The sequence below is a fragment of the Nomascus leucogenys genome, chromosome 2 (genome assembly GCF_006542625.1).
Source record: "Nomascus leucogenys isolate Asia chromosome 2, Asia_NLE_v1, whole genome shotgun sequence".
In the NCBI taxonomy this organism is placed as follows: Eukaryota; Metazoa; Chordata; class Mammalia; order Primates; family Hylobatidae; genus Nomascus; species Nomascus leucogenys.
This window is the reverse complement of record NC_044382.1, coordinates 64,495,312-64,557,726: the sequence shown is the minus strand read 5'-3', so window position 1 is coordinate 64,557,726 and position 62,415 is coordinate 64,495,312. Positions and strand designations below refer to the sequence as shown.

The window sequence follows — 62,415 nt, the reverse complement described above, 5'->3', positions numbered from 1 at the left end:
CAGTGGAACTTTTTCCAGAAGGCAAAAGGGAGCCAAGGGTTTTAGATGGGTGGAATGATATAATCATAATTGGGTGTAGGTGGTGTATTAGTGAACGATTGTGGTGTAGCAAACTACCCCCAAACTTCTAAAGACAACCATGTATTTAACTCGTAAATCTGTGGCCTATCTAGGAAGTTCTGCAGGTACTGACCAAGCTCCGCATCTTGATTGGGTTTCCTCATGTGTCTGTAGCTGGCAGGCCAGTTGGAAACTGGCTGGTCTTAGATCGCCTCCCCTGGGATGTTTTCCTTCCATGCAGTGTCTCATTCCCCAGGGAAATCATGTGGATTCAAGGGAATGAGTGGAGACGAGTAAGGCCTCTTAAGGCCTTGGCTGAGAACTGGCACACCGTCATGTCTGCCATATATTATTTTGAAACCACATGCAAAAGCTGGTATATAGAGAGGTGAAAACAATTGTGGCCATTCAGATGGCTCACTCTGCCTCTGTAGTGGGGAGAGTAGTGATACAGAGACCAATTAGGAATCTTACACCAGCCCAGGTGGGAAGCAAAGGGTGGGTTTAAAACAAAGATTTTATTTTTTTAAGTTCAAATTTAACTTTTAATTGACATATAGTATTAGGTTCTTTCAAATGTAATTGCAGTTTTTGTACTGTTGAAATGTGCCGTTTGATATTGGAATACATCCTTAAATAAATGTGGTTACGCTATACACGATTTTAATGCACATATCTTGCTTTATTTTTTTGCTAATGACTTATTACTTGCTGTTTATTTCATATTTATTTTAGGCTATGGAAATAATGTTAGACAAAAAGCAAATTTGAATGATTTTTTTTAGTTGAAAATGGGTCGTAAAGCAGTGGAGACAACTCACAACATCAACAACACATTTGGCTCAGGAACTGCTAATGAACATACAGTGCAGTGGTGGTTCAAGAAGTTTTGCAAAGGAGACATGAGCCTTGAAGACCAGGAGTGTATTGACCAGCCATCAGAATTTAACACTGACCAACTGAGAACAATCATCGAAGTTGATCCTCTTACAGCTACAGGAGAAGTTGCTGAAGAACTCGACTTGACCATTCTACAATCATTCGGCATTTGATGCAAATTGGAAAGGTGAAAAACCTCAATAAGTGGGTTCTTAATGAGCTGAGCAAAAATAAAAAAAAGTATTTTTGAAATGTCATCTTCTCTTATTCTATGCAACAACAATGAACCATTTCTCAATTGGATTGTGACATGTGATGAAAAGTGGATTTTGTATGGCAACTGGCGACAACTAGGTCAGTGGTTGGACTTAGAAGAAGCTCCAAAGCACTTCACAAAGCCAAACTTGCACCAAAAAACAAAAGGTCATGGTCACTGTTTGGTGATCTGCTGCCAGTCTGATCCACTACCATTTTCTGAATCCCAGTGAAACCATTATATCTGAGAAGTATGCTCAGCAAATCGATGAGATGCACTGAAAACTGCAATGCCTGCGACCAGCATTGGTCAACAGAAAGGGTCCAATTCTCCACAACAACCAACTGCACATCGCACAACCAACACTTCAAAAGTTGAATGAATTGGGCTATGAAGTTTTGCCTCAACCACCATATTTACCTGACCTCTAGACAACTGTCTACCACTTCTTCAAGGATCTTGACAACTTTTTGCAGAGAAAATGCTTCCACAACCAGTAGGATGCAGAAAATGCTTTCCAAGGGTTCATTGAATCCCGAAGCACGGATTTTTATGCTACAGGAATAAACAAACTTATTTCTCATTGGCAAAAATGTATTAATTGTAATGGTTTTTTATTTTGATTAATACATGTGTTTGAGCCTAGTTATAATGATTTAAAATTCACAATCCAAAACCACAATTACTTTTGCACCAATCTAATAATTGTACATATTTATGGGGGCACATAGTGATGTTTCACTACACATAATGTACAGTGATCAGATCAGGGTAATTAGAATAGCTATCATCTCAAACATTTAATATTTCTTTGTGTTGGGAACATTCAGTATGCTCCTTCTAGCTATTTGGAACTGCATAGTACATTATTGTTAACTATAATCATCCTAAAGTGCTACAGAACATTAGAATGTATTCCTCTTATTTAACTGTAATTTTGTCTCCCTTAACAAATTTCTCACTATCTTTGCCTTTCCCTACCCTTCCCAGCCTCTAGCATCCTCTGTTCTAGTTTTTTCTTTTATGAGATCAACTTTTTAAAGCTTCTCAATATGAGTGAGAACAAGCGAATGTTCCTAAAACAAAGATTTTAATAAAACAATACAAAAGGTTGGGCAGGCCAAAGGTATCCCAACATTAAAGGCCCCAAAGAAGTCTGATCTATTTACCCTAAAAGCCAGAAAGGAAAGATTACAATGAGAAACCCAACCAAAAATTGCTTGGGGCTATGATTAGGCAGGTTAATCAACTGACAAAAGGGCCAAGGTCCCTTTGCTAAACACCTTGCTGGAAACCCAAGCTTTGTGCACAAGAGTGGGTGAAATGGTCAGGAGTTGGAGAAGAGAAACTCCAGGGCTCCTTGGTACCAAAGCCCCCATGTGCTGTGGTGAAGCCCCGATGTGGGCTATATACAGAATTGTATACAGAATATACAATTGTAAAGGCTGATGGGATTATGAAAGTTGGAATATTTGAACAGGCTTTATGTAAGAAAGCAGTGTCTCCTTTGCCTGAGTGTTTTGTGGGAATGGATATTGTCTGGCTAGAGAACACTTCCCTTACCTAGTATTATAAAACTGAAATCTGTTGATATAGTCCTAATGGAGACTACAGTCAGGAATATAAGAGTTGGGGAATTAAGGTGAACATTTGGATGAAAACTAATATGTTTGGGCAGGCTTTATGTGAAGTGCTTGCATCTCCTTTACATGATTGTATTGTGGGAATAGACACTGTATCTGACTGGGGAACGTTTCCCCTACCTAGTACTGTAAAACAGAAGGCATATATATCCAACCTCCAAGCAATATTAATTGAACACGCTAAATGAGAACCAGTAAGATTGTCTGAGCCCAGACAGTGTAGACTAGAAGCTGGAGCACTGGTAGGAACAAATTCTCAGTGTGATAGCCCTGGAGGGGGCAGGGTGGGGGTGGGGGGACATAAACCAGGACTTATGGCGAAAGCCTGTGAGTGCCTCCCAGGATGAACACTGGGACTTTGAACTAGAGAATTTCCACCTGAGGATCACTTATTACCTTGTGATTGGACATTAATTGAAGCTACTTCAGTGACTGAAGGACATAAAATGATCTTAAATTCTGAAATACCCATGATATCTTGGGTGATGTCAGAGAAACACTCTACTGGGGTTAGGGGGAAGGCAGTGTTCAGAGGTATTCCATGAAAATGAGTTCAGTTGAAATAGAATTCAATGGAAATTGTTTATACAGGATCATGCTATCTGGGAGTGCAAGGAGGAGACACTCACAAAGAGAGAGCCTCTTTCACCCTAGGACTGATTCCAGAGCTGTGTGAGGAGCTTCTGAATTATATTAGTTGTACAGTGCCTTATAACCCATTCTTAACTGAGCACTAAGAGCTGCTTGTTCTGTGGACAGCAATTCCAAGGTGAACGAACATCCTGTTTGGAAGGCTACTACTTTGTTTGAAGAAGGCAAAAACAAATCAGCTCAATGGGTTGAATTGCATGCTGTTTACCTAGCATGATGGAAGAACTGAACAGTGGGAAAAGCCCCCATGTTGGGGCCAGTGGCCTGGCCACGCACTCAGGCAAGAAGGCAATGGAAACCTGGCCTAGTAAAAGGATGCTCATATGGGGCACGGTCCTATGGGAATTTGAGGGGTGCATTAAACTAGGACATGTCAATGCCCTTCAGAAGAATCCCTTTCCAGATTTGAAAGGTAGTTGGAATTGGCAAATAGATGTCCCTGTGTGCTTGCTTAAGGTGGCCACCTGGCTCCATGAAATGAACGGACACTGGGGTAGAGCAGTAATGCAGCTGGAATGAATCTAGGCATATTCCTTTTGCATCCTCTGAGGCACAAAATGCCAATAAGAACTGCTCTGTTTGCCAGCAGGAGACAGAGATTCCAGAGGGCTATGCAGCAGACCCTGGTGGGAAGGCCCTGAACATAGCTGGCAAGTGAGACTGATGGTGGTAGCCCTGGCCTGGGGGAGCTAAAAAGGGGTCTTGACCAGAATAGATGCTGTCTCTAGACTGGGCTTTTCTTACCTGGTGGAAGATGCAAATACTCAGAATGCCATTAAAGAACTGGAATAGAAGATGTTGCACCAATTTGGATGGCAGAGTCACATTTCCTCAGGCCAAGAAATACACAATATAGCCTATAATGTCCAACAATGGGCAGAGAGATCTCCTCCTCAGAATAATAGTTTGATAGAAAATTGGAACAGACAACTAAAACATTGGTTGTCTGAAATGGAGGGAGATAAAGGCATGAAGGGCTGGCTTGCACACCTTCACAAGTATGTGCTCACATTCAGCAGGAGGAGATGAAGGAGTGCCCCCACTAGATAGATTCCTCTGTTTTCCTGGTGGATCTGGGAAGGAGGAGATGGGGAGAATGCTGGTGTGACTATGCAATTCTTAGTATGCAAAGAATATGCTGATATTATGACTGTATTTTTTTTTATCTTCTTCACACTATATCAACTTTTTTTTCTTTTTCCTACCTGATGCAGCCCCTAGGACCAGGGCTGATTCCAGCAACAACAAAAAAAAGTGTAAATTCCTAAGGGCCTGATGGGGTGGGTTGTGCTCTGATCCCATCTGTAAAAATTGGGGTTCTTAGTAAATGCATTTATATTTTACCAGGTGGTAGAAACACCCCACTAGTTCTGCACCTGTGTAACTTTACCCTATCTGAATGGGAGTGGAACAAGGAGGGAGGCACTTGCTAGACTAGCATTGCTGCCTGCAATCTTGACCAGCACAGTGGACAAAACTAATGTACCTTCCAAAAGTTGGAAAGTTTAGGCAAAAATGAGAAGAAGGAAGAGTAGTCCTTTGCTGAGGGCAAAGGAATGAATAAATGGGTTGTGTAATGAGGGAAATCCAATACATATTAACATCTCAAAAGAGGCTCAGAGCAAGTGATGATATTGTCTCTTAGCTCAATTATACAGATGCCTAAAAGGCTAAAGCTGTGTGGTTGCAGAGTCCAGTCTTGCTTTTGGAACCCAACAAGATCTCTCCAAAAAGGCTACCAACCCAAATGGTCTCTCCCTGGGAGACATTTTCATACAATACAGTGATGAAGTGAGACTAATTATTAATGATGGAATGGGATTCTAGTAATGTGCCAGTATTTTTTTGAGTTCTTTATTGTTTGCTATAAAGGGTCTCTGGCCAGAGTGGCCCAAGGGGATGGGCTGTGACATCATAAGAAATACATATTAGGGCCCTGGCCTCAGCCAGGGACCCCTGCAGTCCGGAGCATCCAACAAAAGAAACACAGGCACAGCACCAGTGATAGGAGGGGCCTCCTCCAAGGCCCAGGAGTGTACCTGGTAAGGGGGTTACCTCTCTCTTCCACTGCAGTGCAGAGTATGGCTGCAAATGAAAGGAAATACAGAGGAGCCACACTGCTAAGAACCTATCTACTGCTCATTACCCTGAAGCCACTCTGTATCTTTTAAGATCTAGTGGATCATAGCCTAAACTACAACATCAAAAATATTTTGCTGTTATGCCCTCCTGTGAAACCAAGGGCAAGAATTTAGCCACAAATAAAGACCCTGAACAGAACTTTGACCTTCTGAAAACACCCAGAAGCCAACTGACAATGCTCAACTTACACCACAGTAAAATGAACACGGCCGGGCATGGTGGCTCACGCCTGTAATCCCAGCACTTTGGGAGGCCGAGGCAGGCGGATCACGAGGTCAGGAGATCGAGACCATCCTGGCTAACACGGTGAAACCCCATCTCTACTAAAGATACAAAAAATTAGCCGGGCGCGGTGGCAGGCGCCTGTAGTCCCAGCTATGCGGGAGGCTGAGGCAGGAGAATGGCTTGAACCCCGGGGGGCGGAGCCTGCAGTGAGCCGAGATTGCGCCACTGCACTCCAGCCTGGGTGAAAGAGCGAGACTTCGTCTCGAAAAAAAAAAAAAAAAAAAAAAAAAAAAAAAAAAAAATGAACACAAACCCTCCCAGATGAGAAAGAATCGGTGCAAGAACTCTGGCAACTCAAAAAGCCAGAGCGTCCCCTTACCTCCAAATGAGTCCACTAGATTTCCAGGAATGGCTCTTAACCAGACTGAAATGACAGGCATAGAACTCAGAATGCAGATGGCAAGAAAGCTCAACAAGATTCAAGAGAAAGTTGAAACCTAACGCAAGGAATCCAGTAAAACACTCCAAGACCTGAAAGACAAAATAGCCATTTTAAGAAAGAACCAAACTGAACTTCTGGAGCTAAAAAATTCACTACAATAATTCTATAATATAGGTAAAAATATTATCAACAGAATAGACCAAGATGAGGAAAGAATCTCAGAGCTCAAAGGCCAGTTCTTCACATCGACACAGTCAGACAAAAGTTAAAAAAAATTTTTTTTAATGATCAAAACTTCCAAGAAATATGTAGAGACCAAATCTGCAATTCATTGGCATTCCTGAGAGATAAAAAGAGAGTAAGCAACCTTGCAAAATATATGTGGGGATATAGTCCATGAAAATTTCTCTAATCTCACTAGAGAGGTTAATATGCAAATTCAGGAAATACAGAGAACCTTCCAGATGCTATACAACATGACCATCTTTAAGGAACATAGTCATCAGATTCACCAACATCAACACAAAAGAAAAAATCTTAAAGGCAGCTAGAGAGAAGGGTCAAGTCACATACAGAGAGAACCCCATCAGGCTAGCAGCAGACCTATCAGCAGAAATCTTACACCCCAGAAGATATTGGGGGCCTATTTTTAGTGTCCTTAAAGAGAAGAAATTTCAACCAAGAATTCATATTCCTTCAAACTAAGCTTCATAAATGAAGGAGACATAAAATCCTTCTCAGAAAAGCAAATACTGAGGGACATTGTTTCAACTAAACCAGCCTTACAAGAGGTCATCAAGGGAGTGCTAAACATGGAATCAAAAGAACGATACTTGTTACCACAAAAACACACTAAGAATATAGCCCACAGGTACTATAAAGCAACTACACAACCAAGTCTACATAACAACCAGCTAGCAACACAGCAACAGGCTCAAAATCTCATATGCCTATTCTAACCCTGAATGTAAATGGGCTAAATGCCTCCACTTAAAAGATACAGAGTGGCAAGCCAGATAAAAAGACAAGACCCAACCATCTGCTGTCTTCAAGAGACTCATCTCACATGTAATGACACCCACAGGTTCAAAGTAAAGGGATGGAGAAATATCTATCATGCAAATAGAAAACTAAAAAGAATAAGTCACTATTTTTATATCAGATAAAATCGATGTTAAACCAATTTCTATTAAGAAGGACAAATAAGGGTACTACATTATGCTAAAAGGTACAATTCAACAAGAAGAATTAACTATCCTAAATATATACACACCCAACATTGGAGCACCCCAATTCATGAAACAATTCTTCTTGGACTACGAAAAGACTTAGATAACCACACAATAAGAGTGGGAGACTTCAACATTCCAATGACAGCATTAGACAGATCATTGAGGCAGAAAACAAACAAAGAAACTTTAGACTTAAACTTGACTCTTGGCCAGTTAGACCTAATAGACATCTACAAAACACTCCACCAAACAACAGCAGAACAAATATTCTTCTCACCTGCACACAGAACGTATTCTTTTTTTTTTTTTTTGAAACGGAGTTTCCCTGTTGTCGCCCAGGCTGGAGTGCAATGGTGCGATCTTGGCTCACTGCAACCTCCGCCTCCCAGGTTCAAGTGATTCTCCTGCCTCAGCCTCCTGAGTATCTCTGGGATTATGGCACCCATCACCACAGCTGGCTAATTTTTTTTTTTTTTTTGTATTTTTACCAGAGACCAGGTTTCACCATGCTGGCCAGGCTGATCTCAAACTCCTGACCTCAAAAGATCTGCCCGCCTTGGCCTCCCAAAATGCTGGGATTACAGGTATGAGCCACCACACCTTACCACACAGAACATATTCTAAGATTAACTGCATGCTCAGTCATAAATCAAGTGTTAAATTTTTTTTTGTAAAGTTGAAATCATACCAAGCACACTCTCGGACCACAGTGCAATAAAAATAAAAATATTATCAAGAACATCTCTCAAAACTGCATAAATACACGGAAATTAAACAACTTACTCCTGAATAACTCCTGGGTGAATATCAAATTTAAGGCATAAATCAAAAAATTCTTTGAAATTATTGAAAATAGGGATGCAACTTACCGAAATCTCTGGGATGCAGCTAAAGCAGTGTGAAGAGGAAAGTTTAGAGCACCAAATGCCTTCATCGAGAAGTTAGAAAGATCTCAAATTAACAATGTAAGTTTGCACCTAAAGGAACTAGAAAAGGAGAACAAACCAACCCCAAAGCTAGCAAAAGAAAAGATAACTAAAATTAGAGAAGAATTTGGCATTGAGTTGCAAAAATCCATACAAATGATCAATAAAACTACAAGTTGGTTATTGGTAAAAATAAACAAGATCAATAGGCCCCTATCTAGATTAACAAAATCAAAGAAGATCCAAATAAGCACAATCAGAAATGACAAAAATGATGTTACACCTGATCCCACAGAAATACAAAAATCCTCAGATAATATTATGAATAACTCTATGTGCACAAATTAGAAAATCTAGAGAAAATAAATAAATTCCTGGAAATACTCAATCTCCTAAGATTGAATCAGGAAGAGATTGAAATCCTGAAGAGACTAATATGAAACTCTGAAATTGAATCAGTTACAACAACAACAAAAAAACCCTACCAACCAAAAAAAGTCCTGGATCAGATGAATTCACAGCCAAATTCTACCACATGTACAAAGAAGAACTGAGACCAATTCTACTGAAACTATTCCAAGAAAATCCAAGAGGAGGGGCTCCTCTCTAACTCATTCTATGAGGCCAGCATCAGCCTAATGCCAAAATCTGGCACAGAAACAATGAAAAAAAAACTTCTGTCCAATATCCCTGATGAACATAGACACAAAAATCCTCAACAAAATACCAGCAAACCAAATTCAGCAGCACATCAAAAAGTTAATAAACGATGATCAAGTAGGCTTTATCCCTGAGATGCAATAATTGGTTCAACAAGTACAAATCAATAAATGTGATTCACCACAGAAACAGAATTTAAAGCAAAAACAATATGCTCATCTCAATAGACAAAGAAAGAACTTCTTATAAAATCTGACATCCTTTCATGTTAAAAACCCTCAACAGACTAAGCATTAAAGGAGCACATCTCAAAATAATAAGAGCCATCTACGACAAACCCACAGCCAACATCATACTGAATGGGCAAATCTGGAAGCATTCCCCTTGAGATATGGAACAAGACAAAAATGCCGACTCTCACCACTCCTATTAAACATAGCCCTGGAAGTCCTAACTAGAGCAATCAGGCAAGAAAAAGAAATAAAAGGCATCTAAACATGAAAAGAAGAAGTCAAACTATCTCTCTTCACTGATAATATAATTCTATACTTAGAGAACCCTAAAGAATCCACCAAAAGGCTACTAGAACTGATAAATTATTTTAGTAAGGTTTCAGGATACAAAGTCAATGTACAAAAATTACTAGTATTTCTATACATCAATAACATCCAGGCTGAGAGTCAAATCAAGAGCACAATCCCATTTACAACAACCACAAATAAATGAAATACCTAGGAATATAGCTAACCAAGGAAGTGAAAGATCTCTACAAGGAGAACTACAAAACACTGCTCAAAGAAATCAGAGATGACACAAATAAATGGAAAAACATTCAATGCTCATGGATAGGAAAAATCAATATCATTAAAATGGCCATGCTTGCTAAAGCAATTTACAGATTCAATGCTATTTCCATCAAACTACCTACACCAATTCTTCACAGAGTTAGAAAAAGCAATTCTAAAATTCATATCCAACCAAAAGAGCCAGAATCATCATAGCAATCCTAAGCAAAAAGAACAAATCTGGAGGCATCACATTACTCAACTTCAGACTATACTATAAGGCTACAGTAACCAAAATAGCATGGTACTGGTACAAAAATGGACACATAGACCAACGGAACAGAAGAGAAAACTCACAAATAAAGCCACAAACCTAAAACCATCTGATCTTCGACAAGGTCAACAAAAACAAGCAATGGGGAAAGGACTCCCTATTCAGTAAATGGTGCTGGGATAACTGGCCAGCTGTATGCAGAAGAATGAAACAATTGAGACACAGCCATGCCCATTTGCATAGGTATCGTCCATGGCTGCCTTTACTATCACAGCAGTTGACAAAGAGAACATGGCCTGCAAAGCCTAAAATATTTACTATCTGGCACTTTATAGAAAAAGTTGCTGATACTCTAATTTAGATCACTGAGTGACCATATGGAAGACAACCACATTGTTGACCTGAACAACACTCTACTTCTTTACATTAATGAAAAATAAGCCATTGAAATTCTGGGCCTAACTGCTACCAGAGTTTATCCTAGTCTCACTAATAATTCTTCCTCAGCAGTCACTGGGTGATTGACTGATGAATGTACATGGCCCGATCATCAGTTGTTTGAGCCATTGAGGGTGATTAGTTATGCCCATGGGAGTACAGCTCTCTCCTCTACAACCACCACCGGCCAAAATTTCCTCTAGATACTCCGACCAGTCGGTCCTAGGACCTGATTGACCCCAGGGAGTCTGACCCCCTAAGTATAACACAGCATCATGGGCAGCATCATGGGCCTGGGAAGGTGTGAACATAATACAATTTCTGCCCATTGAACTGAATGTTACCAGGAAGACGAACTGAATGTTAACAGGAAGACGTTCTGAAGCAGAAGGAAATGATCTTGGTGACGATGACCCTTGCCAAAGGTAGGTAACCCTTGCCTTGTCACCTACCTGGTAGTCATGATGGCGATCAAGGCTGGCCCTGCTTTCATGTAACTAACTAGCCTTCAATGGTTCACTTTTCCCATTGAGTGACTTTTTTCAGTTATACACTTTTGTAAACTACAAGTGTTTTTACTGGCATTTCTTTATGTACTTTTTTATTTTTACCATCATTTTAATTTAAAAAATGCAGTGACACATTTTCCATGCATACCTCTAATTTATGGCAGGTTATACAGATCTTGCATTTATGGATGATACACTGATAAGGCAAAAAAACCATGATATTAGTATGAGACTAAATGAGGTTCCAGAAACACTGCATATGCCTAGGCTGTAGTGAAGAATGTCATAGAATCCTGGATTCATAGAGTGTGGAGCCACAGTGAAGGGTGCGTGAGAGAGCTCCTCCCCCATAGCCACCCCCTGCTTTTCCACAAGGAATTCCCAAATGTCACCCAGTGGATTCTCAGACTTGTGTCTCCCATTTCAGTGTTCTCCACCACAAAATCTACACCTGATCAATCCCATAGTTCAGAGACAAAGCTGAGTGAGGGGCCCAGCAGGACATGGGCTTGCTGCGCCCAATGCCTGCTCTAACATATGTTTTCCATATATCTGCTGAGTAAACTGATGGAGGTGGAGAAGCTTTGGAGAGTCCATTTGAAGCCCCCAGAAATGCCCACTCTCCCAAGTCCTACCCAACCTCCTATGTAAGCCAGGGGTGGCTGTGGCATGTGTCCGTGGGGATGTTCGCCTCAAAGTGATGCAGGAAGGAGTCAAGGCAGTCCCCCGATGGGCTGATCCTTTGCTCTGGAATCCTTAAGATCGTTGTAGATCCTTAAGAACATTCCAGAACTCTCACAGCATTCTGGAGTCCATTATTTAACACATGTTTATTGAGCACCTACTGTGGGCCAGGTATGTTCTGGGTCCTTGGGATCCATTAGTGAACAAAGCAAAGATCCCTAGATTCATGGAGCATGCATTCTAGCAGGGGGAGACAGATAAGATCAACATGCAAATTACTCTATGGATCATGTGATATGTTAGAACAGGATAAGTGCCTTGGAAACAAAGAAGCAGTTAAGCAGGTGAGGGAGATCAGAAGGAAGGATCCCATGAATTCCGCTGTCTTGAACTTTGACATAGAAGGGAGAGGGGTGGGCCAGGAGGTGTGTGAGTGGCAAGTGTACTGAGGTGTCCACTCGGCAAGTGCTCAACTCTCAGGTGTGCCTATTCCTGAGAAGAACAATGGCAGGTGTGTCCATTCACCCTGGCCAAGCTGGAAAGAAAAGCCCAAATGTTCTAACTGGTCTCACCACCACTCCCCAGGGTACCAAGGACCCTACACAGGCATCAGAGAAGACCCCACTCATCTCAGCAGCCAGGCATTCAGAGGCTTTCCAGCAGCCCGCTTCTGGTTGCCTTCTTTTCTTTCCTTTTTTAAAAAATAATATTTACTGTTTTTATTTTCTGACTGCAAATGTAATGTATACTTATTACAGAAAAGGTAAAGTATTATCATCTAATATTTTGTTTTCATTTCCAGTTTTTCTGCCTGTTGCTATACTTTCTTCCTTTAAAATGGAATGAATGCTAATTTCAGATAATTTGGATGCTTGCTTTGCTCATTAAGTATATCATGAGCATCACTCTATGCCATTAAATAGCATAGCCTGATATTAGCAGCTGCATCACATTTGGTACTGCACCATAATTAATTTCCCCAAGCTTTTATCTGGGGTCATTAGGTTATGTATAAAGTTTTTGATAATATAGAGAGCACTGTGATGAGTATTTTGTAGTGAAACCTTTATGCCCACTCATAATTATTTTAGGATAAGTTCCCAGAAGTGACATTTCTGAGTCAAAAAGTATACATCTTTTGTTAAAATTCCTTGCCAAAATATTCCAACTACACTTCTCCCATTGATGGATGAAAATCTCCATTCATCAGATTTTTTGCTGTGCTTGGGGTTATTAAAATTGCTTTTGGTTATTGGATAGGCAAAATTGTAATAATAATAGCAATATTATTTTCCTCTTTAGTTTGCATTTATCTGAAGACCAGTGAAGTTGAGTTCTTTTTCCCTTTCTTCACATTGGAATGTCTTTATTATTATTATTGTTGTTGTTGTTGTTGTTGTTGTTGCTGCTGTTGTTGTTGTTATGCCGCTTGTACTTGGTGATCTGTAGGAAAATCTCCCAGGATGGAAATCAAGAAGCTGTCTTTGCTGGCTCTGATTCTGTCACTTGACAGCTGTGTCATCCCAGAGCCTGAGTGCCTCAGTTTCCTCAAGTACCTAGTGGGGGCGGATATGCCTGCCTTCTTGTACTTGGAGGTCTGGGACTGTTGCTTATAATATACTGTGTATAAGCACCACATGGCATGGATCTACCTGGCTATGTAACCTTGGACAGGTTCTCTAACCTCTCTGGGCTTCAGTTTTCTCATTTGTAAAATAGAGATGATAGAATCTATGTAATCAGACTAATCTGAGGCTCAAATGAGTTAATACATAAAGCGTACTTAAAACAGTCTGGAACACTGGGAGGACTCAATAACTATTACCAATGTTCATCTATGTTTTATCCTTGAGATCTTTCATCAGGGCAACCAACAGCACTTGCCTGGGATAGGCAGATGGTAGAATCTTGGCATGTCAGGGCTGCAAGACTTAGGTAGAAATCACTCATCTCAGGTAGACCTGGCAAATTGGGACCCAGAATGTGAAAGGAATTCACCCAAGGTCACCCCGTAAATGCGTGGGAGAGACAAAACTAGAGCACAGTTCTGATGTTGTCCCACAAAGATTTTACCCCCCAAGATATTGCGAGAAATGTCACCTCCCAGGGAGGATCAGTGTATTGGTGGTCTCCCCTCCTCAATACTGGGAGTCCCAAAGGTTACGGGAAGAAAAGAGGTGTGAAGCCTTTCTCACTCTGCTTGGTCTTAGGAGACCTTAGTGAGTCCCAGCGCCCCCACCTGAAGCCCCTGATAGCCTCCTACCCACTACAACGTCGTGAGTCTGTAAATATCAAGTCCATTTTCAGGCTTAAACCTCCCAGTCCAAGGCACTGTACTAGAAGAAACCTCACTTAGATCTGGCTGAACTTCAGAGATTCTTCTTTCCCCTTCCCCAGGTGCACCAAAGATCCCAAGGCGGGGCAGTTTCTCTGAGAACTATTGACCAACAGAAAGGAGAACATTCCTCTCAAGCTTTCTGAAGACTGCCTTTACCTCAATATTTACACTCCTGCTGACTTGACCAAGAAAAACAGGCTGCCGGTAAGCCGTGGGATCCCCTGGTCAAAGTGTGTCCGTGCCAGTACCCCACATACTCTAGTGTAGATCGGAAGAGGATGAAGGCAGCTTGGGGAGGGAGCTGCAAAAGCCAGGACTGTTTCAGGACCCCAGGGCCTCCACAGAAAACACAGGTTTTCCACACCTCAGTTTCCCCTCATGACATAGGGACTCTGGAGGAGTTTGCTGTGCATCTTTAATGAACATCTTAATTGTTCCAAGTTCCCTCATGCTAACAGAAGGATGAGAATGATTACTTTTAGTTACTAGATTAAAAATCTGATACCCAGAGTGGGTAGGACACGATTTTCAATGTTAGTGGTGGAAGGAACTTAGAGAAAAGCCAACACCCCAACTCTTCCTTTTCAGATAGAGAAACTGAGGCCCAGACACGGAAGGGGAGGCTACCCAGTAGGGTAGTTTTAGCTGAAGTCTTCTGATCTTCAAACTAGTGCTTTTGACACAGAGTAGGGCATTGAGCTTGCATGTGGCCTTTCTCCAGCACACCAACATCCATCTTGGGTAACTTTCACTGTCCGGGTATGGGTGTTGGGAGTGGAGCCTGGGACAATCCCAGAAGCTCTTCCTTTTGTCTTTGGCCAAACACCTGGGATTTTTTTGTACCTAATTTCCCTCCCTAATTGTCTTGGCAAAGGCTGATGACCCAATGTATAAGCATTTCCCAAATAAACAAAGGGCAGGCGATGGGGCTGGCTGCCAGCTGCAGGGTTGGGAGTGTCTGCTGGCAAAGAAGGCCAACCCAAGGTGAAAGAGGAAGGGTGTCACGTCCAGCCAGTCTCCCAGGGGCACCATGGCATGGTGCCTAGGAGTGGGGGAGCAGGTCTGTGAACATGGGACTAGAAGTTGGCCCTACATGTGCTTTGTAAGACACAGAAAGTGAGAGAAAGGTTTACTCACTCATTCATCCATTGATTCATTCCTTCATTCTTCTATTGTGTACTCAGTGCACTATATACACAGTTAGACCTGGGGCTTCAGGGAAAGGAGGAACATGAACCCACTCCACACAGCCCCTGCCTTCAAGGATCTTGCCTTCTGGGCTGTAGAGACATACCCTCCTTTCAGCATGTTATTGTAGGCCAGCCCTCGGGCTCAGCCTTCACACAAAGATGAATGCATACTCAATCCCTCCCCAGGAGGCAGGCAGGGATTAGAGGTACGGGAGAAACAGGAGCTCTGGGAACCTGGAGACAGAGAACCTCCAGGAATGGCCACAGGTTCTAGAACTACACGTGCTTAGAAAAGCACTTCGTACATAGTTTATGTTATGAGTTCTTTTATATTTCATGAATAATATTATTACAATATTATTATTTTAGCCACTCTCACTTCTTCCCCACCATGTGGACTTTTAAAATGCAAGAACCATGCATGAGGAATTGTACCTACTCTTATCCTCGGGTATTAGCAGAGTCCTTGGCACATAGTAAGTACTCAGACAGTGTTAGTCCATTGATTGAAGGCATCCTGAAGAGGATGGGTTTTAGGCTGGGCTCTGCAGGATGGATAGGATTTGGGGATGCAGAGGAATAGAGGAGGCATTTGAGGAAGAGACACCACCATCACAGGCAGGTGTGCTTCTCGAGACAATCATTCATGCACAGATAACTTTACTTCACCATGAGAGGGTTAACTGGTATGAAGCTGAGAGACAAGGGCTACCCCATGGGTACACGGAGTGCATGAACAGTCCAGGCTTGAGGGTGATGGGAGTGAGGGGGAGAACATGACATTCTTAGCCTTTGCTATGCCCATGATGACGTTCTCAGTGTGAAGAGCCTTGCGGGGAGGAGGCACTGGAGGCTGGGTAGAAAGGGAGGGGCAGCCAGGGTATGTGCAGTGGGGTGGTGGCTTGGGCCCCAGTTGGGAGAATTTTGGAGGAGAGAGACTGCCTTTTGCAACCTTGCTGGGCTCTGGTGAACTTCGGGTAACATCCTCCTTCAGTTGTGACCAACAGGTAGGTCGCCAAACAAGATGCCCTCTGAGTGTCCCCTGGCTGTGTGTCCTGTAACTGGTATGTTGCTTTCCCCCTGCCCAGGTGATGGTGTGGATCCACGGAGGGGGCTGATGGTGGGCGCGGCATCAACCTATGATGGGCGGGTCCTCGCTGCCCATGAAAACGTGGTGGTGGTGACCATTCAGCACCGCCTGGGCATCTGGGGATTCTTCAGGTAAGAAATTGGACTCTCCTCACTGCACATTTGGCCCCCAACATGAGGCTGCTAGGATCAGCTCTGGTCATGTCAGCCCTCAGGAGACCTTAGCTAGGTTCCTCATTGTAGCATACAAGCACCTTCATAATTGGACACTACCTACCCTCTCACTCTCCAGCCACACTCGTCCACTTGCCTCTGAGCTTTTGCATGTGCTGTTCCCTCTGCCTGGAATGCTTACTCTACCTAAAGAACTCCTCTTCATCCTGCAGGACCCAGCCCCCAGTTACCTCCACTGAAAGACTCATCCCCTTTTCATCTGTGCTGCTCCCACACATTGCATTTCTCTGTTATGGCAGCTAGCAGGCAGTCCAGCTGTTGAAGGTTGACACATCTGACTTCTCATGGAGAGGAGGGAAGGGGCAGAGTCACAGAGGGAGCTCAGGGCATGTTGTGGGTGAAGGAATGGGGTCTGCAGAAGGTGGGGTGTGGGAGCATCTGACCCCTTCCTGGAGGAGTGTTGGGGCCAACTCACCCCATTTTCTGCTTGAAATCTGGCAAGTGCGGGAAGCAAGGATGGAGTCTTCCCCATCAAGTCTCCATGGGGACTGAAGTCAGATCTCCTTCAAGGTGCAACTACTATGAACCTTTCCTTAGTGTGACCATCCCAGCACTCCAATCCTGAGGTCAGACATGTAAGCTACAGTGCAACGCTACAATCACTGCAATCTTCGTGAACACACACCAAAGAGAAGCATGGGGTAGGATGAGTTTCACTGAGTTGTATGAGTCAGAGCTGTCTAATGGGAGATGGGAAAACTCCCCCAAGGTGCCATGAACAGAAAAAGGAATGTGTTGGAATAGCATCCTCGTGTTAACTGAAAAACTCAGGAGTTGAGGGCTTCAGGCATGGCTGAATCCAGATGCCTATAGGATGTTATTGAGAATGTACCATTCTCTATCCTTCAGCTTTGCACAACTGTGTTGGCTTCTCTCTTAGGCAGATATATCTTCTGGGAAGGTTAAAGACACCAGCACTCTAGAGTTATATCCTATCTGCTTAGAAACCCTCTTTCTAAACAGTTCCTGTAAAAGTTCTGGGGTAACTCTATTGGATTGACAGGGGTGTATGCCTATCCCTGAAGTAATATCCGTGTTCAGGGAGATGGAGCACCCAAGGTCACATATGGATGCCTGAATTCATGGAGTGATAGGGGAAGAAAGAGATCCCTGAAAAAGAATGGGAGTGTTCTTCCCTGGGGAACAGGAAGGGGAGAGGGATGGGGGACAGGGCAGGCTCCATAAGCAGGTGTCCTATCCAGAGCTCTAGCAACCGTGGCTGAGTCCCCGGCCCATCCTTCCTGTGCCAGTGCCCGCCCCTCCATTCTATGCCTTCACCCTGTGCTCAGGCCCAGCAGAGCTAGAGTCCTGCCCACTTCCTCTTGGCCCAGCCAGCTCGGCACCAGGAGGGAGAAACTGACCCCTCTGTTGCCTGCTCACCCAGCTCAGTGTTCTCCTGGGAAGCCTCTAACACACATACTCTGCCTTTGTCTTCACAGAATTTCTTAACTCTGGACTTACATGGAGACCCCAGAGAGGTAAGGACCTTTTGTTTCTCAATTACAGATTTTGAGTCTTAGCACCTTTAAGCTCCAGTTAACTGTGAGTGAAAGAATCCTCTCTCGGGTAGTTATAGTAACTCCTGTGTGCCTTCATGCAGAGGCCCAGAGAGGGGCAGTGACTCACCTGGGTAACACAGCCAGGAAGACTAGTGGCTGGCCTGGAACCCGTTTTCCTGACTCCCAGTCCAGTGCTCCCATCATCACCTCTGCGTGCCCTGGGCTCTGCTCACTCCCCTTCTTTTTTACATTTTCTACTCCCAAAAATGGCATGATGGGAGGAGGCTGAACCAGAACCCTCCACTATCAGGATGCAGAGATAGCAGGGATGATGAGCTGTGGAGAGGGGAAGACTGAATCTCGGTCCAAGAACACTCGCCCCCTCCCAGCACACAGGAATCTCCAACAGCATCCTCCTGATCTCCTCACCTCCATCCCCACCTCCCAATGGGTTGACAGTTTCTGGTGACATCACCTCTGCAGCATCTTACAATCCTGTCCTCTCTGCTGCCTGCCTGGAGGTCACAGCACTCTCCTAAATGGTCATGGGTGGAGTACATAAGATTCATTCAGCAGAGACTTAATAAGCACTTCCTATGTGCCAGGACTTGTTTAGTAGCTGGGGATATAGCAGTGAAACAAGAAAGATTCTCTGCCCTCTTGGGACCCTCCACTACCGTGCAGGGAGAGTGCAATAAAAAAGCAAAACAAGTATGTATTCTGTTTGATGGTGTGCAGCAGTAGGGGATAGAGTTTCCGGGTGGTTTCAATTTAAGTAGCAAGATCAGGGAATGGCTCAATGAGAAGGTGGCATTTGAACCAAGCTCTGTAGGAGGCAGGAAGCCAGCTGTCAGGAGAAACCTATTCCAGGCATAGGGAACAGCCACTGCAAACACCCTGACGGAAGTGGCAGGTGTGGCTGGAGTGGACCGAGTGTGAGGACAGACTGGCTTGAGGCTAAAGAGGTAATTGGCGGTGGGAGAGAGATCATTTAAAGTACTTGGATTTGAATTCAGAGCAAGATGGGAAGCTTTTGGAGGTTTTGAACAGAGGAGTCACATGATCTTAGATTTCACAAAGGTCTCTGCCCCTGGTGTTCAAATAGACTGTAGGAAAGGGGCAGAGTGGATGCAGTTGATTAGCTGGGCAGCCGCTGCATTGCCGTAATTCAGGCAAGGGCTCCTGGCTGCTTAGGGCTATAGTAGTGGGGATGGGAGGAGTGGTTGGAGTCTGGATATTTTTGAAGGAATAGCTGACAGGATTCGCTGATGAACAGGATACAAGGGGTAAGAAAGCGGGAGGAGTGGAGGATGTCTTGAGTTTTCTAACAGAAGCAAGGTCATACCCACACAGGGCAGCCACTTGAAAACTCTGAGTGGACAACAATCCCTTGTCATTGTTGCTGATGGCAGTCTTCCCACTTGGCCGCCACCCAACTGGGGCAATCCTGTCTCTCTCCTCAACTTTTATTCTCTTCTACTTCACATCCTCTTGCCAATTCCATGTCTCATAGTGCAGCCAGACTAGCCTTCCTTAACAGAGTTAGAGCACGTCACTCCCACCTCTTAAAAGCCTGACATTCCTTTTGAGAGAAATCCCCTTCCCTCCATGGAGTTAGTCCTTCAAACATATCTGCGTGCGCACCATGTGCCAGACTGTGCAGAAGGTAGGCTCTGCACCTGTCCCTCCCTCTACACCCTGCCCCACAGCAACTCTCCAAGCCCAGGACATTTTGTTTTTTCTGGAATTGACCCTGCACAGTGACACCTGTGTCCTTTTGCTAATGCTGTTCCCACTGTTTAGAAATTCTCACTCCTTTCCTCACCTGTCAATACCATTCACTGCCCAGAGCCCACCGCAGGCAGGCAATGCCTCCTCCACGTAGCCCGCCCTGCATCTTCCTTTCAGAGGGGCTGCTCCTCTTGCTGGCCTCCCACAGCAGCCCTACCTGAACTGCACAGCCTCTCAAAGAGGCTGGACTTGCACCCCAATCCTGTTCTGCATTGTCAGCCATATTGGATTACGATCTGCACCTTGTCCAGCTGGGTGTGGTCTGCTTTTCAGAATATCTCCCCCAGGCAGCCCGAACTAGCTCGTCATTCATTGGCTTTTGTAGAGCAGACCAAAGGTCCCAGAAGCCATAGGGTGTCAAAGGCTAGGAATTGTCCAGTTCCATCTGATATCCAGGAGGGAAATACAGCCCATGGGGCATGGAGCTGGGAAGATGGCACAGAGGACTGGGGTCTATGAGAGGGACGTGCAGCAACCCTGCTAACAAGTAATACCTAACATTTATTCAACCCTTCCAGTCACCAGGTGCTGCGCTAAGTATTTTGCATGTATTCAGCCATTTAATCCTCGCAATAACTCACCTCTTAGATGAGAAAAATGAGGCCCAAACAGGTGAAACTCCCAGCCAGTAAGTAGCAGAACCAGGCTTCAGATCCAGTTAATCTGGTTTCAAAGTCCATGCTCTGTTTTTAACACCACTGTTACTAAGTATGAAATGTAACTGTACCCAGAACAAGCTGCCTTGATGGGAACACATGAGTCGGGCTCTCTCTAATCTGTGACCATATAAAAATTATTCATCAAAGGTAAAACCTAAAATTAGGACATGGATCAATATACTGTGAGTTCATCACTGATTCTTTTATTCATGATTTTCTCTCTAATAGGGAATCATGTCCTCGTCTAGGCTCCTTGAGTGATGAGGGTTCAGTACCTCCTCAAAGCCACCCATGGATCAACAACAGCTCTTGTTTAAATACAGATAGACAGAACTGTAAAAAACTATTTCAAAGTTCATATGGAACCAAAAAAGAGCCTGCATCGCCAAGTCAATCCTAAGCCAAAAGAACAAAGCTGGAGACATCACGTTACCTGACTTCAAACTATACTACAAGGCTACAGTAACCAAAACAGCATGGTACTGGTACCACAACAGAGATATAGATCAATGGATCAGAACAGAGCCCTCAGAAGTATGGCAACAAAAGCCAAAATTGACAAATGGGATCTAATTAAACTAAAGAGCTTCTGCACAGCAAAAGAAACTACCATCAGAATGAACAGGCAACCTACAAAATGGGAGAAAATTTTCGCAACCTACTCATCTGACAAAGGGCTAATATCCAGAATCTACAATGAACTCAAACAAATTTACAAGAAAAAAACAAACAACCCCATCAAAAAGTGGGCAAAGGACATGAACAGACACTTCTCAAAAGAAGACATTTATGCAGCCAAAAACACATGAAAAAATGCTCATCATCACTGGCCATCAGAGAAATGCAAATCAAAACCACAATGAGATACCATCTCACACCAGTTAGAATGGCGATCATTAAAAAGTCAGGAAACAACATGTGCTGGAGAGGATGTGGAGAAACAGGAACACTTCTACACTGTTGGTGGGACTGTAAACTAGTTCAACCATTGTGGAAGTCAGTGTGGCGATTCCTCAGGGATCTAGAACTAGAAATACCATTTGACCCAGCCATCCCATTACTGGGTATATACCCAAAGGACTATAAATCATGCTGCTATAAAGACACATGCACACGTATGTTTACTGCGGCACTATTCACAATAGCAAAGAGTTGGAACCAACCCAAATGTCCAACAACGATAGACTGGATTAAGAAAATGTGGCACATATACACCATGGAATACCATGCAGCCATAAAAAATGATGAGTTCATGTCCTTTGTAGGGACATGGATGAAACTGGAAACCATCATTCTCAGTAAACCATCGCAAGGGCAAAAAACCAAACACCACATGTTCTCACTCATAGGTGGGAATTGAACAATGAGAACACATGGACACAGGAAGGGGAACATCACACTCTGGGGACTGTTGTGGGGTGGGGGGAGGGGGGAGGGACAACATTAGGAGATATACCTAATGCTGAATGATGAGTTAATGGGTGCAGCACACCAACATGGCACATGGATACATATGTAACAAACCTGCACATTGTGCACATGTACCCTAAAACTTAAAGTATAATAATAATAATTATAAAAAGAAAAAAACTGATAGAGGACAACATAAATTCAATTAACACTTTTGAAGGATGGCATAAATTAAGCATTTTTAAATGCTGTGAAAATGCTAGGGAGAAAAAAGAGATGTTGTATATGTTGTTTAAAAAAGAGATAAGCTGACAAAATAAAGCCACGAACCGTTCAAGAAAAAATAAATAAATAAATAAATAAATAAATAAATAAATAAATAAATACAGACAGCACAATCTCTTCCTCATTAATCATGGATTCTTCGTTTAAAAATTCACCTGCTTCCTAAAATGTCCTTATAACCCCCAAATCGATACTGGTGGCACTTTCATGGTCACACACAGGCAGGTACAGAGCAGGGGAAGCTGGATTTGCATGATGGGCACGTTCCATCTGAGATCTGGCGAGGCAACCTTGTCTTCTTGTTTCATCTCTCATGCTAACAAGTGTCCTCTTCGCAGTCTATTTAGTGCCATGTGTTCTGCATTTTTGTGTTTTTTCATGGTGATGTCACGGTTTAGAGTGGCCCCCAAGGGTAGTGCTGCTGTCTGGCATTCCTGAGCTAAGCAGGCTCTGCTGTGCCTTACGGAGAAGGCACCTGTGTGAGACAAGCTTGGGTAGTGCTGCTGGCCGTGCATTTGGTGTTGAAAAATCCACAAAACTGCACATCCAGGAAAAGAAGGAGGAAATTGGCCAGTTCATACATGAGGCTATGATGGGAAGTGCTAAAGTAACACCTACTGTGTGTGATGGAGCTGTGGAAAGATGGAAAAGCAACTACATTGGGAAGTTCATGAGATGATGAAGGAATTTTTAACAAGCAGGGTGGACAGCACTGTTGTGAGGTTGAAAACTAAGGACATTTGCAGTCATGTTACCCTGGCTTACAAAAATGGGAAGGCCTTTCCGGCTGGAGTTTTATTAAAAATAATCCTACTTATAATTAATTCTTTGTAAGACTTATGTATTATATAAAGTGTCTTTCAACAGAAACCCACACCATCATGACAGCTTGTTTGGTGGCCAGGCATTGACTTCATCAAGAGTCATCATTACTGCAGCCGTTACATGAGCTTTGGGAAACTTCTTCCTTTTGACACTCAGATCTCTGCACAGAAATCACCTTATGTTGACATCTGGCAAGGACCTTCCGATATTCTGTTGTAATTAGGTGGTCAGAATTCCGGGGGTCAGCCCAGTTCTAGGAGTGGCAGAGGCAGAGATCCTGCAGGAAACTTAGGCCTTGGGGTGGAGCTCAGAGGGGAGAGGTGCACTCCCCATGGGCATAAGTGGGGGGATACCTATACCCCAACTTTTACAGGTATCCAATACCCCTAAACCCAGAGAGTCTTTTCTGTCTCTATTCCGATTGCATAGGTGCATGGTGGTGTCTTTCTCTCCATGAGTTAACGTCTCCTTTTTCTGTTCAAAAACTAGTTCTCATCATTCTGTTGGCCTTCTAGTGTCCAAAATGCTGTCATCTCTTCTTTTGCAATTTGTCTATGTGGTTTTGTAGCTTTAAAAACTTTATTTCCCTGTTTTTTTCAGGATAATTGGAGGAGGTTAATAAAAAATTTTGGATCCCTCTTCTTTCGCAGGAAGTGGTGAACCATTTTTCCTTTACACAAACATTTAAAAACAATTTTTTCTACCTTTTTGAGAGCTACATTGCATCTCATTGTATAATACTCAATAAATTATTTAACTATCTACTATTGTTAGCAATTCAAATGATTTCCTATTTTGTACTGTTGTCAACTTCCCTGAGGTTGATACGTATATCTTTGGGCTCGTTCAGAATTATTCCTAGAGAATAGTGCTTTAAAATAAAGGTTTTATCATTATTTAGGTATGGCAGGGACAACAGATAAGATGTCAGCCATTGAAAAAACAATTTGGGCTGGGCATGGTGGCTCACGCCTGTAATCCCAGCACTTTGGGAGGCCAAGGTGGATGGATTACCTGAGGTCAGGAGTTCGAGACCAGCCTGACCAACATGGAGAAACCCCGTCTCTACTAAAAATACAAAAAAATGAGCTGGGTATGGTGGTGGGTGCCTATAATCCCAGCTACTCAGGAGGCTGAGGAAGGAGAATCACTTGAACCTGGGAGACGGAGGTTGCAGTGAGCCAAGATCATGGCATTGCACTCCAGCCTGGGCAACAGAGCGTCACTTTGTCGAAAGAAAGAAAGAAAGAAAGAAAGAAAGAAAGAAAGAAAGAAAGAAAGAAAGAAAGAAAGAAAGAAAGAAAGGAAGAAAGAGAAAGAAAGAAAAGAAAAGAGAGAGAGAAAGAAAGAGAAAGAGAGAGAAAGAAAGAGGAAAGAAAGAAAGAAAGAGAAAGAAGAAAGAGAGAAAGAAGAAAGAAAGAAAGAAAGAAAGAAAGAAAGAAAGAAAGAAAGAAAGAAAGAAAGAAAGAGAGAATACGTAGTTTGTTACTCACAGATCCCAAGACAAGGGGGCACTCCATGCCATGGGAGCAGGACGCTGCACAGACAATGCTGGAGTCCGTCGGAAGGTGGTGGTGATGGGGATGTGGCAAGAGGTGTTCCTGTGGTTTCCATGGGAAGGAAGAGGTGAGGCAGGGTGAGCAGGTTTAGGATTGGTTCATTTGAACAATTTCAGGGGGTTCTGCGGCATCAGGGCTCTTCCATCTGGTACCTAGCTCTGGGATGATTAGGGTGTGAGGCTATTAGTCTAGAGTGGGAGAGCCCCACAAAGGAGGTGGTTGGGGATGTGGGCTCTGGATCGGTGAGTTTGTATATGAAAGGCACATTAAGAGACAAGTGGCTTATATCTCTAGCAATTGGCTAACCCTGGAAGGCGCAGTCCCTCTAGGAGCAAAGCCCTGCATCTCAAAGTATCAGAATGGAGAAAATAAGGAACATGGTTAATAAAAAATAGCTGGGGCAAAAGGGATGCATTTTTGAAATGTTAGGATAGATTTTGCCAAATTGCCCCCAAGAAAGCTTGAACTAATTGATCTCTCACATCAGTGGTGAAAGTTCCTGGTTTTCTATAGTGTTGCCACTAGGCATTACCACCAAAAGAGTAATGGTAAAACTCCTTGCAAATTCAGTAAATGACATTTGGATATCTGGTTTGAATTTGCATGTCTTGGTGTGTGTGCTATTGATCTGGGAAAATGGTATTTTGTGGATGTGAAGACCCCTTGGAGCCTGATTGGTGGGATGGAGGGGACTGTGGACTGTACCCACCCCGATGTGCTCCTGGCCTCCATAGAAGGACAGCTACATGGGAAGTTTCAGAGGGGCTACAGCTTTCCCACCCCAGCTGTGAACCAGCCCAGGAAGGAGTCTAGATATTTTGTCCCTTGCATGATCTTCTGAAGTGAGAACACAGGGCCAGCATCAGTAGCTCCTGGGATCTGGGCAGAACTTTGTGCAGTCCAGCTTTTCGGAGAAGCTTATGTCATTTATGCTTGCTGAGTCCTGTGTAAGCCCCAAAGCCAAGCTTTCACAAGCTAGGACTTAGGCAACTTTGGAAAGGAGGAGTTTATCTTCTACCCTCTCGAAGAGTATGTAAGAGGTTCCCCCTGAGAGTAACCACTGGTCCCTCCAGATGGCTTGGCTGCTTCTGCCAGGCTCTACTTTCAGAAATGCTCTTCATCGTGCAATTCCCAGGATTAAAGCCTTTCAGCATCTCCTCATTGCCCGAGGATGAAGTCTGTTCTCCTTGGCTTGGCATTGAAGCTCTCTGTCCTCCATTCACCCTTCTAGTCCAACTGGCCTCCCCAAGAAGCCCCTGAACCTGCCTTGTTCCAACGCTAATTTCTTCTCTGCCTCTCCAAATTTTGCCCATCTCTCAATACCCGGTACCATCAAGAGTCATCACAGCTTTGGGCATTAACATATAGGAATATTGCTAGTTCTCAGGTCAAGAAAACACACAGAATATGCATCTCTATGGAGGCCACTCTATTCAACTGGATGCTTATAATGTAATCTGTAGTTTGAGTTCACAGGGTTCTTTCCAGATTATAATTCAATCTTCACTTTTCTGTGTCTAAATTTTTACATGGCTTTCTGAATCATCTTTTTCCCAATTTTATTCTTAACAGGCTAAAGGAAGGCTTAATAGAGTAGCCCTAATGAATAGGATCTGGGTTTATAATCAAGCTTTTGTGATTTGAATCAAAGAAATGCAAAAACTTAGTGTTTATCAGAGTGTGGTGCACTTACTCCCGGAGTTATGCAAGATCATTTTCGAGGGTGCACAAACTAGAAACCACTTATAGAATGGTTGTTTATTTATTTTGCTGTGTATTAGGGAAAAAACCCCTTACTATCAAGTCCATGGTTTAATGGATATTACCTGTGACAAGGATTGCTGGCAGTCTGTTAAAATCTGTCCCACCTTCCTTGGTACACAGCCAGATTACATTTTCCAGCCTTGGTTGCAATTAGATTGAACATGTGAATAAGTTCTCACCAATGTCCTCTGAGTGGGAGTGGAGAGTGCCACAGCCAGGCCTGGCCCATACAAATGCTCCATGGTCACACTTCTGCTCCTGCCTCTTCCAGGTGACAGGGAATTGATCTATGGCAACTTTAGAAACCATGAGTGAAGGAAGGCAAAGCCACCATAGCCTAGATCAAGACTGAGTAAACTACAGCCTGAGGGCCAAATCTGGCCTACTGTCTTTTTAAAAATAAAGTTCTATTGAAGCACAGCCATGCCCATCTGCATAGGTATTGTTTATGGGCCGCCTTACTACCACAGCAGTTGCCACAGACAGCCCATGGCCTGCAAAGCCCAAAGTACTTACTATCTCGCCCTTTATAGAGAAAGTTTGCCGATACCCTAATTTCGATCTCTGAATGACCATATGGAGGACAGCCACTTTGTTGACCTGAAAAATGCTCTAGTCCTTTACCTAAGCGAAAAATAAGCTTTTGAAATTCTGGGCGTATTTGCTACCATAGTTTACCCTACTCTCACTAATAATGCTTCCTCAGCAGTTACAGGGTGATTGACTGATGAATGTACATGGCCCGATCATTGAGGTATACTAGTTATGTCCATGGGAATTGCTGGGTCATATGGAAACTCTTTGCTGAACTTTTGAGGAGCTGCCTACACTGCACAACAGTTTATAACCTTTCACAACACATCCTGTGTTCATTGTTAATAAATAGCTGTGCACATCACTATTTTGAGTGAATACATCGTATTTCCTTAGCCAGCTGTACCAGACTGTGTTTAGTGAATTCCCTATTGTTGGACATTTAATGATGCCATGAAAGCGGCTTTAAGTGACTTGTGTCCCCAGCAGCTTGTAAATGACAGCTTTCCAGGTGTGCCCAGAACACTCTGTATCCCCCCGATTTGGTGATTTCACATCGCCTTGACATCACCCCTACTGCTCCTCCATCCCATCTGTCTTGTCTACCAATGGTGAGCCCCTTGAGAAGCTGAACCATGTCTCCAATTGGCCTTTGTATCCATTATACATGGCCAGGTGCCAGGCATTTTGATAAATGTTCACAGAATGGATGGGCACATGAATGGATGGATAATTAAAACCAGGAGCTATTGAGAGATGGAATCATTTTTACATTCTGTCCAAAAATTCCTGCTTTGAAAGGTAGTGATTTACCTGAGATAGGTGGTGTGTGACAGAAGGCTGGGCTAGTTGACAGGATATTGTGAAGCTAATTCAGGCAGCAGAAAGGGGACTGGATAAAATTTAAGTTCGCTTCCAAACTTGAGAACCTGAAATGCTATGAAACACAAGCCCTGGGAGCTGAGATGTGTGCGAAGTTACCTAGCTGAGCTGTGGGGCTGTAAGTGGCTCTAAAATTTTTAAACTTTTTCTGAGGACCTCAGACCAAAGTTTCCCTTTGCCTAAAAGCATCTACCTGCTGGTGCAGGCCTTTGGGGGCCTTCACAGTGCACTGAGGTTAGAGTCCTGCAAGGGAGAAACCCTTATGCAAAAAGTAATTGGGCGAGTTTATTAGCTCTCTGTAATTTGAGAGTATAGACCAGACTGCTTTGATGAAACAGGCCAAGGGACTTTTACTGAGGCTTCCAAGGATAGAAGAGGAAAGGCAGGTCAGGCAGGCTGAGAACTGGCGAGTTGGGACTGTGGTTGGGCGTCGCCAAGGGAGATCTGGAGAAAGGGAGGGCTTTTCTGAAATTTCACGATTAGAGCATTAGGCAATTGGCAGCGCAGGGCGGTAGCTCGGAGCGGGGCTGAGCTCCTGGCTGGACAGCGCAGTTGCTCTGAGCGGCAAGAAGACTTTGCAGGCCCTGAGAGCTGTGGTCCTTCCAGGATGTGGCTCCGTGCTCTTGTCCTGAGCACTCTCGCCGCTTCCACGGCTTGGGGTGAGTCCTTCTGAAATAAAAATATGCCGGACACTTTTTGAAATCCTTGTTCTGGGCCGAGGTGGGCGCGGCATCAACCTATGATGCCTAGAAAGGCCAAGACACAACAGGCCCGGCTCCGCGCGGTGCGCGCCCTCGGTACTAGGACTTGGACTTGGAGCAGCTGAGCCCGGCCAGCCTGGCCCGCGCGGAGATTCAGGGAGGGTGAACATCCTGAGATCGCCCTGCCCTGCACTCCCCCATGCAGGCCGGCAGCCGGCCCACCTCATGCCGCACACACGAGAAATTTAGGCAGCTCAGTTTACCGTCCCCTAATTAGTCCAGTCATGGGTGGACCACGGAGAGCGGCTTGGCAGGATATTAAGAGCATTGAGACTCTGGAGCCAGGTGCCTGGGTTTGAGTTCCCGCTGGGCGCTTCCTGGCTGTGTGTCCTTAGGCAAGGGACTGAGCTTTTCCATGCTTGGGTTACCCCCTCTCTGAAATAGAGGTGGCAGTGCTACCTAGCTCACTGGGCTTTGGTGAGGAGGAAATGGGCGGTTGTTTCTAAAGCACTCTTGGCAGCGCCTGGTATGGGGAAAGCACGAAAAAGGAGTGGATAAACAAAGACGTTGTTTAAAAACGTAGTGTATGAATAGAAAATTTGAGCTGTGGTCAGGCCACTATATCAAGACCTCCTGCCATTAAAAAGACAGTTTCTTACACAGGTTCTCAATAGGAGGGGGACACCAGTGCACGGGGCACAAGGGGAAGCAGCAGACCATGGGGAGGGGACAGGGCGGATCTGAGGCCAAGGGGCTTTTACGGTGGCTTCCAAGGATAGAAGAGGAAAGGCAGGGCAGGCAGGCTGAGGAATGGCTAGTTGGGATACTTCACGGGCTCTGGGGCACAGGGGGTTTCCCAGTTGTCTGGTACCTAGATCTGGCATAATTAGGGCAGGTGGGTAGTGGCCAGGGCATGGCAACCTGATCAAAGAGGCGGTTGGGGTGTGGGCTCCGGGTTGGCTGGACCCTGGGAGGGACAGTTTCTCCAAGGTCAACAAGGCCTCAGATGCCAGAGCATCAGAATACAGGAAACAAAACACATGGTACATAGAGGGGTGCAGCGAGGGGCCTCGAAATACCCCTGTGCCATTTTATAGACAGAGAAACTGAGACTCACACAAGGAAATGTCCTTGCCCAAAGTCAACCCGAAAATCATGCCTGGGTCTGTCCCTGGGTCCTGAATCCTGACAGCCCAGCCCCATCTGCCTCCTGTCTTCCTTCTGGCAGCCTGACACTGTGTGAGCTCTGGAACTGTGGGGAAGGACAGAGGAAGAGAGGAAGCCTATTTGGAGCTGAATGTTCCCTTACCTCTGGTTACTCCTGGCAATGCCATCCATTTCCTTCCTTAGGAAGACCATACAGGCTGCCTGCACTTCCTCAATTTCCTCTTCTGCAAATTGGGCATGTTGATGCCTACCCAGCAAGGCTTATTTGAAGATTAATTTAAACAAAATGGAATGCATGCCTGGCACACAGTAGGTGCCCACCATGTTCATGCTTCATATAACATCAGTGGCAACCGCTCTTGTTCCCATTCTTGTTTCTGCTCCCCCCATTCACTCAGTTTTTCACCCTTGGCAATCTGGCTGCCATCCACCTCATCCTGTTGAAGGGAATCCCTGAGCTGAAAAGGACCAGCCCAGTGGTTTCTTCTCTGTCTTGACCCTCCTCCATCTCCCTGAAGTCCTCAGCAATCTTAGCTCACATCTTGTCCTCTTCTCCTTGGGCTTCCAGGATGCTTGGACGTTCTCTCCTTCCCATTCTGATGGATCTATCGGTCTTGGCTGTAGTGGTCTCTGTGTTTGATCTTTGTTTTTTTCCCTTCCCTCTCACACTGGCGTCTTCGATGAAGCCATACACATCCATGGTATGTACCCTCACCATCTAGGAGAAGATTCTGCCCTGTTCCCCCACCAGGCTTCCTTCCAGTCTCGAAGTGTGCTCGTCCTATGGCACCATCTTGCCAGGATATCCCACTGACATCTCCACTGAGCGTACGTAAACAGGGACCCAGCATCACAAGCCAGCTCTTTGGTCTTCTTTATCTTCCATGTCCCCAAAACTGGTCAGGGACCATGTTCGTCTTTCTTTTTTTTTTTTTGAGATGGAGTCTCACTCTGTCACCCTGGCTGGATTGGAGTGGTGCAGTCAGCTCACTCCAACCCCGGCCTCCTGGGCTGAAGCGATTCTCTTGCCTCAGCCTCCCAAGTAGCCAAGATTATAGGCACACGCCATCACGCCCGGCTAATTTTTGTATTTTTAGTAGAGACGGGGTTTCATCATGTTGGCCAGGCTGGTTTCGAACTCCTGACCTCAAGTGATCTGCCCTCCTCATCCTCCCAAAGTGCTGGGATTACAGATGTGAGCCCCTGTGCCCAGTCTCCAAGTCTTACAAAATACCTTTTAGACATCATCATATTTCTTCATAAATATTTCCTTTTTTGTTTAAAATTTTAAAATAATTAACGTGGGGGTAGGAAGGATTTCAGGTGAAGACTAGAAATCCCATGCAGTGCAGAAAGCATGGAAATCACCAAGAAAACAGGCCACCTGTAATGCCACCACCCATTGCTATGTTGATAAACATGTTTCCAAGGAAACTCATCTCAATGTTATTTGTAATTAGCAACAACAACAGAAAAAAACAAGTTAAATATTCTCAGTATGGGGTTGACTGTCAATGAGACATGGATGCTGTTGTGTAACTGGGCTTTGCATACGGAGTTTCCACTGTGATTTGATATTACCCTGTAAGATCAAATCTGAATTGTTCTGTTCTGCTGTGGCCCCACTTTGTATCCAAAGCAGAGCAGCTGGGAGGACAAGAGGCTGGAAATCATTTCCCAGAAGGGAAGCTCAGACAAACTGAGGTCACTGGAGCCAGACAGGACCTCAGGGGTGGGCGGGATGATCAAGTGTCTGAAAGGCCACAGGCCGCAGATCAGATCAGGCCAGTGCGGTCCCATGGCAGGTACTGCCAAGACTGATGCAGAGGATGCGGGAAATGAATTTCAGCTCCATGAGGAAGCGTTGTCTGTGCTGCAGGAAGGGAGCAGACCTGCCCAGGGCCACCAGAAGATTGTACCTCAACCTGATCATTTCCCTAATCTGGAACGGTTCCTGCTGCTTATTTGTCCACTAAAGAAAACTAGAGCGCTTAGCCTGGCATTTTAGGCTTTCCCCGACATGAGCTGTCTCATTCCAGGAATATTTTCCACTCCGCTCAGACTCCACCTGGTGCATGTGGGCCATGCCCCCTTCCCCAGGCAGGCTCTGCATTCTGCTGCTCTGAGCCTCAGCACATTCCCTTCTCTCTGCTGTGTACCACTCCCTGCTTCTCATCTCCCCTTATTCAACCCTCCCCTACCACAAGTCCTAGCTCCTCCATGATGCCAGCAATCAGAAGGCCTTGCCCTCTCTTCTAATTCCTGGACTGCCTTATGGGTACCTCTCCCAGGACACAGCCACTTCTTTCCCAGCTATAGGCCCAGGTGTGTATGTGACCCTTCCCTACAAGGGTCAGTACTTCTGAAAATACGGTGCAGCTCTTGTTCACCCTCTCATCCAGCATGCGGCTCAGTGCCAGGATTCTAATGGATAAATGTTTCCAGAGGCTTCTAAGGGGGAAGCTAAATGTATTGTTCTTTCCTAGTGGCTGTCCTTGCTTTTATTTTTCGCTGGATGTTTTTATGCCTTCAATTCTAATTTGCTCCTTAAACCAGCTGGATGAGTTAGGAAGGACATTGATCCCTCATCCCTATTGTATATCAAGAGAAACTGAGGCCTAGAGGGTCTAGGTAACTTATTCAAGGTCACACACCTAGAAAGTGGGAAACCCCACCTGGAATCCGGGTCCAGCCTTTTGCCTCTGATGCATCCTGATTTCTTCTCCATGTCCAGCAGGGCATCCGTCCTCGCCACCTGTGGTGGACACCGTGCATGGCAAAGTGTTGGGGAAGTTCGTTAGCTTAGAAGGATTTGCACAGCCTGTGGCCGTTTTCCTGGGAATCCCTTTTGCCAAGCCCCCTCTTGGACCCCTGAGGTTTACTCCACCGCAGCCTGCAGAGCCATGGAGCTTCGTGAAGAATGCCACCTCGTACCCTCCTATGTAAGCCAGGGGTGGCTGTGGCATGTGTCCGTGGGGATGTTCGCCTCAAAGTGATGCAGAAAGGAGTCAAGGCAGTCCCCCAATGGGCAGATCCTTTGCTCTGGAATCCTTAAGATCATTGTAGATCCTTAAGAACATTCCAGAACTCTCACAGCATTCTGGAGTCCATTATTTAACACATGTTTATTGAGCACCTACTGCTTGCCAGGAATGTTCTGGGTTCAACCAATAGCACTTGCCTGGGATAGGCAGATGGTAGATAATCTTGGCATGTCAGGGCTTCAAGACTCATGTAGAAATCACTCCGCTCACTTAGACCTGGCAGATTGGGACCCAGAATGTGAAAGGAATTCACCCAAGGTCACCCTGTAAATGCGTGGGAGATACAAAACTAGACCACAGTTCTCTTGATATCGTCCCACAAAGATTTTACCACCAAGATATTGCGAGAAATGTCACCTCCCAGGCAGGATCAGTGTATTGGTTGCCTCCCCTCTTTGATGCTGGGAGTCCTGAAGGCTCCAGGAAGGAAAGAGGTGTGAAGCCCTTCTCACTTTCCTTGGTCTTAGGAGACCTTAGTGAGTCCCAGCGCCCCCACCTGAAGCCCCTGATAGCCTCCTACCCACTACAATGTCGTAAGTCTGTAAATATCAAGTCCATTTTCAGGCTTAAACCTCCCAGTCCAAGGTGCTGCCTTAGAAGACACCTGGCTTAGATCTGGCTGAACTTCAGGGATTCTTCTTTCCCCCTCCCCAGGTGCACCCAAGATCCCAAGGCAGGGCAGTTTCTCTCAGAGCTATTGACTAACAGAAAGGAGAACATTCCTCTCAAGGTTTCCGAAGACTGCCTTTACCTCAATATTTACACTCCTGCTGACTTGACCAAGAAAAACAGGCTGCCGGTAAGCCATGGGATCCCCTGGTCAAGGCGTGTCAGTGCCAGTACCCCGGATCTTCTGGGGCAGACTGGAAGGGGGTGAAGGCAGCTTGGGGAGGGAGCTGCACAGGCCAGGATTGTTTCAGGACCCCAGGGCCTCCACAGGAAACACTGGTTTTCAACGCCTCAGTTTCCCCTTGTGACATAGGGACTCTGGGGGAGTTTGCTGTGCATCTTTAACGAACATCTTAATTATTCCAAGTTCCCTCATGCTAATAGAAGGATGAGAATGATTACTTTTAGTTACTAGATTAAAAATCTGATACCCAGAATGGTTAAGACATGATTTTCAATAATGTTAGTGGTGGAAGGAACTTAGAGAAAAGCCAACACCCCAACTCTTCCTTTTCAGATAGAGAAACTGAGGCCCAGACAGGGAAGGAGAGGTCACCCAGTAGGACAGTTTTGGCTGAAGTCTTCTGATCTTCAAACCAGTGCTTTTGACACAGAGTAGGGCATTGAGCTCGTATGTGGCCTTTCTCCAGCACACGAACATTCATCTGGGGTAACTTTCATTGTCCGGGTACGGGAGTTGGGAGTGGAGCCTGGGACAATCCCAGAAGCTCTTCCTTTTGCCTTTGGCCAAATAGCTGGAATTTTTTTGTATCTAATTTCCTTCCCTAATTGTGTTGGCAAAGTCTGATGACCCAATGTGTCAGTATTTCCCAAATAAACAAAATGCAGGAGATGGGGCTGCTGCCAGCTGCAGGGTGGGGAGGGTCTCCTGGCAAACAAGGCCACACCAGGGTGGAAGAGGAAGGGGTGTCACATCCAGCCAGTCTCCCAGGAGCACTATGGCATGGTTCCCAGGAGTAGGGGAGCAGGTCTGCGAACATAGGACTAGAAGTTGGCCCTACATGTGCTTTGTAAGACACAGGAAGTGAGAGAAACGTTTACTCACTCACTCATTCATTCATTCATTTGTTCATTCTTCTATTGGGTACTCAGTGCCCCATATACACAGTTAGACTTGTGGCATCAGGGAAAGGAGGAACGTGAACCCACTCCACACAGCCCCTGCCTTCAAGGAACTTGCCTTCTGGGCAGTAGAGACATACCCACATTTCAGCATGTTATTGTAGGCCAGCCCTAGGGCTCAGCCTTCACACAAAGATGAATGCACACTCAGTCCCTCCACAGGAGGCAGGCAGGGATTAGAGGTGTGAGAGAAACAGGAGCTCTGGGAACCTGGAGGCAGAGAACCTCCAGGAATGGCCACAGGTTCTAGAACCGCACGTGCTTAGAAAAGCACTTCGTACATAGTTTATGTTATGAGTTCTTTTATATTTCATGAATAATATTATTACAATATTATTATTTTAGCCACTCTCACTTCTTCCCCACCATGTGGACTTTTAAAATGCAAGAACCATGCATGAGGAATTGTACCTACTCTTATCCTCGGGTATTAGCAGAGTCCCTGGCACGTAGTATGTTCTCAGACAGTGTTAGTCCATTGATTGAAGGCATCCTGAAGAGGGTGGGTTTTAGGCTGGGCTTTGCAGGATGGATAGGATTTGGGGATGCAGAGGCATAGAGGCGGCATTTGAGGAAGAGACACCATCACAGGCATGTGTGCTTCTCGAGACAATCATTCATGCACAGATAAGTTTACTTCACCATGAGAGAGTTAACTGAGATGAAGCTGAGATACAAGGGCTGCCCCATGGGTACACAGAGTGCATGAACAGTCCAGGCTTGAGGGTGATGGGAGTGAGGGGGAGAACATGACATTCTTAGCCTTTGCTATGCCCATGATGATGTTCTCAGTGTGAAGAGCCTTGCGGGGAGGAGGCACTGGAGGCTGGGTAGAAAGGAAGGGGCAGCCAGGGTATGTGCAGTGGGGTGGTGGCTTGGGCCCCAGTTGGGAGAATTTTGGAGGAGAGAGACTGCCTTTTGCAACCTTGCTGGGCTCTGGTGAACTTCGGGTAACATCCTCCTTCAGTTGTGACCAACAGGTAGGTCACCAAACAAGATGCCCTCTGAGTGTTCCCTGGCTGTGTGTCCTGTAACTGGTATGTTGCTTTCCCCCTGCCCAGGTGATGGTGTGGATCCACGGAGGGGGGCTGATGGTGGGCGCGGCATCAACCTATGATGGGCGGGTCCTCGCTGCCCATGAAAACGTGGTGGTGGTGACCATTCAGCACCGCCTGGGCATCTGGGGATTCTTCAGGTAAGAAATTGGACTCTCCTCACTGCACCTTTGGCCCCCAACGTGAGGCTGCTAGGATCAGCTCTGGTCATGTCAGCCCTCAGGAGACCTTAGCTAGGTTCCTCATTGTAGCATACAAGCACCTTCATAATTGGACACTACCTACCCTCTCACTCTCCAGCCACACTCGTCCACTTGCCTCTGAGCTTTTGCATGTGCTGTTCCCTCTGCCTGGAATGCTTACTCTACCTAAAGAACTCCTCTTCATCCTGCAAGACCCAGCCCCCAGTTACCTCCACTGAAAGACTCATCCCCTTTTCATCTGTGCTGCTCCCACACATTGCATTTCTCTGTCATGGCAGCTAGCAGGCAGCCCAGCTGTTGAAGGTTGACACATCTGACTTCTCATGGAAAGGAGGGAAGGGGCAGAGTCACAGAGGGAGCTCAGGGCATGTTGTGGGTGAAGGAATGGGGTCTGCAGAAGGTGGGGTGTGGGAGCATCTGGCCCCTTCCTGGTGGAGTGTTGGGGCCCACTCACCCCATTTTCTGCTTGAAATCTGGCAAGTGCAGGAAGCAAGGATGGAGTCCTCCTCATCAGATCTCCATGGGGACAGGAGTCAGATCTCCTTCAAGGTGCAATTACTATGAACCTTTTCTTAGTGTGGCCATCCCAGCACCCCAATCCCGAGTGAGTGATGTGAGGGCTGTGGGAGGGATTCCACTCACTGATGAGAAGGCCTAGGGAGATGGAGGATGGGTTCTGGTCTACCCATCAACAAGGCATCCCAGGCCAGTCTTGGCTGTATCACCTTCATCCCTTTCAGCCACAGCCTGTGACTCTGCTCCCCATTACAATAAAGCTGCTTCGTGATCTCTCTCCGCTTCCTCTCCTCCGTGTGTCTCCTCCACCCATGCCAGTCAGGTTTCTTCCTGAACACGCCACTCAGCTGGTCTCATCACGGTCATCAATGATCTCCCTCTGCTCTCCACTGAACCTCTCAGGACCTCCCAGCAGCAGCAGATGGCCGCTCAGCTTCTGTGACATGCTTCCTTCCCAGCCCCTTTCCTGGTCCCCCCTCCTCCCGTCCACAGGCCTCTCTTGTCTCCCTCTCCCTCCCTAGTAATTCCCAGTGATCCCAGGGAGCAGCCCAGAGCCCCTGTTTCCAGCCCACCTCACCTTTGAAGCCCACAGGCGTCACTCTCTGCCTCCTCCCCGCCCCTGGCTGTCGAAAGGTCACCCCACTCTTCCCAGGGACAAGCTGAATCCTTGACTCCCACTGCCCCTCCCCAGCAGAGACCCCCTTCTCCTCCCACCGCGCCTCCACTCAGCTGCTGCTGCCGAATCCTCCTGGGGGCTCAGGAGAAGGCCTCATGGGCAGCCTGGACTCTCTTTTCTCACAACCCTCTTGGCTCCACCTTCAGAATCCACTACTTCGCACCTTCTCCCTGGCTCCTACCCCAGCCAAAGCTCTCTGTCTCTCACCTTGATTATGATCTTAAGGCTTACTTTCAGATCTCTGCCACTTTTATACTTAGGCTGAGTTGCACAGTACCGAGAGCGATCACTTAACATGTGCACTGAATCATGCGATGCCTCTGCACAAAACCCTGCAGGGGCTTCCCATGTTCCTTACCATGACAGCCAAAGTTCTTACCAGGGCCCCAGGGCTCTCTCTAGCTGCACCTCCTGACTCACACTTTCTTTCACTGGGCCCTAGGGCCTTTGCACTTGCTTTTTCTTCTGCCTGGAATTCCTTTCTTTGGGTATTTGCAAGGCTCATATGCTCGTTGTGCTTGTTTTATGAAGGTCTTTACCTCCAAGACTTTAAATGCCGCTGCCTCCAAAAGGCCTTCCCTGGTTGTGATCTGAAATAGCACCCTCTGTCCCACCCCTGTTTCTTCTGTACTCCATTTTATTTTCCTCAATGCACTTTCACTACCTGACATCATTATATTCTCTTTATATATCTGCTTATCTGCTTGTGATCTGTAGTGGGAGCTCAGTGTCATCACAGGTTTTGCCTTTTGCTCTCTGATGTGCTGTAGCTCATAGGACAGTGTCAGGCATACAGTAGATGCTCAGTAAATAGTTGCCAGTTGAATGAATACAGAACCATACATCACAACTGTAGCAAGGCAAGGAAGGGTCTCAGAGATGCTGAAGCCCAGCCTTATTCCTTTTTTTTTTTTTTTGGATTTTTTCTTTTTTTTATTATACTTTAAGTTCTAGGGTATATGTGCACAACGTGCAGCTTTGTTACATATGTATACATGTGCCATATTGGTGTGCTGCAGCCGTTCTCGTCATTTACATTAGGTATATCTCCTAATGCTATCCCTCCTCTCTTCCCCACCCCATGACAGGCCCTGGTGTGTGATGTTTCCCAGCCTGTGTCCAAGTGTTCTCATTGTTCAATTCCCACTTATGAGTGAGAATATGCAGTGTTTGGTTTTCTGTCCTTGCAATAGTTTGCTGAGAATGATGGTTTCCAGCTTCATCCATGTTCCCACAAAGGACATGAACTCATCCTTTTTTATGGGTGCATAGTATTCCATGGTGTATATGTGCCATATTTTCTTTTTTTTTTAGATAATGTAGGTAAAAACATTTACTTAGAGATAAAAGACACTACAAATGATAAAAAAATTAATCCACCAGAAGACACAATATTCTAAATGACAGATTATTAACCAAAAAGCCTTCAAAATATTTAAAGCAAAACCATACTAAACTAAAAAAACCAATCAAGCATATCCACAATCATGGGAGAAAATCTTAACACAAATCTCTCAATAACTGATGAAGCAATAAAAAAAGTAGACATTCAGAACATTTGAACAGCATTGTAACCCGTAGCTATGGAACATACATTCTTTTCATATGTACATAGAGCATTTATCAAAATTGATAATGATAGGCCACAAATGAAGTTTTAACAAATTCTAACAAATTGAAATTATACGGAAGATATTCTCTGAACACAGTTCAGAAAAAAAATAACTGTAACCAAAAGATAATTAGGGTTTAAGAAAGCCTCAACCCATACCTCACTTCATAGACAAAGATTAACTCAAAATGGACCATACACCTAAATGCAAAACGAAAATTTAGAAAATTTTTATAGAAAATATAGGACCTTTGTTACCTTTGGTAAGATAAGTTCCCTTATACGATACACAAAATACACTAGGTATAAAAAATAAAAATTATAAACTGGACTTCATTAAAATAAAAAACATCTAGTCTTCAAAAGACATCATTAAGAAAATAAAAGAAGATAATATAAAAAGAATATTTGCAACCAAATAATAAGAGGATGAAGAACCTGAATTTAAAATATGTGCACATGATTTGAATAGACATTTCACAAAAGAGTATATAGAAATGACCAAATACATGCAAAATGCTCATCATCATCAGCCATCACAAGAAATATAAATTAAAAACAATTATATACCACTGCAAAACAATTAGAATGATTACAATTAAAAGGGTTGACAATACCAAGCATTAGGATGTAAAGCAGCTGGAACTCTTATGTAGTGGGAATACAAAATGGTACAATCAATTTGGAAAAGGGTTTCATAATTACTAAGTAATTAGTAAACACCATCTCACCCAGGGATTTCACATTAACCAAGAGAAATGGAAGTGTATATGCACAGAAAGAAATATACTAATATATATTCACAAATGCTCATGTGAGCTTTATTCAAAAAGCCCCAAGCCAGAAAAATCCAAATACTTATCAACAGGTGAATGAATTAATAAATTGTGGCATATACATACAATGGAATATTTCTTTTTTTATTATACTTTAAGTTTTAGGGTACACGTACACAACGTGCAGGTTAGTTACATATGTATACATGTGCCATGTTGGTGTGCTGCCCCCATTAACTCGTCATTTAACATTAGGTGTATCTCCTAATGCCATCCCTCCCCCCTCCCCCCACCCCACAACAGGCCCCGGTGTGTGATGTTCCCCTTCCTGTGTCCAAGTGTTCTCATTGTTCAATTCCCACCTATGAGTGAGAACATGTGGTGTTTGGTTTTCTGTCCTTGCGACAGTTTGCTGAGAATGATGGTTTCCAGCTTCATCCATGCTCCTACAAACGACATGAACTCATCCTTTCTTATGGGTGCATAGTATTCTATGGTGTATCTGTGCCACATCTTCTTAACCCAGTCTATCATTGATGGACATTTGGGTTGGTTCCAAGTCTTTGCTATTGTGAATAGTGCCGCAATAAATATACGTGTGCATGTGTCTTTATAAACATACGTGTGCATGTGTCTTTATAGCAGCATATTTTATAATCCTTTGGGTATATACCCAGTAATGGGATGAAGCCCAGCCTTATTTTTCTATTTTTTTTTTTTTTTTTTTTTTTTTTTTTTGAGATGGAGTCTCGCTCTGTCACCCAGGCTGGAGTGCAGTGGCACGATCTCGGCTCACTGCAAGCTCTGCCTCCCAGGTTCATGCCATTCTCCTGCCTCAGCCTCCAGAGTAGCTGGGACTACAGGCACCCGCCACCACACCTGGCTAATTTTTTGTATTTTTAGTAGAGACGGGGTTTCACCGTGTTAGCCAGGATGGTCTCGATCTCCTGACCTCATGATCCACCCACCTTGGCGCTTGTTGAGAGCCGCCAGCCCCATCTGTTGTCCTGAAGGTCCTGCCATCACATCTCTGCTCCCCACTCTCAACCTGTTCTCTTCCTCACAGCACAGGAGATGAACACAGCCGGGGGAACTGGGGTCACCTGGACCAGCTGGCTGCCCTGCACTGGGTCCAGGACAACATTGCCAGCTTCGGAGGAAACCCAGGCTCTGTGACCCTCTTTGGAGAGTCATCGGGAGCAGAAAGTGTCTCTGTTCTTGTGAGTGTTCCTTGCACCGGGCCCAACCCCACTGTTGATGTGATGCTGATGAGACCTCTTGGACACCTGTCAATCCAGCTATGCACACCTCTGCTTACAATACCTGGATTCAGGACTGACCCTACTCAGTGTCCAGCATCAGGAAAGCTAAAGACCAAGCTCTTCTTGGTCCCCAGGAAGCTCAGGGCTCAGCTTAGTGTCCCGGGGCCATATGAATCTCCAGTTGTAGCCTGCAATGGTGGCATTCCTCTCTTCTAACTTGGCTGAGCTCTCTCTCTCTCTCTTTCTGTCTCTCTCTCTCTCTCTCCCACTCATTTTAATATGAGGATTCACTTCCCTTCTCTTGGGAAGTAGGGATAGGCATAAATTATGAGTAAGGGCAGGCAAAGAAACAGGTGGGCAGAGGTATTGTTTGGCTCAAAGCCAGATCTACATGTGGAGGGGACATGGACACTGAGCAGGCTGGGGATTCCTCTGGGGTGGTCTGATGGCTGGTTCATGCCCAAGAAGGAGGCAACAGTCTCTGCGACTGAGAGGCCAGGTGAGCTAGGGTAGGCAGGTGAGAGGAAGGAGGGATGGAGCCGGGGATAAGGAGGGATGGGGCAGGGGTTGTGGGACACAGACACAACCTGGGGGTGTGAGGAGTCCTGCTGGGGTGGGGGATTGGGTGCGGGAGACACTGGGAGAGCTGGGATCAAAAAGCCGATTAGAAGTGCCAGGAGCTGTAGGAAGCCTTCCGCCTGCCTGGAGGTGGGCAGAGGGTCAGCCCACTACTGGAGTCTTCAATCCTGTGTTGGTTTTGTAGTTGAATACGCAGAGGAAAACATTTTTATACTTTTTAAAGTAGAGAAAAAGGAAAACTACAGATAAGCCCAAGAAAGACAAAAGCCATCTACAATCCTACAACACAGGGATAGTCACTGTGCTCAGTTTGACATGGATTTTTCTGGTCTTCTTTTCCATGACTTTACAGCTATCTGTCCATCCATCTATCCATCCATCTACCTGTCAATAGATCTATCATCTATTATCAATCTTTGTCATTTTTATTTACGAAAGTACTTTCCCGAATATTATAATACAACATGAATACTTTACTAAATATTAAATGTTGTCCCTTAATAGTATATTTTACAGTTGCACAGTATTCCACGATAAGAATGAAAAACCATTTATTTGCTCAACCTCATAATATTGGACCCTTGGGTTATGTCCAGTGTGTACCATTGTAAACAGCAGAGGCAGAAATCTTTGTGTGCCTCCAGGATCGTTTTTTAAGATAAGCCCTGAGTAATGGAGGTGCTGAATTGGAAGTTGTGGCTAGGAGATGCTAAGCTGCCTTTCCAATACCTTTGTTGGTTAGGCTCGGCTGCCACACACCTCCTGTTATGTCCCTGCCCTGTGCCCTGTCCCGATCCCACTTAGGTTCTCGTGGGTGGGAGGTTCTCTTGGGTGGGAGGTGAGCCTGGCAAGCAGGTCAAGTGAGTTGAGTGGCCGTCGTGTCCACTGAGCCCCAGGATCTCAGGGGAATGGGCCAGGGCAGAGCTGGGGTGGATGTAGTCTGGAAAAGCGAGCGAGTAACTGACCCCACCCCGAACATGAACTCTCCTCCCCTCCATTCTGCTGCCAGATTTTCTCTCCATTGTCCAAGAATCTCTTCCACCGGGCCATTTCTGAGAGTGGTGTGGCCCTCACTCCTGCTCTAGTGGACGAGGGTGACATCAAGCCCCTGGCTGAGGTAAGTCTCCTGCTCGACACCCCCACCCCTTTGGCTCTGTGCTCCTGAATCCTCAGGGGTCACTCTTGCTGTGGGTTCTAGCTGATGTTCTCCTAGAACCACTGAAGCCCTACCAGTAGCTGAGCAGGAAGTGTGAGGAGACACCCAACCTCTCAGTTTCACAGCCGAGCAAATTGACACAGGGCTTGGAAGGGATTTTCCGAGGGCAGCAGGTGATCAGGTCAGAGCTGAGACTCCAGCTCATGGGCCTAGACAGCCAGTACAGTGCCCTGTCTGTGACCATACTCCTCCTATGTGCCAGGGCCTGGTGCCATGTTGGGCAGTGAGGGTGTCTTATGTCTCTCAGGGTCTGAGTTATGTGGACCCACTTGTGGGCTGTAGCCCTGAAGTGGTTCCACACTGAGCACCCGATAACCAGGGTTGGCTCCTGGAGAATTCACTCATTGATTCATTTGTTCACACAACAAAAGTAAGTGAGTAAGGGAAGGCAAAAAGAAGAGGTGTGCAGAGGTCATTTTTGGCCCAAAGCCAGATGTCCATGTGGAGGGGACATGGATACTACATGGCCCTATGTGGCTCTGAATTCTAGCCAGACACCTAACTCCCTCTCCAAGCTTCTGCTATAATGTAGGAAATAGATTAATAGCTACAGAATCACACAACTAGAAAGTGTCACCTATGACAAGAGCAGTGAAGGCGAGGTACTTGCTGCCACAGCAGAATCTAAAGGAAGCATTGAGTCCTGGGGCTGGAAGACGTTACCAGGGAAGGCTTGCTGGAAAAGTGACCAATGAGTCAGGAGCAAGGAATGTCCAGGGAGTGGGAGCAGCACGTGCACGTGTCCTGTGGCAGGAGGATGCATCCCAATCACGAGGGAGAGAGAGAGACAGGGCTGACACGCCCAGAGCAGGGAGAGCTGGGGGAGCGTGGCGAGTCCTGAGAGAGGGGACGTTGGGAGGGGCCACCCTGCACAGGACCCTGGCAAGGATTGTGTCATCATCTGGAGAGTGGTTGGAAGCCAAAGAAGAGGTGATCGATAGGAATCCAGACCTAGGCTGAGGATCACCCACTGGAGCCAGTGGCGTGGAGGAATTTGGTAGCTTTGAGAGCTTGTTTGGGGAAAGCAGTCAAACTTAAAGGGCTGGTACATTGAAGGAGAGAAAATGGGGATGCCAAGAATTTTTAGAATTTTTGAGAATATTTTTAGAATTCATTGGTTATAAGCAACAGTTGCCCACTGACCAGACTGAAGTCAAGAAGGAGGATTGGCTAGGTGTGGTAGCTCATGCCTGTAATTTCTGAGAGTGATGTGGCCCTCACTCCTGTTCTGCTGGAGGGGGGCGACGTCAAGCCCCTGGCTGAGGTAGGTCTCCCACTGGACGCCCCCGCCCCCTTGGCTCTGTGTTCCTGAATTCTCAGGGGTCATTCTTGCCATGGGTTCTAGCTGATGTTCTCCTAGAATCACTGAAGCGATTGGGAGTTAGAGGCGGAAGGCTTGCTTGAGCCCAGGAGTTAGAGATCAGCCAGGGCAACAAAGTGAGACCCTGTCTCTACAAAAAAACAAAAAATTAAGCTGGGCATGGTGGTGCAAGACTGTGAGCCCATCTACATGGGAGGCTGAAGTGTGAGGATCACCTGAGCCCAGGAGGTCTATGCTGCAGTGAGCTGTGTTTCCACCACTGCACTCCAGCCTGGGCAACAAAGCAAGACCTTGTCCCAAAATCTTTTTAAAAGGAGAATTTATTTTTCAAGGAAACAGAGATCTGGGAGGATGGGCTTTGTGAAAAAACAGGAAGCAGAAATTACAAAATGATGGGAATCCTAGACTCTGTTACTCTTGTTCTCTCTCTCTGTCTCTTTCTCTCTGTCTGTCTGTCTTTCTCTCTCTCACCGTCTACTTCTCCCTGTCCCTGTTTATTTGTTCGAGAAATACACTGGGCATTGAGTCTGTCCGAGATCCTGCATGGGGCTCTGGGGACATGTGCACTTGCCCTGGCTCCCTGACCATGGAGCCTGCCTGCTCTCCCTCTGTGCCTTTCTTTCTGGCTGCACTTTGCTTCCAGTCTGCATGAGCACCCGATCTGCCCCTGAGCTTAAGGACTCTCCTTTGGTTCCAGAAAGTAGTCAGGCTGTCTTTTCTGTTGTGAAAAATGAGCGTTTTTACATTAGCAGCTCTCCACCCCGATTCCAGGTCACTTAGGAGAGAGGCTCACTGTCCCATCTTTGCTTCAATGTCCCTGGACTCTTAGAAAAGAAGGAAACCAGAGTGTGCTGGGCAGACTGACCCCAATGCCCACGACAGGCAGAAGGCAGCCTCTCCCTCAGGAGGGCTTTGTTTATTTTTATATTTTCTACATTTTTTTAAAGATGAAGAGAGGTTCTTGGTGTATTAATTGTTGTTACTCTGTGGCTTGACTTAGGACAAAGGTGCAGAGACCATCGCCCATGGCCAAATCTGGATCTATGCCTGCATGGCCCTTGAGCTAAGGATGACTTTTTTTAATTATATGAAATTTAAATTTCACTGTGCATAAAGGAAATTTTCCTCGAACACAGTGACACTCATTTACCTCAGGTCTCTAGCTGTGCTTCATGCCAACAGCAGTATTGAAGTTGCAGCAGAGACCACGTGGCCCACAAAGCCTCAAATATTTACTATTTGATCTTTGATGGGCACGTTGCTGACATGTGGCCTAAAGAGTCATGTTTGATTACTGCTTGGAACTCTAGTACACAAATGTGCAGGTGGAAACTCCTGGCTGTGCCACAGACGCCTCACTCAGCTGAGAAACCCCATCTATGTCTTGCAAGGGACAACACCCTGTTTTTCTTTAGAATTCACCTTTAAAGCACATTCGCTACTTTCTGAAGTGCCTCTGTGGGAATCATCTTATCTAGGCCTCCTGCAATTCTGCACATGTTTATTGCGTGGGAGACATGGCACTCTCCCACATGTATTAACTCATGAGGTAGGTGCAGTCATTATTCCCATCCATGGGTGGAGAAACCAAAGCCCAAAGAAACCAGCTGGACTGCCTGTGGCCTAATGGCTGGTAAGTGGAGCAGCCAGGATTTGAAAGCAGACAAGTAAATTCAAGATTCCATCGTCTCAACCCCAGCTCCACCTCACCTTTCTTGACACATTCAGCTTGAGATGATTATGTCCATTTTTAATAAAGATAAGTTAGCAGAGATAAGAGACTGGGTAATTGGCTCATATCACAATTGAGATTAGTAAAAGAGGCAATGCTCTGTGGGACCCAGAACCCACACATGTGGGTCTAGAGTTTCTTCTGCTGCCCCCCGCCACTTGTACAAGTCAGGCTTAGGATAGAACATCTTTTTCCACATTGATGGAGGGAAGGGACTTCGCTCTTGAACTCTGTTGTTGCCTGTATTCTTTGCAGCAAATTGCTAACACTGCTGGGTGTGAAACCACCAACTCAGCTGTCATGGTTCACTGCCTGCGACAGAAGACGGAAGAGGAGCTGTTGGAGACCACGTTGAAAATGGTAGGTTGCCTGTTCCCGTAGCCCAAACCCTGTAAACTTGGTCCCAGACTTCTTCATTTCAGCGGTCCTCTTGCCCTGGGACAGTTACCTGGGACAATTTCTCAAGTCTCAGGAGTCTCAGTATCTGAATGGGGAATCCAATTTGTCATTTTTTATTGAAAAAATGACACAAATATTTAAAAAAGTCCAAAAATAACATGATAAAAAATTGACCAAATTTACTATTTGACCAAAATTTAATATTTTGCCATTCTTGTTTTCAGATGTATTTTTGAGAAACTAAACAGTACATATTCCCAGGGGACACCATCATCCTGAATTTGGAGGATGGAGATATTAAGCTCAAAGATTTTCAGAAAGCTGTCACAATTTATCTTGGTTGACTTAGAAACTGTCTGTATTAGACCTGGTGGTGGTCCAGTTTTCTAGATTTTCTGAGACTAACTCAGTTGTCATTCTAGGATAGTCATCCGTCCACTCAATCATTAATCCATCTACTATTATCTTATGCATCTATCTGTTCACTAATCCATCCAATTCACTGATATCTTTTTATCAATCTAATATCAACCTGTTCATAACTTTTTTTTTTTTTTTTGAGGCAGAGTCTCACTCTGTCGCCCAGGCTGGAGTGCAGTGGTGCGATCTCGGCTCACTGCAAGCTCCGCCTCCCGGGTTCATGCCATTCTCCTGCCTCAGCCTCTCCAAGTAGCTGGGACTACAGGCACCCGCCACCACGCCCGGCTAATTTTTTTTGTATTTTTAGTAGAGACGGGGTTTCACCGTGGTCTCGATCTCCTGACCTGGTGATCCGCCCACCTCGGCCTCCCAAAGTGCTGGAATTACAAGCGTGAGCCACCGCGCCCTGCCGAATATAACTTTTTATTTATCTATTTTCAATCTATCTGCCATTCATGCATCATCCAGCCACCATGTATCTTAACTGTATCACCCATTCCTCCAAAACCAACAATCCAGTTATCACCTATCTGTTAGTTTTCACCCATCTATTCATGTATCCATCCAATTCCACTGTACTCCAGCTATTAGCGAACCCATCCATCCCTCCATTTATCCACCCATCCATCCATGCTAAGTATGTAGGGGTGGGTGTTAGAGGTAGTGAAACAGACATGGCGTGTACACAGTCCCTGCTCACAAGGAACTATCCAAAGAGAAACACATTCATATACTTCGCAGGTTGAGTATGGTGGTAGCACAGAGGGGAAGCATTCATTATAGTCATCAGGGATGCTTCACAGAGAAGGTGGACGAGCCGAATTTGAGACCAGACAGCAGAATTGGGGAGTTCATGCCCTTAACCCTGACTCCACCTTATCTTTCTTGAGAAATTCAGCTTTGAGATCATTGTGCCCATTTTAACAGACGTAACAGAGACAGATAAATTTTGTAATTGACTCATGTCACAGTTCCAATTAGTCAGAGACAACACTGTGGGACACAGAACCCACACCTGTGGGTCTATAATATCTTCTGCCATTCCTGCTGTCCTCACATATTAGGACTTCGGGAGGTTTATGATTAATGGACGACCGTGGCAGTCTCTCATCACAGAGAAGCCCAGCAGGACAAACACCCAGATGACACAGCACCCAGGGCCATTGGGAACTATTCCCTTTGAGGGAGACGGGTGTGAATTCCAAGCTCAGGAGTAGCCTGATCCCTGGACTCCCTTCTTGGACCTGAGGCTACTCCTGGGTCCCAGGGCCGGCCTCTACCACTGGACTCTGCTTGTGTTTCCATGGGTTGAGTCCAACGAGGTCTTGGAGCTTAGGTCTTGGTTCAGGCTCTAAATGACAAAAGTGTTCAAGGAATTAAAGCACAACTGTTTTCTAATGCCTGGAAGGAGGCAAATATTCCAGCAATTCTGCATGTGGCATCAGAGGACCCAGCTTAAAAGGAAAAACTTGGTAACTTTGGGAATATCCAGCCCTCAGATCCTGGGACATCCTGCTGAGATTTTCTAAGATCTTGTGGAAGCATATCCATGATTACCCACTGCCTCCAGTACACACACATGCAGACACACAGACACACACACATAGACACACACAGAAACACACACACACAGACACACAGAGAGACACACAAACACACACACAAACACGCACACAGACACACACACAGAGAAACACACAGACACAGAGACACACACAAACACACACACAGACACACACACACACACACACACACACACACACACTCCTGGCTAGTGGGACTACAATCCTTAATGGAGAGACCTGCACTGGTTACTTCCTGTGAACAGGCCAGACATGTGAGCTACAGTGCAGCGATACAATCATTGCAATCTTCGTGAACACAGACCAAAGAGAAGCATGGGGTAGGGTGAGTTTCAGTGAGTTGTATGAGTCAAAGCTGTCTAATGGGAGATGAGAAAACTCCCCCAAGGTGCCTTGAATGGAAAAAGGAATGCATTGGAATAACATCCTTGTGTTAACTGAAAAACTCAGTAGTTGAGAGTTTCAGGCATGGGTGGGTCCAGATGCCTATAGGATGTTATTGAGAATCTACCATTCTCTATCATTCAGCTTTGCACAACTGTGTGTTGGCTTCACTCTTAGGCAGATCTATCTTCTGGGAAGGTTAAAGACAACAGCGCTCTAGAGTTATATCCTATCTACTTAGAAACCCTCTCTGCAAACAATTCCTGCAAAAGTTCCGGGGTAAACTCTATTGGATTGACATGGATGTATACCTATCCCTGAGCTAATATCCTTGATCAGGGAGATGGAGCACCCCAGGGCACATATAGATGCCTGAATTCATGGAGTGATAGGGAAAGAAAGAGGTCCCTGAAAAAGAATGGGGGTATTCTTCCCTGGGGAACAGGAAGGGGAGAGGGATGGGGGACAGGGCAGGCTCCAAAAGCAGGTGTCCTATCCAGAGCTCTAGCAATGCTGGCTCACAGTTCCTGGCCCATCCTTCCCGTGCTGGTGCCCACTCTTCGGTTCTACACCTTCACCCTGTGCTCAGACCCAGCAGAGCCAGAGTCCTGCCCACTTCCTCTGGGCCCAGCCAGCTTGTCACCAGGAGGGAGAAACTGACCCCTCTGTTGTCCGCTCGCTCAGCTCAGTGTTCTCCTGGGAAGCCTGTCACCCACATCCTCTGCCTTTGTCTTCACAGAATTTCTTAACTCTGGACTTACATGGAGACCCCAGAGAGGTAAGGACCTTTTGTTTCTCAATTGCAGGTTTTGAGTCTTAGCACCTTTAAGCTGCAATTAACTATGAGTGAAAGAATCCCCTCTCGGGTAATTATAGTAACTCCTGTGTGCTTGATGCTGAGGCCCAGAGAGGGGCAGTGACTTACCTGGGTAACACAGCCAGGAAGACTAGTGGCTGGCCTGGAACCCATTTTCCTGACTCCCAGTCCAGTGCTCCCAGGCATCACCTCTGTGTGCCCTGGGCTCTGCCCACTCCTTCTTTTTTACATTTTCTGCTCCCCAAAATGGCACTATGGGAGGAGGTTGAACCAGAACCTTCCACTCTCGGGAGGCAGAGATAACAGGGATGATTAGGCATGGAGAGGGGAAGCCTAAATCTCAGTCCAAGGACACTCAACTCGTCCCAGCACACAGGAATCTCCAACAGTATCCTCCAGATCTCCTCACCCCCATCCCCACCTCCCAGTGGGTTGACAGTTTCTGGTGACATCACCTCTGCAGCATCTTACAATCCTGTCCTCTCTGCTGCCTGCCTGGAGGTCACAGCACTCTCCTAAATGGTCATGGGTGGCGTACATGAGATTCATCCAGCAAAGACTTAATAAGCACTTCCTATGTGCCAGGACTTGTTTAGGAGCTGGTGATATAGGAGTAAAACAAGAAAGACTCCCTGCCCTCTTGGGACCTTCCATTACAGTGCAGGGAGAGTGCAATAAAAAAGCAAATCAAGTATGTATTCTGTTTGATGGTGTGCAGCATTAGGGGATAGAGTTTCTGGGTGGTTTCAATTTAAGTAGCAGGATCAGGGAAGGCTCAATGAGAAGGTGGCATTTGAGCCAAGCTCTGTAGGAGGCAGGAAGCCAGCTCTCAGGAAACCTGGAGAAACCTATTCGAGGCAGAGGGAACAGCCACTGCAAAGACCCTGACGGATGTGGCAGGTCGAGCTGGAGAAGACCGAGTGTGGGGACAGACTGGCTTGAGGCTAAAGAGGTAATGGGAAGTGGGAGAGGGATCGTTTAAAGTAGTTGCATTTGGATTCGGAGCAAGATGGGAAGCCTTTGGAGGTTTTGAACAGAGGAGTCACATGATCTTAGATTTCACAAAGGTCTCTGCCCCTGGTGTTCAAATAGACTGTAGGAAACGGGCAGAGTGGATGCAGTTGAACAGCTGAGGGGCTGTTCAGCATTGCCATAATTCAGGCAAGGGCTCCTGGCTGCTTAGGGCTATAGTAGTGGGGATGGGAGGAGTGGTTGGAGTCTGGATATTTTTGAAGGAGTAGCTGAGAGGATTCGCTGATGGACAGAATGCAAGGGGTAAGAAAGGGAGAGGAGTGGAGGATGTCCTGAGTTTTCTGACAGAAGCAAGGTCATACCCACACAGGGCAGCCACTTGAAAACTCTAAGTGGACAACAATCCCTTGTCATTGTTGCTGATGGCAGTCTTCCCACTTGGCTGCCACCCAACTGGGGCAATCCTGTCTCTCTCCTTAACTTTTATCCTTTTCTACTTCACATCCTCTCCCCAATTACATGTCTCATGGTGCAGCCAGACTAGCCTTCCTTAACAGAGTTAGAGCAAGTCACCCCCACTTCTTAAAAGCCTGACCTTCCTTATGAGACAAATTCCCTTCCCTTCATGGAGTTAGTCCCTCAAAACACACCTGCGTGCGCACTGTGCCAGACTGTGCAGAAGGTAGGCTCTGCACCTGTCCCTCCCTCTAGAACCTGCCCCCACGGTATTTCTCCAAGCCCAGAACTCCTGGGTGTTTCTGGAATTTACCCTGCATAGTTACATCTGTGTCCTTTTGCTCATGTGATTCCCACTCTTTAGAAATTCTCACTCCTTTCCTCACTTGTCACTACCATTCACTGCCCAGAGCCCACTGCAGGCGGGCAGCGCCTCCTCCACGTAGCCTGCCCTGCATCTTCCTTCCAGAGGGGCTGCTCCTCTTGCTGGCCTCTCAGGGCAGCCCTGCCTGAACTGCACAGCCCCTCAAGGAGGCCGGACTTGCACCCCAGTCCTGTTCTGTATTGTCAGCCATATTGGATTAGGGCCTGCGGCTTCTCCAGCTGGGTCTGGTCCACTTCACAGAACATTTCCCCCAGGCAGCCCAAACTAGCTCGTCATTCATTGGCTTTTGTAGAGCAGATCAAAGGTCCCGGAAGCCATAGAGTCTCAAAAAAGCCAGGAATTGTCCAGTCGCATCTGATATCCAGGAGGGAAATACAGCCCATGGGGCATGGAGCTGGGAAGATGGCACAGAGGACTGGGGTCTATGAGAGGGACGTGCAGCAACACTGCTAACAAGTAATACCTAACATTTATTCAGCCCTTCCAGACACCAGGTGCTGCGCTAAGTATTTTGCATGCATTCAGCCATTTAATCCTCGCAATAACTCACCTCTTAGATGAGAAAAATGAGGCCCAAACAGGTGAAACTCCCAGCCAGTAAGTAGCAGAACCAGGCTTCAGATCCAGTTAATCTGGTTTCAACGTCCATGCTCTGTTTTTAACACCACTGTTACTAAGTATGAAATGTAAGTGTACCCAGAACCAGCTGCCCTGATGGGAACACATGAGTCGGGCTCTCTCTAATCTGTGACCATATAAAAATTATTCATCAAAGGTAAAACCTAAAATTAGGACATGGATCAATATACTGTGAGTTCATCACTGATTCTTTTATTCATGATTTTCTCTCTAATAGGGAATCATGTCCTAGTCTAGGCTCCTTGAGTGATGAGGGTTTGGTACCTCCTCAAAGCCACCTGTGAATCAATAACAGCTCTTGTTTAAATACAGATAGATAGCACAATCTCTCCTCATTAATCATGGATTCTGCATTTAAAAATTCACCTGCTTGCTAAAATGTCCTTATAACCCCCAAATCGATACGGGTGGCACTTTCATGGTCACACACAGGCAGGCACAGCGCAGGGGAAGCTGGATTTGCATGATGGGCACGTTCCATCTGAGATCCGGCGAGGCAACCTTGTCTTCTTGTTTCATCTCTCATGCTAACAAATGTCCTCTTCGTGGTCTATTTAGTGCCATGTGTTCTGCATTTTTGTGCTTTTTGTGGTGATGTCACTGTTCAGAGTCGCCCCCAAGAGTAGCGCTGCTGTCTAGCGTTCCTGAGCTAAGCAGGCTCTGCTGTGCCTTACCGGGAAGGCACCTGTGTGAGACAAGCTTGGGTAGTGCTACTGGCCGTGCATTTGTTGTTGAAAAATCCACAAAACTGCACATCCAGGAAAAGGAGGAGGAAATTGGCCAGTTCATACGTGAGGCTGTGATTGGAAGTGCTAAAATAACACCTACTGTGTGTGATGGAGCTGTGGAAAGATGGAAAAGCAACTACATTGGGAGATTCATGAGATGATGAAGGAATTTTTAAAAAGCAGGGTGGACAGCACTGTTGTGAGGTTGAAAACTAAGGAAATTTACACTCGTGTTACCCAGGGACACAAAAATGGGAAGGCCTTTCCAGCTGGTGTTTTATTAAAAATAATCCTACTTATAATTAATTCTTTGTAAGACTTATGTATTACATAAAGTGTCTTTCAACAGAAACCCACACATAAAAGAAGGTTGATGAAAATGTTGTGGCCAGAGGTTTGCACGAATCTAACCCAGTATTTCTCCTTTGAGTGATGACTCTGTATTCTCTAATTCAGCACTCACGGGAGCTTTGTCAGAAGCAACTGCAGGGACTACCGAAAATAACTGTGGACACAGAGAGGGAAATGCATGCACTTCAAATTGAAATATATAGACATGTAATTTACATAGATAATACATGTATTTCAATCTGAGTGAAGATGTCTTCCTCTCCTCAACACCTGACCAGTGTCAGCCTCTGCCTGAAGTTCTGCCCCTGAGTCACACTACCCTCCTTAGTTAGGACCCTGTGTGTGTGTAGCCATGGCCCAAAGTCACACCAGTCTAGGGTGCTGGTCTCACCCTCAGATAGGCAGAGTTGGGGACATGGTTGTGACCTAGGGTGGGAATCACAGGCGCTCTGCTCCTCCCTCCCCTAGAGTTACCCCCACACCCCCACGGTGATTGACGGAGTGGTGCTGCCAAAAACACCCGAGGAGCTTCAAGCTGAAAGGAAGTTCCGCACTGTCCCCTACATCGTCGGATTTAACAAGAAGGAATTTGGCTGGTTTCTTCCAACGGTGAGAAGGTGCAGGTCTCTTGGAGGGACTCACCCACCCCCATCAGCCCTCCCGTCTCTGGTCCCAGGAGTGCTTCCCTCTCCAAGCACCCCTCTGAGTCCTGGGCAGCTGTTCCCTTCAGCAGGGTTAACATTTCCATGGAAACCTTCTCCAGGAGGGCACAGTTGTCACCAGGGTATCAGGTCCCTGGGATCTCCTCTCCCCAGACTCTCTGATTGTCTTCCTGTTGAAGAATCCTGAAGTGTCTATGCTCGGAGGGCCAGTAGAGAAAATAACTGTGCAGATGGGAAAACTGAGGGGGCCTGGGTAGGGGGGAAGGAGCTTAGGAGTCCAGAGAGGCAGTCGGGGGCTTCCTGGCTTCCCACTTTGGGCTGGGTAGGCATAGTTACCCCATAAATCACTCATGCTCTCCATCACCTCATTGAAAAGATTCAAAAAAAGTGGCTGCTTTTGATTTACCATTGACTTCTAGGGAACAGTAGACAGCAGGGTCTACTTGAGAGATGATGGTCAGGGGAGGGTGAGGATGGAAAAGTTACCTAATCAGGTGCTATCCTCAATACCTGGTGACAAAATAATCCATACAGCAAACTCCAGAGACACAATTTACCCATGTAACAAACCTGCACATGTACCCCCACACCTAAAATAAAAATTGGGAATAAAAAAGTGGAAGAAAAAAAGATTGACTTCTAAAAGTGAAAAAGCATTCTCCTTCCAGTAGAGAACACACAAAGCTGACCATGATTAAAGCAGTAGGACAGAATTTATTGGGTAACATGATTGCACAGAGGAAAGAAGAGTCCAGTATGGATTGGACTCACATCCCCAAAACTAACCCCTGGCGCTGTTTTGAAGGCTGAGTGTGCAAAGGGAAAGGCACTGTGGGCTGTGGAGAGGGACTTGGTCCATGTGACTAGACCGCCTGGATGTCTTCATCCTGGCTCACCTGCGGCAGAAACAAACTTCTCTTGTCTTCAGGAGAGGAAGCCATGCATTAGACTGCAGGAAGAACCCACTGAAGTCAGGCTCTACTCTTTACAAAGGGACTGGGAAGATCAGGAGTGAGCTCTCTGAATGTTTGCATTGCAAAGAGAAGGCTCTAAGGTCCTCAAGGAAATGGGGTTGGGTGATAGATTCCATCCCAAAGGGCAGCGAAAGTGTTTATCATTGCAGGCTTCTAAAGTAACTGCTCTAGTTGGGTTCAGGGGCCTGTCTGCTTCTCTCCAGGTTTTGGCTGGAGCAGAGTAAATTGTCCTGGCAGAGTTGAGCCTTCCCAGGCAGGCATGTTAAGGATACTGGGGTCATTCTAGGGACACGGCCTTAAGCCGCTAGAAGTGATGCTAGAGTTTGGTCGAGTCTCTGAGTGCAGAGGTTTGAGCAGAGTTGTTTTGTGCGAAGAGATATGAAGTTCGCCCCTCAGAAGGATTTCAGAGGTTATACCAAAGACCAAAGCCACGAAGGCAGGCTCTATGGCTTTCAGTGTCATCTGTGACACATGGCAGTACTTGGGAGGTCTGCGTCCTCTTCCCCAGAGCACTCTATTCCACACTGGCCTGGAAGACACCTTCCCTCTGCATGTCACTGACCACTGTAGGGATCCCAGCCTGAGACACACACACAACACACACACACACACACACACACAGCAAAACACTGCCAGAGCTTCTCCATTTTTTTTTTTTTGTAATTTTTGTAATGCTTGAGTTTCTGGATATAAGCCCATTTTATTCATTGGTTTTGCCCATTTCAGTAAAAACCCATGCCCTTAAAAGCCCCCCAAATTAGAGGACTTTCAGTCTGCATTGGTTTGTTTGGTTGGTCAGTTTGTTTCTTCTTATTAATTCCCAATGATTCATAAATGCTTAACTTTTTTTTTTTTAACAGTTGATGGGCTATCCACTCTCCGAAGGGAAACTGAACCAGAAGACAGCCATGTCACTCTTGTGGAAGTCCTATCCCCTTGTTGTAAGAGTCTAGGAATCATGCGAATTGGCTGAGACCCAGAGAGGGACAAGGACTTGCCCAAATCATAGAGCAATTAAGTGGCAAAATGAATTTTTTGGGGGCCAAAAAAATGAATTTTTGCCACTTCATTGCTTCCATAGAGCAATGAAGACTGGGGCCTCAGGTTTTCCCCCATCTTTTCACCTTCCCCACTTCACTTTCCACCCTAGCGGGGAGTTGCACAGGACTCGTGGGTTTCACCATTGAGGTAGGCCTTCCTGATGGGCTGGAGAAGCTACATTGCTCACCAGGGGGTGGTAGTCACTTTATTGATCTATTTTAGCACATTCCTAAGGAACTGATTCCAGAAGCCATTGAGAAGTACTTAGGAGGAACAGACGACCCTGTCAAAAAGAAAGACCTCTTCCTGGACTTAATGGGGGATGTGCTGTTCGGTGTCCCATCTGTGATTGTGGCCCGGAACCACAGAGGTAAGTCCTAGAGGTCGAACAGGGGAGGGATATGGACCCCACCAGCTTCTGTATCTGACCCACCTACCTCCCAGCATAGACAGATTGGAAAAAGCCAAGGGTCAGGCCTCAAAGGCTGATTCCATATGGCATGGGATGAGGTGCTGTCTTATTTTGGTTTATGCCAGTAGCAGACTGTGAGAAAAAAAATCCAGAGGCAAGTGGTTTTTTTACGGTAATGATCCCAGATAACAACAGTAGGGAAGTAGGGAAGTGGGGAAGTGAGAGAGGAAAGAGATGGAATCCAATCCATGATGCCTTGACAAGGGAGTATCCTCTGTGGACAACTGGAGCTGGGAAACTCTAGGAAACACTGAGAATACAGCGCTCAGGGGCATCCTATCTGAGCAGCAAGAGAGCCAGGGTATTTATCCACCAGCTTCCACTTGTCATTGGTTGAAGGCTCTTGCAAGGAGTTGTTTATTCCCTGTGACTTTGACTTGCTGCACACCAGGGAAGAGTAGTCTCTTATGACCAGAAAAAGGCCTCTTGCCAAGACCTAAAGATGCTCGAGGTGGAAGTCAGGCTGACATGCCCAGGAAGAGGGGATATGGGTGAGACACTGACAGCATCTGCTCAAGGGCTCCATGCCTGGAGTTATCATGGAACCTAGGGCTGCTGTAGGACAAATATTGAAAGATGAGTCTTGGAAGGTTTTTAAGGTCCAAGCTGGCTGCAAACAAGCTTGTTAAGTATTGGAGCTGGAAAAAGAGTGGGAGTCCTGCACAGGATCCAGAGGATTGTCCAGGACCAAGAAGGCCAAAAGGAAGAGCTGTGCTGGGTGTGGGGGAGGTGGTCTGAAGAATAGCAGTGTCTGAGGCTGGCTTTTGTCTATCTCGGTGTGTGCAGGAACACGCAAGCACAGGGCCAGGGAAGGGTCTATGCAGGACCTTCTACCACTGACGCAAGGCTGTGGGGGGGGGGCATGAGGTTAGGGATGTGTGGGCTCACCTAGAGAGGAGTGTCCTCTCCTGGGCGCCAACTGGCGGAGGCTCACAGGACTCCTCTTTTTCTTCCAGCTCTCATTCGCCTAGTCTGCAAGCCAGGAAATGTCCTCTCTCTAACCATGCTGGAAGGGTTTTTAAATTTAAAACTTCATAAGCTATAGCTAAAGCTGATCTAGCAGGTGCCCAGACACACCTTTGCACAGGAAGGGGCAGGTGCTCATAACTCTCACTTCTTCACAGGGTCCTGATAAAACCCTATAACCAGGACCACTGGAGTTGATCAGTTCTGTCTTAAACTTGGCTTTGCCCCATGCTCTGCGTCTGATCTGTATATAGTGTTCCCAAATCCATCTTCCAATAGTTTGATCAATACTGAACCTCTGTTTTTCATCTGATTTCCCATGACTTCGAGTTCAGGGTTTGTTGGGTTTTTTTTGCCAGGACTACACAGATCTTATCAACTTTCACTTATTGTTGTGTCTCACTCTTTTTGATAAAAACAACATTTCTGAACATAAAGTTAGTATGTTAAAGTTAATATGCAGAAAGTTTCAAAAAATATGGAAACACATACAGAAGAAACTAGATATCAGTCCTAATTCCCCTACCTGGAGGCAAGTGGTATAAATTTTTTCGTGCTTTCTTCTAAAGATTTTTCACGTCCTATATACTTTAAAAATCAATTTCATACTTTGCTTTTGTTCATAGAACACTATGTTGTGAAGATTTTCTGAATGTTGATACAAACTCATCAAAGCGTTCCTTATTCCATGAAATCGCTGTATTAAATAGTCTTTAATATTCCTATGCTATTAGATGTTTAGCCTGGCTGCTCACATTCTGATGCTACAATAACATTGAGCTCAACCTAATGTTTATAAGTCTCTAACCACATGTCTAATAATTTTCTTAGGATTCTTTTTAGAAGTGAATAACTAGGCTGGATCATAGAAATATTTTAGAACTCTTGGCAAATAATGCAAATTTGCATTCCAGTGCATAAGAATGTGGATTTCTTAATTCCCTTTCTCATTTGGGATACTAAGGTTAAAAGTTAATGCTGCCAATTTGCCCCACCAAAAAGAAGCACATCACCCTGTTTTCTTTTGCATGTCTTTCATGACATGTCTTTCATTGTCTCTGTTTCTCTTCTTGTGCCTATTTGTTATTGCCCAAAACTGTGCCCTACTATCCTCTGAAGACTTGTGTTGTGACTGAAGGGATTGTATGGATATCAATGGCTTTAGCCAAAAAGGTTTGACAAAGTACGTTTTGGGCAGCATGCTGCCTATAATAAGTTCCCTCATTCACAAAAGCTCTTTCCTCTATAGTTGACTCTGAGTTCCTTTGGAAAATGTTTGAATGGTAAAGGCAAGGTCAAACCCTCTTTTTAGCAAGTTTTGCTTGACCTTGAAGCAGCCATTTAACAGGTGGATTACAGAGCCACAGAAGGATGGCTTCTTCCCAAGCGTGCTTCCTGCTGAGCTGAGAGTGCAGGGCAGGAGGCTGACAAAGATGAGTGAATAGATTATTCTTCATTCTCACATTGAAATGACATGTGCAGGTGGGGCATGAGGTTAGGGATGCGTGAGCTCCCATTGTTAAACCCTTTTGTGGCTGAATATTTAAGGATGTTAAGAAATGATGGCTGGAGGTGGTAGCTCATGCCTACACTCTCAGCATTTTGGGAGGCTGAGGTGGGAAGATTGTGAGAGCCTAGGATTTCAAGATCAGCCTGGGCAACATAGTGAGACCCTTTCTCTACAAAAAAAAATTGTTTTTAAAAAGTGATGGTAGTATATCACAAAATAACATATATAATATCATCCCAAGTTTATATACATAAAAGAGAGATATGCTAAAATAAAAAAGAAGCATTCTCTGTGGTAGAGTTATGAGCGATGTTTTAAATTGATTTTTAAAATGGATCTTCAAAATGATTTTTAAATTATATAGGAGGTGGAAACTGTAAAGCGCTGAGGCACAGGACCAGGCTGCCCAGGAGGTAACCCTGAAGGGGCAGCGATCTGTGTCTCTAATCAGCCAATCATTGGGAAACTGGCATCTTCTTGGGGCTGGGACAGGAGAGCTTTGTTGGTGGGAGAGGAGGACAGAGCAGGAGAGAGGGCAGGGGAGAGGCAAGGTCACCCTTGCTCAGCCCCTTCTTTTCTCTGCCAGGACTTTACTGCCTTAACACCCTAACACTCCCAGGCCAGGCAGGCAGCAAGACACATAGGGACAGTGAGCTATAAAGCAGTGAGTGCTGCAGATTCCTGAGACACAAGAGGCAAATTGTTCCCTCTCTGCATATGTTTGTACTTAAATAGACTCGCGTTCATACAAGCAACTTGGATTTGCTTCAGTCTTCTCAGGATGCGTGAGAAAAACACTGCAAATGCTCAAACCGAGGCAGAACAGAAGACACCTGTCAGGGTGGAGATGGCATCCAAGTGAATGAATGCGAGTCTGTTATCAATGAACTATATCCAGTGTAACCAGATGTTACACTTGTGAAACGTCTTGTGAAAAAATGTGCCAGCAGGCAAAGGGGTTTACGAGGCTGAGTCAGTGTCCCTGCACCAGCAGTTATTTTAAATGAATGGACCCAGGGTTTCCACATTCATTCATTAAACATTTGTTCATTGAACAAATATCTGGCTCAAATTCCGCTTCCACTTCAGCTAGCTATGCAGCCCGGAGCACGTCACTGAGCTTTCTTGCGATGCTGTTTCTCTACTGTGCTGACAGCCAGAGGCTTCCTGCAGAGCTGGAGACCTTGGTAGCCTCCAAGTGTGTCTGGCAACATGAACTGTGCGTGAATCCTTGTCTTCTCAGATGCTGGAGCACCTACCTACATGTATGAGTTTCAGTACCGTCCAAGCTTCTCATCAGACATGAAACCCAAGACAGTGATTGGAGACCACGGGGACGAGCTCTTCTCTGTCCTTGGGGCCCCATTTTTAAAAGGTAATTGCTCCTTGCTGTCTGTGAGCTTGCAGTTAGGAGACTGACCTGGGTTCCTGTCTTGGTTGGTGGCCTTCAGCAATTTTGTCCTCTCTTGGTCTTGGTTTCCTGATTCTGTATAACAGGGTTGAATGTCATTGGGTTGTTCCCCGGCTTCCTCCCGCTCTAACACATGTGAGGGGAGATATGTATTCATGGGCCCTCTGCCACAGACACACAGAATCATGCTCTGTGACATCAACAAGACAGGTGGTGGGCGGGGTCTCCTGCAGGATTCACTATGACAGGGTTGAATGTCATTGGGTTGTCCCCCAGTTTCCTCCTGCTCTAATACACCTGAGGGAGGATGTGTATTCTTATGCCCTCTGCCACCCACATTCAGAATCCTGGGCTGTGTCATCAACAAGATAGGCGGTGGGACACATGGAGGGCCCTGCTGTAGGTTGAGAAGCCATCAGTCAATTTCCCTCTCCCAGGAGCGCTGAGAATGTGAGTGAGGGTGAGGTTAGAATTGGTGTTAACTCTGAGTCAGGTCTAATGTGTGTCGGTTTGTGTTTCTGTCTTTCTGTCTCTAACAAAACCTCATAAAAGTTTAAATTTAATACAATTAATAATTGCTAATTTAGAAATCACAGGATGTATGAATTTGGAATGGGAGAGACTTTATTTTTGATATGGTTTATAGTCAGCAAAGTGGTCATCCCTCAAGCTGGGAAGGTGCCTCTGGCCAAGCCCAGAAACAGGCTCATCGAATGAGAAGGGGTTGGGTAGAAGTTTATATGAACGGATTGGCTAAACATACATGTTCAACAGGTTACAGGGGAGCAATGGATATTCATGAAGACAGTCCTGACACATGTATATTAAACAAACATGCATGTAACATTGCCCTTGTTCACCTGGTGGTGGAGACCTAATATTTAAATTTATTACAATTAGGGCCTATAAATCCAAAGGTCTTCTCAGGACACAAAGCCCAGCAAGCGAGCAGCCTCTGTACACCGGCCAGGTCCAGTCCATGGTTGGTGATGTTCTTATCTGGAGAAAGTTACTGAAATCAGTCTCTTATGCAATCAAAGCGGTAGTTAAGTCTGGCGAGTCAGGGTTCTGTTTGTCTGCGTATCCCAGCTGCAGCCGTTGTTATTGTTTTCATTTTGCTTAACTCCAGGCCAGTGCTGGTTTAGCTGCTAGAGAAAGAGAAGCACCTCGTGGCAGTGAGAACAAAGTGGATTCTTTAAGGGTAAAGACGTAGGCCTGAACCCTTGCCCGACGTGGCCTTAGGACTCGTGTTTAATTTGGTGTCTTATTGTCACAAAGAATGTGTTCTCTCAGAATGATGACCGTTATTTTATTGCTGATGCTGGTGGTGTCTAAACCACAAAAGGGAGGGCGTATTATGAGGCATGTCTGACCTCCTGTCTGTTTCCAGGCAGGAACTAGTTTAGCGTTTTTCTGGACTCCCCTTAGCCCAGAAAGGGTCTGTTCAGTGAGTTGGGGGTGTTAGGATTTTAATTTTAGTTTATATTACACAATATTTTTAAAAATCCTTTCACAGTGTCTTCTAAGCCTTAACTCTCAGCTGTTACAGATCACATGGGACTCACCCCATGGCTGCTCAGGGCACACCATCACCACTGGGCATGTCCCAATTGTGCACACTTAGGAGGCTTGAGTTCTGTTATATTTCAGAATATGAATTGTGGGTTTGTGCAAGCGAGAGGGAAAAGACCCAAGAAAGAGCAACCCTGGGAGGTGGGGAAAGTGCATGGAATGATGCTTGCCCATTGCTGAGGCCTAGGTCAGCCATGCTCAAAGGTAAAGTACACACAAATCCAACAGGATCTTCTAAATGTACAGACCTCAGCTCAGTGAGTGTGGAGCATGTGCCAAGACTATATTTCTAGCAGGTTCGCACATGATGTTGACTCTGCAGGTCCATGGACCACACTTTGAGTAACAAAGGCTTTTTTTTCTCCTTCCCCACAGAGGGTGCCTCAGAAGAGGAGATCAGACTTAGCAAGATGGTGATGAAATTCTGGGCCAACTTTGCTCGAAATGGGTGAGGCTCTTGGCAAAGACAGAGCATGCCTGGTTAGGGTGGGGTCGGAGCATGCTTATTGGGAAGGGACAGCTTCTAAGGTTCTAGTGATCAAACTTCTGACCCTGTGACCATAGCACTCTGACAATGAGAGCTCTCTACAAATGGAGAGGCCGCCCCTGGAGATAGTGAACTCCCCATCTCTGGAGATACACAAACCTCTTGACAGAGATAACTTGGGCATCCTCGCACATCTCAGAAGATTGTTGGGAACACACAGCAGCTTTGGGGCAATTCTATTGATTTCGTTTCCAGAAACCCCAATGGCGAAGGGCTGCCCCACTGGCCAGAGTACAACCAGAAGGAAGGGTACCTGCAGATTGGTGCTAACACCCAGGAAGCCCAGAAGCTGAAGGACAAAGAAGTAGCTTTCTGGACCAACCTCTTTGCCAAGAAGGCAATGGAGAAGCCACCCCAGACAGAACACATTGAGCTGTGAATGGAAGATCCATCCAGCCTCGGGAGCCTGGAGGAGCAAAGACTGGGGTCTTTTGCGAAAAGGATTGCAGGTTCAGAAGGCATCTTACCATGGCTGGGGAATTGTCTGGTGGTGGGGGGCAGGGGGCAGAGGTCATGAAGGAGCAAGTGTTTTATTTGTGACCCCAGCTTTGGCAATAAAAGATATTTTGAAAGCAAAATCAGTGCTTGT

At 45.7% G+C, this 62,415-nt stretch overlaps 1 protein-coding gene across 2 annotated transcripts; it reads left to right on the top strand.

Annotated features, from left to right (window-relative positions):
* Positions 1–28,472: 28,472 nt before the first annotated feature.
* On the top strand, positions 28,473–62,205 carry LOC100599005 (liver carboxylesterase 1). 2 transcript variants are annotated; one of them, XM_012505076.2, is made up of 14 exons: positions 28,473–28,524; positions 32,471–32,675; positions 33,432–33,576; positions 35,651–35,784; positions 40,494–40,647; positions 42,278–42,385; positions 45,793–45,897; positions 49,063–49,101; positions 53,140–53,280; positions 55,168–55,248; positions 55,571–55,718; positions 59,540–59,671; positions 61,655–61,727; positions 62,022–62,205. In XM_012505076.2, the coding sequence occupies exons 1-14, from the start codon at positions 28,473–28,475 to the stop codon at positions 62,203–62,205; spliced, it is 1,701 nt and encodes a 566-aa protein (XP_012360530.1). The 2 variants fall into 2 exon arrangements, with proteins under 2 accessions (XP_012360530.1, XP_003263110.1); XM_003263062.4 differs by having other exon boundaries at positions 32,468–32,675.
* The last annotated feature ends 210 nt before the right edge of the window (positions 62,206–62,415 follow it).

Coding starts and splice junctions, on each gene's coding strand:
- LOC100599005 (XM_003263062.4), top strand. CDS start 28,473: ATGTGGCTCCGTGCTCTTGTCCTGAGCACTCTCGCCGCTTCCACGGCT. Junction 28,525..32,467: donor CGCCGCTTCCACGGCTTGGG/GTGAGTCCTTCT, acceptor CTCCATGTCCAG/CAGGGCATCCGTCCTCGCCA. Junction 32,676..33,431: donor GCCACCTCGTACCCTCCTAT/GTAAGCCAGGGG, acceptor CCCCCTCCCCAG/GTGCACCCAAGATCCCAAGG.